The sequence below is a fragment of the Medicago truncatula genome, chromosome 4, assembly GCF_003473485.1.
Source record: "Medicago truncatula cultivar Jemalong A17 chromosome 4, MtrunA17r5.0-ANR, whole genome shotgun sequence".
Taxonomy (NCBI): Eukaryota; Viridiplantae; Streptophyta; class Magnoliopsida; order Fabales; family Fabaceae; genus Medicago; species Medicago truncatula.
This window is the reverse complement of record NC_053045.1, coordinates 34,225,910-34,297,998: the sequence shown is the minus strand read 5'-3', so window position 1 is coordinate 34,297,998 and position 72,089 is coordinate 34,225,910. Positions and strand designations below refer to the sequence as shown.

The 72,089-nt window shown below is 32.1% G+C and overlaps 5 protein-coding genes and 1 long non-coding RNA gene across 7 annotated transcripts in view; 4 read left to right on the top strand and 2 right to left on the bottom strand.

Moving 5' to 3' along the window:
• Window positions 1-1,386: 1,386 nt before the first annotated feature.
• LOC25492741 (BURP domain-containing protein 12) lies at window positions 1,387-4,226 on the top strand. The gene is made up of 2 exons (XM_013600943.3): window positions 1,387-1,486; window positions 1,944-4,226. The coding sequence occupies exons 1-2, from the start codon at window positions 1,433-1,435 to the stop codon at window positions 4,038-4,040; spliced, it is 2,151 nt and encodes a 716-aa protein (XP_013456397.1). The 5' UTR covers window positions 1,387-1,432; the 3' UTR covers window positions 4,041-4,226.
• A 6,611-nt stretch (window positions 4,227-10,837) lies between these two features.
• Window positions 10,838-13,715, bottom strand: LOC25492740 (polyol transporter 5). Its single transcript, XM_039833396.1, has 4 exons — window positions 13,409-13,715; window positions 12,823-13,169; window positions 11,929-12,167; window positions 10,838-11,843 (listed from the first exon to the last, which is right to left on the bottom strand). The coding sequence occupies exons 1-4, from the start codon at window positions 13,545-13,547 to the stop codon at window positions 11,000-11,002; spliced, it is 1,569 nt and encodes a 522-aa protein (XP_039689330.1). The 5' UTR covers window positions 13,548-13,715; the 3' UTR covers window positions 10,838-10,999.
• A 22,748-nt stretch (window positions 13,716-36,463) lies between these two features.
• Window positions 36,464-46,034, top strand: LOC25492736 (arabinosyltransferase RRA2). Of its 2 annotated transcripts, XM_039833779.1 has the most exons (3): window positions 36,464-36,832; window positions 38,107-38,260; window positions 44,918-46,034. In XM_039833779.1, the coding sequence occupies exons 1-3, from the start codon at window positions 36,635-36,637 to the stop codon at window positions 45,832-45,834; spliced, it is 1,269 nt and encodes a 422-aa protein (XP_039689713.1). In that variant the 5' UTR covers window positions 36,464-36,634; the 3' UTR covers window positions 45,835-46,034. The 2 variants fall into 2 exon arrangements, with proteins under 2 accessions (XP_039689713.1, XP_013456390.1); XM_013600936.3 differs by lacking the exons at window positions 36,464-36,832; window positions 38,107-38,260 and adding an exon at window positions 43,968-44,259 and having other exon boundaries at window positions 44,743-46,034.
• Window positions 45,843-46,071, bottom strand: LOC120580235 (uncharacterized). The gene is made up of 2 exons (XR_005645936.1): window positions 46,001-46,071; window positions 45,843-45,938 (listed from the first exon to the last, which is right to left on the bottom strand). It is a non-coding gene; the product is annotated as an uncharacterized lncRNA (long non-coding RNA).
• Window positions 46,072-53,480: 7,409 nt separating this feature from the next.
• Window positions 53,481-61,574, top strand: LOC25492733 (arabinosyltransferase RRA2). Its single transcript, XM_013600933.3, has 2 exons — window positions 53,481-53,848; window positions 60,355-61,574. The coding sequence occupies exons 1-2, from the start codon at window positions 53,651-53,653 to the stop codon at window positions 61,456-61,458; spliced, it is 1,302 nt and encodes a 433-aa protein (XP_013456387.2). The 5' UTR covers window positions 53,481-53,650; the 3' UTR covers window positions 61,459-61,574.
• Window positions 61,575-72,073: 10,499 nt separating this feature from the next.
• Window positions 72,074-72,089, top strand: part of LOC25492731 (arabinosyltransferase RRA2) — a 1,764-nt gene continuing 1,748 nt past the window's right edge. Inside the window, exon 1 of the mRNA XM_013600931.3 lies at window positions 72,074-72,089. This exon is cut by the window's right edge and continues 368 nt beyond it. The gene's annotated coding sequence lies outside the window, so the exon portion shown is untranslated.

The window sequence follows — 72,089 nt, the reverse complement described above, 5'->3', positions numbered from 1 at the left end:
GTGACCACACTATCTACACATTATGATAAAAAGAGTGTATTATCTTAAGTAAATACTTTTAGTCGCCCTATATGACTAAAAAGAGTGTATTATCATGTCAAATGACTCTATACGATAATAAACTCTTCTATATGTTATGAAAAATATGAATTGTTGAGTTCATGATTTTGTCAAGTTACCATATTTAGCCATACTGTCATCCATCTTCAATTCATAGCACTACTCTTAAATTATTAATTTCACATAAATAAAAGCTATTCTCAGGGAGAGAAAAAAGGGGATCGTGTACATCGTAATTGTCACACTCATTTCGAATTTGTCTTTACAAACCATGTCGAGGGAGCATATTAAGGAATGTATTATCTTAATTTTTTTCATTTGTTACATCTTAACACACATTCAATATCTTCTTTTCTTTATAATTTTATATTGTTCTTCTTCTTAGGGTGTGTTTGTTTCATGTTATATTTGTAGATTCCTGAGAATAAAATCATAAAAATGCACATGTTTATGTTTGTTACAAGTTTACTAAATTTTATTCATGAATATAAAATGTTCTTAGAATAGAAAAGTTTTCATAAAGAAAATAGTGAGAATAAAGTTCCCATTAAGATGAGAATAAAATTATGTATAATTACCTATTATTATATTCCCTATTTTTAAGGTTCTTTGAAATATTATAATATTAACCAAACATCTTTTTTTCTAAATACTTTAGAATAAAATTCCTATACCTTAAGAATAAATTTAGTACACTTTAAACAAACACACCCTTATATTTAATGATGCAGATGTAATAAAAACCATTTGCACATGAAAAATGCTATCTATAGCGAATAGCATTTCACTAATTGATCACGATAGTGTATTTCCACTACATAATTTCCTACCTGATTTCCGTAAATTCTGCCGCTTTACCATTTAACTTTTTAACTATGGAATGTACTTCGTGACGGGTTCGTGGGTTTTCTTGTGTGATGTATAACATTATTGTTCGCACGTACTCCGATCACTGTTATAATTAAAAATTGACATTTTAGATTCATTTATTAAATGATACATGTTGTCTATAATAAAAACTATATACATCATTAATTCATTTTCGCATATTATCGATAAGACCGTCCCTCGTTAATTGCATTGTGGATAGAAATATTGATTGTCGGTATACTCACCTACTGCTAGTATTATATTAAGAAAAAAAAGCACTCCTGAAAAAAAGCTAATACACTATAGAAAAAAAAATTAAGAAAAAATTATATTATTATAATTCTCAAATCTCCAATCCAAGAAGTAAGAAGGAAACTGAGTCAACAAAGGAAACCTCGACAGCACCTTCTTCCAAAAAAAAAAGAAAGAAAAAAGACCTCAATTTCACCTATAAAAAGGCTAGTTCTCTTCAAGTTGAATAACTCATCCTCAATACTTAAAAATGGCTACTACACTAGCACTTCAGTTCCTCACAGTGGTTCTTTTCTTCTTTATGGTAATTCAATTGTACATAGTGATAGTTGGAGTCTTGGAGAGGGTAGATGAGAAATTATTTTACATTTTAGCTATTTCATTAAGTTATTAGATACGGAGGAAAAAATAGGGAAGCAAGATTTTTTCAAAAATAATATCACATTTAAACATAAATGACATTTTCCTAATTGTCATAATAAATATTTCAATCGTGAAAATATTTACTTCACTCTCCTCATTTTCCCGCAATGAACCAAACAAGGCAATTGTATATTTGTCAATATTCTATTTTTCTTCTTCTTGGTTAAAGGCCCTTGCAGTTAATTTTCTTCTTGGATAATCAACTTGGATAGTAGTATATCAACTTGGATAATCAATTAAGACATTAATATTTTTTTTCAGGGGATTAATATTTTAGTTTTTTTTTTTCTTTCTTTCAAAAAGTCATTCAATTTATATTCTCATTGTCGTCATTGTAGATTGGCCAAGACATCAATGCCAGAGACTTGAAGGTGGAGTTGCAAGATCAGGATCAAGTGGACTCGAATGATAAACCTTACATGACTCAATATTTCAAACACGAAGCCAAGAACCAAGATTACACTACCGGGTACAAGATTTATAGCCATGAATCCAATGAACCTTACATAACTGGCTATGGTAGACATCAAGTCAAACAACCAGATTTCAATGGACCTTACATAACTCAATATAGTAAACATGAAGCCAAGAATCCAGGTTACACTACCGGGTACAAGACCCATACCCATGAATCCAATGAACCTTACATAACAACCTATGGTAGACATGAATCTAAACAACCGGATTCCAATGCACCTTACATAACTCAATATTTCAAACACGAAGCCAGGAACCCAGATTACACTACCGGGTACAAGACCCATACCCATGAATCCAATGGACCTTACATAACTGCCTATGGTAGACATGAAGCCAAACAACCAGATTCCAATGGACCTTACATAACTCAATATGGTAAACATGTAGCCAAGGACGCAGATTACACTACCGGGTACAAAACTTATACTCATGAATCCAATGGACCTTACATAACTTCCTACAATAGACATGAAACCAAACAACTAGATTCCAATGGACCTTACATAACTCAATATGGTAAACATGAAGACAAGAACCCAGATTACACTACCGGGTACAATACTCATACTCATGAATCTAATGAACGTTACATAACTCCCTATGGTAGACATCAAGCCAAACAACCGAATTCCAATAGACCTTACATAACTCAATATGGTACACATGAAGCCAAGAACCCAGATTACACTACCCGGTACAAGACCCATACCCATGAGGCCAAAGGACCTTACATAAGTGCCTATGGTAATCATGACGCCAAACAATCAGAATCCAATGGACCTTACATAACTCAATATGGTAAACATGAAGCCAAGAACCAAGATTACACTACTGGGTACAAAACCCATACCCATGAATCCAATGAACCTTACATAACTGCCCATGGTAGACATGAAGTCAAACAACCGGATTCCAATGGACCTTACATAACTCAATATGGTAAACATGAAGCCAAGAACCCAGATTACACTACCGGGTACAAGACCCATACCCATGAATCCAATGAACCTTACATAACTGCCTATGGTAAACATGAAGCCAAACAATTGGAAACCAATGGACCTTACATTACTCAATATGGTAAATATGAAGCCAAACAACAAGAATCCAATGGACCTTACATAGCTTCTTATGGTAAACAAGATGCAAAGCAAGCAGATTACCTTATCGGATACATATCTGCTGGAAATGATCCAAAAGGCCCCCCATCAACCAACTCAAAAGATCTAGAAGGCCACCCATCTCTTAACTTGGATCGCACAGAAGCTTTCAAGGTAGGATTTTTCAATTTGGATGATCTTTATGTTGGAAATGTAATGACCCTTCAATTTCCCATCCAAGAGATTTCACGTTTCCTCTCAAAAAAAGAGGCTGACTCAATTCCTCTCGCAATGTCACAACTCCCAAGTGTTTTTCAACTTTTCTCAATCCCTGAAGATTCTCCTCAAGCTAAATCCATGTTAGGATCACTTGAACAGTGTGAAGCGGAAACCATTACAGGGGAGACAAAGACTTGTGTAAACTCCCTAGAGTCCATGCTCGAATTTGTTGACACGATCATTGGTTCATACGCGAAACATAATATTCTCACTACCACCAAACCCTCATCGACAGCCATCCCTTTACAGAATTACACCATTTTGGAAGTATCACATGATATTGATGCTCCCAAATGGGTAGCTTGTCATCCCCTCTCATATCCATATGCCATTTACTTTTGTCATTACATAGCTACAGGGACTAGAGTGTTCAAGGTCTCACTTGTTGGTGATGCGAATGGAGATAAAATGGAAGTTGTTGGAATTTGTCATTTGGACACATCTGATTGGAACCCAGATCATATTGTATTTAGGCAGCTTAGGGTTACCGCTGGGAAGAACTCTCCAATGTGTCACTTCTTACCTGTGAACCATCTTATGTGGGTTCCAATGCAGCCTTCAAAAGCCACCATGTGAAGTGAGTTGGTCTATCTAAACTTGTATAATAAAGGTTTATCAATCTCACTAGTGATACTAGTGATTGATGAGTGATGACCAATTTCATGTTTGTATGTCTTGTTTTTTTGGAGGAAACATGTTTGTATGTATTGTTATTGCTACTTTTTTATGCATAAATAAATTAAAAATTATGATAGGTAGAAATATCATTGCTTATTAGTGTTTTTATTTTTTTGTTGTGTCGCTTATATTAGTGTGTGTGCATGGGAAAGGTTTCATAACATCGTCGAAAAAAAAGGAAAAATTAAATTAGAGATCAAATCAAATATTTTTGGATATGTTAGGATGTTGTTTTGTAAAAACGCTAAGATCGGACGTTTGAATGTTGTTTTGTAAAAACACTAAGATCCGATTGGATTTCGGTTCACTTTTTGAAAACTAAACCAAACTGAACCAGAAAAATAAATATTAATACTTATTTATTATTTTATTAGTATTATACAATAATTATTATGTTGCTTGTTGATTTTAATGTTATATATTGCACTAATTTAATCTATATTATTATTACTTCATATGTTTAAAAAATAATTGATAATTTTTATACTGTAATTTTAAATTCTTAATATATTTTGATCAAACCTATTATTTTACCGTGTTTATGTAAATTAATATTAATATAAAACTATTTTCTTAAAAAAAGTAAATATTTTTTTATTTTTTTTTACATTTTGGATATCAAAAAATCGATCTAAATTAAACCACATATATTTGGATTAGATCTGTTCATAATTTTTTTAGAATACTCATCCAAACTAATTCGCATGTTATTTTTATTTTGGATCAGATGACATTTTGCCTCAAAACCGCGAACACCCTTACAAATTTGTATTCTAGATGATACATTTTTTTTGGTTTTATATAATATAAAAATAAAACAAACTAAGTCTAGACTAGATATTATCCTGAAAACTAGAAACAATAAAAATAAACTAAATTTTTAGTTATTTTTAAATAAGATAAACTAACCTAACAAATTAAAACAAATCAAATCTAACTTAGAAACAAGAAAAATAAAAACTAACTTAATCTAAAAGGATTTGAAACCAATCTAATCCTAAAAGATAAACCTAACATGAAAAATTGGAACTAACCCTAATTTTTAGTATCTAACGTAAAATTAAAAACACAAAATTAATCTAACCGTAAAATAAAAATAAAAACCGAAAATTAATAATAACTAAAGACAGAAAATAAAAACTCACCTCTTTCAAATTTAAGCAATCTACTGTTGTCTTGTTCGGATGAAATTATGGTTGTCAATCATAACATTCTCCATCTATGATTTGGTATAGAAACATGCATATATAAATTAAATCAGACACTTGAATCATAAACTAAATAAAAAATTTTATTAATTGAATCCAACAAATAAGAAGAGGTTGTTCCACCTAGAGAGAACAAGAGGAGGATGTAGATCATCTGACTTGAAGCTCTTATGCTAGATCCTTGTCTTGTACCGCTAGCTTTCTGAATGAATAAAAGAGTGTGCAAGAGTCTCTATTTATAGGGCATAATTACTTATGGGTTAAGAGAAGAAAACTGAGTTTTTTTTTTCTTCCACCGATCCATCTTAAAAAACAACCGAACAATACTTTCTACCCGCAAGGCAAGTGCACGGTGCATGTAATGAGGCGCATGGGTGCATGAGGAAGTAGAGAGGGCTATCTCTTGCACAGGGGCACATGGTTCATACACAAAGGCGTTCTTCCGTCAAAATTAATAATAACCATATAAGACCTTATGATTTGCAGTTTTTGTCCCTTTCGAGCGTTCTTCCGTCTTGAAATCCTTGGAACTTGAAATGAATTTTCTTCAACTTATTTGATTTCAAAGACCTTATAAGAACCATTGATCTTCAATCTTCATATCCTGAATCCTTCACATGATGTCTTGTTTTGCTGATCTACATGATTTTTCACTAAAAAGACTCAAAACACATATGAAGTTGGATAATTTAGGACAAAACTAAATTACAACGACTCGAATGAAAACAATACAAAATGTTTCTTAAACTATTGACAACTCTTATAAATGACCTCTTATTTACGTTCAAATACAAAATATATATATATATATATATATATATATATATATATATAGAGAGAGAGAGAGAGAGAGAGAGATAGGATCCGTTGACATCAAGTGTCAACGGATTCGTTGACACCAAATCGCAACCGTACATTATATTTAATCAAAGGCTCACAATAGTTTCTAATTTAACTCACCGTGTGCACCCTTTCTCACAATCTCACACTATTATTGTGTTCGATCATTCAAAAACTCAGATTGCATATATGATCGCATCATGATTTATTCTTGTTTGCATCTCGATCTATTCTCTCTTGGTTAATTCCTCACATTGATCATGTCTCATGAAGAAGACGGTGAATTTAGGGGTGTATTAGATGATATTTTCTCTAGCGATGAGATTTTATGTATGAGAATCAATCACAGATCGTGACTTATCACTATTAAAAGGTTAGTTTATAAATCATTGAAAATAATTACACATCTGAATGCAAATTATATATGTATTTGAAATTAATTTTAAAGAACCTTTAATTGAATTGCTACCAATTCCTGGCATACAAGCAAAAAGTCAAGAGTTATCTATGCTGGATATGAATGGCGGCGAGCATGTAATTGAGAAAAATGAAGAACTTGTTGCACAGATAGATAATCCACTAAGGGGAATTAAGTTTTTTAATTATTGAAGAGGACGATAATACATAAGATTGAGTGCAAGGATTGTACACATCAAATGTAACCGTGAGTTAAATTAGAAATTATTGCGAGCCTCTGATTAAATATAAATATAATGTACGGTTGCGATTTGGTGTCAATGAATCCTAACTCATATATATATATATATATATATATATATATATATATATATATATATATATATATATATATATATATATACACTAAAATATCATATCATGCTTCATCATCAAAACCCAATATATTTTTGGAGTAGGCATTGTTTGTGTTTTATGTCACTACTAAATTTTAAGTATGAGGTTGATGTTAGAACTAACAACAAATTAAGTTTGGGATATGAATACTAGAGAACCTAGGAGAGCAAAAAACGTCTATTAAAAAAAAAAAACACAAAAATGTGTAGAAAAAAGAAGAAGAGAAAATCAGAAAAATAAAATAAATTGAAAAAAAAGTTATAATTATAATGGAACATAAAAAAAAAAAAAATTGGTTCTCTAATAGTCTAGTTTTGTTCATTCGTGGTAATTGGGTTGAAATTTTTTAACTGGACAAAATAGCAGGATATGCTTCACTCCAAAATTTATTCTTTTAAACGTATTTTCCCAAAAACATACATCCTTTACCTAAGCCTGTTATAACCCTAAATGTTCTTAAAAGTGTATGCTAAGATTTGATTAAAAACTTTTCAAGCATATTGTAATATGGTAGAACTGCATGCCGACTATTGTGTGCACCAGTTTAGAAACGACGCAAGTTTAGGGTTATGATGACACTCTGTTATAGATGTTGTTTTAGTCATTTTTATATGTTTTAAGCTAGTCTTAAGCAGCTCTAGACAATTTGGAGCCGAAGATATCAAGAAAATCAAAGGTTCGGTTTTAGAAGAATCTGTCACGATCGTCATGTCGTGACATAATTTCAGCTCAGTTTGGAGCAACAGCAATTGCTACAACCTAACAAATCATGGTACGATTTTCGAGGCGCGATTTTGTGAGCACCAAAGGAGAAAATTTGAATTTAATAAAGCAATGTTGCGCGATTTGTGTCCATTGTGGAACAATTTTGTCGTTTCAGAACCAAGTCTATAAAAGTTGAACTCCATTTCTTAAGGAAGGTTTGAATTTTCTAGATCTGAAAAACATATTTCACAACTAAGAACTCAGGATCTCGTGGTGGCTAGCCATCCAACTCATAGTGGTCCTAGTTCATGTAATAGCGTTTTTCATTGATTTAGTTATTTGTGGTTTAACCATGAGTAGCTAATTTTTCATTGATTAGGTCTTAGACGAATCTATTGTTTGAACAGTAATGCTAAATAGTGGACAAATTACCCCACGAATTGCACGAATGCGCTAAACCGGATGCATGGACTATCTTTTATAATAATATTTGATGAATAAATTTCTTTAGTTTGTGAATACCCCTTACACCAAATTATATTTTCATTCTCCACACCGCATGGACTAGCTAATATGTAGCTATACCTGCCACCATTATCAACAACTCACCGCTTACACTGTACAAGCTTTAACTACCATTCCTTGATAGCAAACACTGTCATAACCAATTATCATTTAGATTGAAATCATGTTTTCCATTAATTAATCAACATTGAAGTGGTTGGGTGGAGGAAGAAATCAAATCCATCTTTTAAGTTGCAGTCAAGATTAGTAATTGGATGCTTCACTCTCAAACTAATAGATTGATTGTTTTTTTTTGTTTTTGTTTTAAGTAGGTGTCCATTTTAAAACAGGATATGGTTGAGGTTTTAAGAGAGGTAGTTCAATGTTAAATTAGTTATAGGAGGCTATATTGCCAATTCAATGTTAAACAAGTACCGTGTGCATGATCATTCGTGGGATTCACGCGAAAACGTTGTTGTGTAAATAAGCATTTTTCATTGTTTGAACCATGTGATTGTATAAACTATATTTAATACAATTACTATCCTAGTTTAGAATTATTTGCGTGTAATGCTTTTTATATCTTGATCACATATTAAATGAATTTAAATATCAATTGACTACTAGTCATAGTTGTTGAATTCGATCTAATAATTTTGTTTAACCTAACGGGTCACTTTATAGGCAGAGGATTGTTAGGTTTAATTTAAAAATTAACGTTCTAGTGAAAGCTTCAATAGTTACGGATTTACGAGATTATGGGGTTGTAACCTTAGATGAGGGTTTTGAATCAAAAGATTGATTTGAAATATTTTGTTAATTTATCGTGAAACTATGATAATAATTGTAGAGGATGGTTGCAATTTACCAAACGCGAGCAATAGATGATTTGAAAGACCTGATGTATTTTTATGTTTAAATTTAAACGAATTTATTTACATTTTATGATTACTTGAATGTTTTTGAACCAAATGAATTGCCCTATGCAACCACCCCTTTTTTATACATCCGATATGATAACGTCGTTACCTAGTAAGAGATAGAACAATCCATGTAAATACAAATTATATTTTATTACTTCAATAATTTTTAGTACATTTATTAAAAGTCTATCATAACATCTTGCAATTATCACTTGGAAGAACAATGGTGAGATTTCTATGTTAAAGTTGGCCAATACTCAAAATGTTCCTGGCATTTTGGAATTATCCTAAAGCTTCACTGACTCAGTTAAGCTATCATCAAGTTCAAATAGTCACTCATTTGTTCCCACCATGTGATGGCTACACTCAAAAATCTAGGAACCACACCTATTACCTAGCACCACTGCTCAATTCCTCTTGAGCAATGAGAAGCCTTTCCCCATCTTCTTCTAATTTAGCCAAATTAGCATTCTCCTCCCAACTTAGATACACAGTTTGGTAGAGTCCTAGCTTATGATACTTGAAGCATTAAATAAACTCCTTGTTTTATCTACATCTACCATGATACCTTGATCCAATAAAACCCCTACAATAACCATATTCCCTTCTAGAGTTTGAAATCTTGAGAACCTTTTCTTCACTTTTGTCATATTGATCCCTTATATGTTGCTCATGGACAAGTAAGGTGCTTTGTAAATACTCAATGGAAGTTTGTGACGACATTGGATTCTTTAATTTAACACACAACATAATCGAATTTGGAAGTCATTGACCTCAAAATATTTTCAACGACTAAGAGTTGCTCCATTTTCTTCCCATGAGATGTCATTTGATTTTCGTTTGCAAGAGTCCTTGCGAAGTATTCATCAACCGCTTGGAATTGAACACGTTTAACCTTTGTGGAGCCTTGATTGTTCTAACACATGGAAGAGATAGTTCTTGAGTAATGTCCCAACTTGTTCAATACAAATACACAAAATAAAGGGCCTAACAACAAAATTAACTACAACAATTCCTACTAGTAAATAGTAATATTGTGACTGCATGACATAATGCAGTCCTCAATTTAATGCTCTAAAAGAACTACTCTAATAAACTCAATCACTCTTTTTTTTTCATCCCCAAAGCATACCAACTAAAACAAAAGGCCCCTGGAGTAGGAATTGGCCCCAATCTGATCTTCACATTAAAATCTCTCCATCCAACACACCAAAAATAACTTTATAAAAAAGCTTAATAGATTTCTTAAATTTTGGCACCATTTTTTCTACATCAAACACTTTTCAGGACTCTATTGGCCACTAACTTTAAACACTAATTATAAAAATAAAATAAAAAAGTTTACCTTTTTCTATTGAGTTAAAATAACCTCTATTTTTTTATTTAATTATTATTCACACAAATCTATCCAATCTTCCCTTCCATAATTTTTTAATGGAACATGCAAACAAAGTTTCTTTGCATATCTCAAATATGAAAATACTCACATGCACGTGCACTGTTTACTGAGATATGGGCTCTCTATAGCCTATCCTACATCTTAATAATTGTCACTAGACAAATACCACATACCTTCATTATTGTGTGCTTATTAATTAAGGAATCTTGATACCCTACAATTAAACATCGTTTATCCAATAGGAGAGGATCCTTTTCCAAGACTGAGTCATAAAATAAAAATAAAAAACATAAAAGAAAAAAAGAAATGAAATACCATTTTTTTCTTATCATTGAAATTTTGTTATAAACTTCTTTTTCCAAACAAGTCATTTCATTTGAAAAGCTACTCTAAAACTAAAACACACGAAACCACTATATATTATATTATTTGTTTATCACCCCTATTAATACACATTTTTATATACTAAGTTGAGACATTGGTCCCTAACTGAACTTGTGCAACTTGAGCATTGTCTTTTTCAGCTTCCTTAGTATTCTTTGATTTTCTCCAAATTTTACCAAAAGAGGCTTCCATTTCTTCAAGTGTTTTACCTTGTGTTTCAGGAAGCATAATATAAAAAAATATCCACCCAATTGTAGCAATACCTCCAAATAGGAAAAATGCACCACCAATCGTAATTCCTTTAGACAAGGACAGAAAAGTCATTGAAATAACCCCACTAGTGACCCTATTCACCACAACACCACAAGCTGCACCTTGTGCCCTCAACCTCAAAGGAAAAATTTCACTACTATAAACCCATGTGATGGGTCCTGCACCAATTGAGAAAGTTGCTACATATGACAAAACCGTTGCTATACTCAATCCAATGGCCCAATTTAGCTTTGTGTTTGAATGATCGATGATCGTAAGGCTGACAGCGAGTGTGAGAAGCGAGACTACCATACCACCAACGCTAGTGAGTAATAGTGGACGACGACCATATCGGTCTAACATAAAAGTAGCCACTAAAATAAACAAGGTCTTAACAAATCCAACGGCTATGGTTGCAATAAGAAGATGTGTATCACCATTGATCCCAGCCTTTTTGAAGATTGTAGGACTATACAAGACTACCGCGTCTACACCGGAAGCTTGTTGAAAAAAATGAATCCCTAGTGCAGCTATTACAATATGACGAACTGCGGGTGTAGGATAAAGAAAAAGCTCTTTCCATACACCTTCACCAGTGTTTTTAACTTTTACTTCAACAACGTCGTCGTTGCAATCTTCTGGTATTCCAGCTGCTTGTTTTATCTCGGCTAACCTATTTTATCGACAAAAATATATGCGTCATTCAAACGTTAAAATAAAGATAGTACAATCAAATCGATCGTTTATTCTCGGCTAACCTTAGCTGAGCTTCTTCTTTGGAATCTGAAGTTTTGTTGAGTACTTTTATTGCGTCTCCCAAACGGCCTCTCATAACGAGCCATCGTGGTGACTCTGGCATGGCTAAGACTCCAACGGCTAGGATTACTGAAGGAATTGCACCTACTCCAAGCATCATTCTCCAACCTAATTTAAGTGATAGTTTTGAAAATGCATAGTTTGATATGTATCCGAGTAATATTCCACTGTTTATGAAAACCTGCAGATATAAAATAAATTAAAATGTTAATTTTTTACACCTATAGTATCGTGTATTATGAATATTAAATATATACTATATACTACTACTAGCTAGTGAATATTCTATATGCAATATATGTGAGAAAAAAAAAAACAGAAATGCATAATTTATTTCAAAAGGCTATGCACTCTAAAACAAGGTATATTCCACTAACATATATCCGTTAAAATTTACTATTCTATCAAATTACTGCTCCAGTTTTCCTAAGAGTTGTTTATTTTTGTTCACTTTTACTCATCTTTCCACTCTTTCTCAAATTATTCAATTGATAATTTACTATTCTATCAATTGAAATTGACTATTCTATTAAATTTTCCATTAACTTGTTTGTTTATCACGGACTTTCAGAAAAAATGAGAATCTAAACAAGATTTAAAAACTAAGAGTTGTTTCAAGTAGCTTTTTATAAACAATTTTCTATAACTTTTTTAAAGTTACTTTTTCATGGTAAGCTAACACGAATAGCTTTTTTTTTTTTTTTTTTTTTTTTTTTTTTTTTTCCCTTAAATCTTCTTGATATCACTTTAAATTATTAAATATGAAAGTCACTCTTTTTATAATCCATAATAAACGTGCTTTGAAAAAATACATATAGTTTATAGAAGAGATTAACCTCAGGGAAAGAAGTGAGAAAGCCGCGAGAGGAAGCGGGGGAGACTTCAGCGGTATAGACCGGGGCAATCATGAGAGCATAGCCGATGCCAACTCCGGCAACAAAACGACCAAACATGAGGAAGTTGTAGTTTGGTGAGAAACCCATGAGTAAGGCTCCGACAAAGAAAATGGCCCCTGCAAACACGATGGTGTAACGACGACCAATCCAATCGGAGGTTCTCCCGGCAAGACATGAACCAATGAGAGAGTAGATGTTGATAATTCCTAATAAGACCTCAATTTTCCCGTCGGATACTTTAAGGTCTCTTTTTATGTAGATTGCTGCTCCACTCATAACACCAATATCTATAACATGATGACATATGTCAAAAATCAACATTTTTCATTCATTATAACAAGAAGATAAAATATAGGCAAATGGTTAAAGAAAAAAGTAACGTAACAATTAACGTACTAATATTTACCATTAATAAAACAATATAGCACAAGCAAAAGCATACTTGTTTCTTTTTGAAGAAAATTTGGATAGGAGTATAATAAATAAATAAACTATAAATATGAGATGGTGTATAGTAATTATTTACCATATCCAAGCAAAATGGAAGTCATGGAAGCCAACATAGCACAAGCAAAAGCATACTTATTTCTCTTAGGCTTCTTTTGTGGATCAAAATCTTGAAGATTTTTTTGAGCTTTTGCTTCAACTATCTTTCCCTCACTCATCTTGACACAATATCACAAAACACACACTACTTACTATCTCTAAATTTTCAGTGACCGTTTAAGTACTAAGATCTAACTTGCAAGTGGGTTATATAGGCCAAAAGCTTACATCATCGTAGACTAATAAGTCTTCCCACATGGTATTGTAAAATAGAATCGTCAACACTCTCTATCTCTCACTCAATAACATAATCTTCATTGTGTGACTCAACAAGTTGGACACGTTATTTATGATTTTAAATTCTATTTTTAAAACATCTTCTGCGTGTGAAATTGCGAATGCAAACTGTCCTCGTGGACCCTTTGGTGGAACATAGTGACTAAATGACAAACAAGTACACTGTCGACTACTGCCTTAGTATTATTATTATATGCCAATCGATGCAATCAGTAAAGATTTGCAACTATGATTTATTTGCATGACAGCCTCATCAATTGATCATTAATTGTTCCAACCTTGAGAGAGCAACTAGCTACCACAAATATAAGCTTTACTTGTCGTTGAGGAATTATTATTACATTACGGGTCGAATTTGTTTGTGTCTATTAGACTTTTTATTTAACCTTAGTTTGTGGTCCATTAGCAACATTAGGACAACTCTCTCAATATTTTCTTTTATAAGCATATATTAGTGTTAATAAATATCGGTTATGTCCCGCTAAAAAAAATTGTGGTTAATATTAGTTTTTAAAGTTTGAATTCTAAATATCTTTTAGCTATTGATTTAGATTGGACCAACAAGATGTCTGAACCATTTAACATATTGGAAAACTCTTGAAAAAAAAATGTGGCGTAATAACTGAAAATGATTTCCACCACTTGTTTTCTGAGCCCCTTGAGAACTCCAGAAAACGACATGTTACTTGGGTTTTATTTGCATTTTTGAGAATTTTTCCACTAAAAAACTAACGTGTTGTTGTGTAATGAAACTAAAGTCTGAAAAGATTTTGTAAATAATATAATGCATGTCATTATATGTCATTAATGAACATGTACATTTAAGGGACTTTAGTCTCTATTCAAAATTCTTTGATGATAGAAATATTCAAGTTAGTATACACATATAAAAATACAAGATATATTATGACCTTTTTGGAATGAGACGCCAAAATTGATAGCCAACCCAAGTTCCTCTTAACATTGTATCTATGGATGTCAATGAGTATTCATTGGTGCATGACATAGTCCTTATTGGATAAAAATGTCATTGTGTTTTCCTCATACCCGCACGCGGGGGGGGGGGGGGGGGGGGGGGGGGGGGGGGGGGGCGTTTCCTTTGTCATACCCGCATGCTCCATCTACTCTCGTACGCTCCTTATTTTTGTAAGCTCATTCTCTAAAGAAGGGAGTGTACCCGCAAAAGACACATTGAAGCTCAAGAAGGTTGGGTGCTAGCACGTAACAAAGTGGGATATTAGTTAAGTTATGAGGTGAGTATATGTTAGACAAAAGTGGAGTGGTCATACATGTGGGAAGTATAAGTTATATTAGTGAGTGTGGTGATAAGCTCCTCGTTGGTTACTACATTCTCTCCTTAACTTTAGTCGTTGCTACAAAGTTAATCTAGAACACCCGTCCTCCCCTTTCTTATCTAAATTCACCAAATCCTTCCACCACTTAGAAGCATTTGTTGGACAAAAGTCCTCCCCTCCCTCCAACTTCGCACACACTTTCCTCCCATACCGTTCCTCAAGCACCTCCTTCCAATGAGCGTTATCCCCGTACAATAACCTCCACCGCCACTTAGCTAGCAAGCTCAAGTTCATCAACCACACATCCTTAACCCCAAGACCTCCACACTCCTTTGGTTGAAACACCACACTCCACTTAACCCAATTAATTGTCCTTCCCCCCTCCACACCTCCCTAAAGAAACTCCCTTTAGATTCTAACAATCTTCTTCCACACTTTAACTGACATTTTAAAGAAAGAAAGATGAAAAATAGGAATAGCATTCAAAACGGAGTTAAGAAGAACAATTCTCCCACCAAGGCTAATATACTTATTACCCAAAAAATTCAACTTTCTAGCTAGGTGCTCCAAAAGGGGATCACAAGTTGATAGTCTACCCGGATTACCTCCAACCGGCAAACCCAAATACCGAACAGAAAGCTCCCTTGACTACAATTCAAAAAGTTTCACGTCATCTCCATAAAATCCGCATCTACATTTATACTCCTCAAGAAACTTTTATAAAAATTAACCTTTAATCCGGAAGTCATTTCAAACTCTCTTAACACGACCTTCATAGTCCAAAGATTTCCCACCGTTGCCTTCCCTATGCAAATAGTGTCGTTTGCATATTGAAGATGCGAGTAATATTTCCCATCCTCCTTCATCTTGAACCCTTGGAACAAGTTTGAAATCACGGCATTCCTCATTATTCCACTAAAACCTTCCGCCACCAAAAGAAAGAGAAAAGGTGCTAAATGATCACCTTGTTTAAGACCTCTTTGAATGTTGATTGCTTCCGTTGGACTCCCCATTCACAAGAATCGACATACTTCCACCACAACACACAAGTCTTCATCCAAGCTATCCATTTTGGGCTCAAACCCACTCTCTTCATCACGTAAATAAAAAATCCCCAATCCACCGAGTCATACGCATGAAGAATGATCATTAAAAGCATTCAATCTCACTAACGAGGGTTCTAGGACAGTTTACACACAAAAATATTCATCTTAAACTTATGTATCAAACAATGAAAATAAATAAAATTTAATTAATTTAACTTTTTATATATATGATTTTTATTTTTAATATATACTATGTGTAACTAATAACTATAGCTATTTAATATTTAATTAATACAAATGACAAAATATGACTTTTTGAGCAAGCTATATTTGATTATAATTATGAGTTTATTTTTTGTATAACGTCAGTGTAAAACTTTACACACTCAACTAGTTACAAGTTATCTTTGTATAACATTTAGTTAAGATAAATATGAAAATATAAAAAACTTTATATTATCGATTTATTTCAATTTATTCTCTAATTATTTTTCCTTATTTTTATTAAAATTTATTTTTAAAATTATGTCTGTCTCCCGAGATATTATTTGGTTACAAGTTTATTCTTCAACCTTGAGCAACTCAGTTGGAGGCTTAACACCTAGCAATATCAAGAGAATAAAAAAAAATTAATGAAGTAAATTTTGACGAATAATAATCTTAAAGAAAAACAGACATAAGTTATAGTCCCGGTTGTCGTGTGAGATTAGAGTCAGATTGTTACCCACATATATAGGAAGATGATGAGTTTTAATAGAGTACTATATATAGTTAGGGGAGTTGGTACCATAAAATTTTGTTGGATGCTTAAAGTGATTAGATTAGATGATGATACATAGGAAATTGGATTGTTTTTAGATAGATACATGAAATGACAAATAATTATTAAAACTTACACTCATAAATATAAGAGTTAAGGTTCGAACCTAATCACAATGTTCGATTTAACAATTTCGATATTTTTAATAGATGAGTTAGAATTGGTAGATAAAAAATTAGATTGTTAGCCTAATAGATCTTAGAAAAGAAAATTCATGTAGAAGCAAGCCAATGAAATACTGAAGTTGGATGAGAGCGAGATCTAAAATGACATATGAGAAGTACCCGTTTGATTTGTCTTAAAGTGATGAAATACTTTCGATATATTTCAAATCTTCTGGGTCAATATTCAACAATGACGGGAAGAGTCGTGAAATAAAGCAAATCAAGAGTAAAATTACTAATAGTCAATGTTTCTCTTTTTTTATTAAAGAAAAAAAGGTCTTGTTGTGGGGCACCTGCCGTCCGGCCAACTATTGCAACTTGCGTTCTGTGTTAGTCAAGACTCCTCAATTATTGTCGAGTAATGATAAGTAAAGAGACAACCTATTCTTTTCTACAAGAGAAGTGATATTTCTAACTATTTTATCACAGTTTTTTTTGACAACTTTATCTCTCATATTTATATTATGATTTTACTTTTTTCTTTATTGTTGTTGTTTTTGTGTCAATGCATACTTATTTTGTAAATCTATGGTTGTTTTATAAGTTGTTATACAAATGGTTGTTCAAATAAAACACTTTTGTCTACAATTGTAACATATATGAGAAGAGAAATGATATTTGTACCATCGTTTTTCGACAATTTTTTAAATAACTTTCTCTTTCAAACTTGCATGTGTTTTCGTTCTCTCTCGTTTTCTTTCTTTCTCTATTGTTTTTATGGAATAAGATAAGATAAAAAGTGACTGTCACAAAAGTTATTAAAAATTGATTATATAAATATAATTCCTCATATGAAAAAGAGAGAAACAAATAAGCATTCCATCCGTCTCACAATAATTGTCTCTTTATCATTTTTTCTTTTTCTCAAAATAATTGTCACTTTAGAATACCAATACAACATTTATTTTATTTTTTTCCATTATTATACCCTTATTTATTGAAAATTCATCCAACTTAATTACTCCACTAACTACAATTAATAAGAATGTTTTAGTAAATGATACTAATTTTACCATCAAAATCAACACAATTAAGTCTAGTCAACCATAACAGGTACTACACACATCCAAATGCGGACGAGTGGATCTAAGAGTCAATCCTAGCAAATGAACAACAGTCACGAGTACAACTTAGCACACCTGCGTACGAGTGCCAATCATGAACTGGATACACAAACTTAGTGGTAAACTCCGAAAAACCAAGAACGAGCATATATGTCTGGACACCCATTCTTGAAAAGAGCAAGTGCTATCGTGAGCGGATGTAGAGTTATTGAGAGCAGACCCTTACAATTTAAAACAACAAAGAACGACCAAACAGAGTCATCGACAACAGATCAACGCAGTGCAACAGTGATACAAAGAATCTATATATACGACAACATCCATCTCATCGCATTACCACCATCGACAGTGAGTATAAAGCAGAGAAAAGTTTTTTGGAGAGAGAATGTTAGTTTGTTCTATTTAGTCACTAATACAACTAAAATATATGATTAATCGCGCGCGCCCACACATACACACACACACACACACACACACACACATATATATATATATATATATATATATATATATATATGAGTTAGGATCCGTTGACACCAGGTGTCAACGAATTCGTTGACACCAAATCTCAACCTTCAATTGTATTTGATCCTACGGTTGAAATTAATTCACTCAAAGCACTACCATGTTGTCCTCTCTCTGGATATGTTTCTTGCTTCTTTCAGAAATTTCACTTTGCCCTAGTGCCTCTGTTTTTAACGGTGAAGAATTGGCTTCACCTCTCATGACATATTCCTTTTAATACAATTTCGCTCTCTTTGATTTGTGCTCTCTCCATTACTCTTTTCATGTCCTTGCTCATATAAACATCTTATTGGTATAATATACAACATAAACGTTACTGTTTCTATTTCATGGATTATGGGATCTAGTTTTATTTTGATTATTAATTTTGCAGATGCCGCAGATTCAGATTTTTGCAATTATGGAACAATTAAAATATTGGCTTCAATTGGACCTATAAAATCAATTTGTGGTTTACGGTAGAAAACCCATTAAATTTTGTATAGAAAACCCTTTATATTGAATTGAATTGGATTGCCCGCCAATCTCAGTGTGCAGAGGAATCATGAATCACTATAATTGTTGTGTCTGAATAAAGAGGCAATTGTAAAATTGATATTAGAGAGAAGACACATGCTTCAGTGGAATTTCTAAAGGAAGCAAGCAACACATATATCAGGAGAGAGGGTACACGATGGGACTTTAAGTGAATTAATTTCAACCTTCTGATCCTAACTATATATATATATATATATATATATATATATATATATATATATATAAAACTAATTCAATTGAATAAAAGATTAATTTGATTCATAGTTAAAATTATGGTTAATCAATTGTGATTAATTTAACTATGTGATTAACCATAATTTTCAACTTGATTCAAATTGAGCATAGTTTTGTTTTTGATTAACCAAAGAAAAATTAGGTGTCTATCAATCATTTTTATTGTTATCCTTAACACACTAATTCGTGTTGGATAAAAACAAATCATATGCACTTAAGTTTGTTTGTACAATTCCTGTCAAAACAAAGTTTGTCAAAATATATCTGCCAAATGTTAAAATGCATATGTTCGTAAGTCTTTATTATAGGAAAATATTTGGTGTAGTTTTTAGTACTTATTGTAAGAAGAAGAAAAAAAAATGCATTTCAAAGTGTATTACTTGAATTCTCTTTATAACCCCCTGTTTAATATGTGAAAAACATGCTTCCTAACTACACACACTGTGTAAAGAAAAACATTAATGTTAAAAGTAGGGTTTGGATCAATTGACACTCAAGTATATTTGAAATAACAATTCAACTTTGCAACATAAAATAAACTCTTAAGCTTTTTGTTTTTTTTTTCTTTCTTATTTCTTATATATTAAGAATTGGAAGGTATGTTAAAGAGTTATGTTTGGTAGACCACCTTCAATTGCCATACCACCCATACACACGCCTATGTGGCAATTTTTATTACATTTTATTTATTCAACTAAAAATAAAAATAAAACAAAAAACAAAATCAGAAAAAATAAAAATTCAGCCCAACTTTATCTCTCCACTCTCTCTTCCGTCTCTTTCCTTCACCATCTCTTCTCCCTCTTCTTTAACCACCGTCGGCCTCCACACAAAGATCTAAGAGTGATGCAGAATTGGTTTTACAGCAAGAGGTTTGACGGGATTAAAAAAAAAAGTTTGTGAAATTACTCCTCTCTGCAAAGTACGAATCAGATCTGTAGATGTGCGTTTTTTCATATAGCTGGAATTGGCTGGCATGAGGTCGCCGGCGACTGTGAGAAATGATCCCGCCGGAGTTAGGGGCGCAGGCTGTGTTCCCGGATCTGTTTTCCAGAAGATGGGATGGAGGCGAAAAGACAAGGCAGCGGCGACGATGGTGGTGGTGAGGGTGGAGATAGAGAGAATGAAAGAGAAGGCGGTGGAGTCAAGAGGATGGAGTGGTGGACGGCGACGGTGGAGGAGAGATGGACGGTGCGGTGGAGGAGAGAACGTGTGTTGCAGACACTGAGATTTTTTTTGTCAAGGTTTATATGAGTTTTGACTAAACTACCCTTCATTAAAAGATGAAATACCAAAACTACCCTCCATATGGAGGTGTACAAGAGTGTGTTGCCAGCTAAGTGTGTTCACCCATCAGGACTCTATGTTAAACAACAAACTCGATGATGATGTTATTACAAAAAAAAAACAAATAACGCAACATGGTCACCGTAACTTAATTCAACCATTTTTTTCATGAAAATTGATGTTGTTCATATTTGAAGTGGCGGTCGAATAACGGTTGATGGGGCAATGATGACAAGACAACGTGAGTTTTTTGACAGTGTATTATACATGTAAATACTAAGACGTTCGAGTTGGTAAAAGATTCAGGTCAGTGAAAGATAGTCACATTGATGTTTACCGTTTTTTCAAGATGAACGATCTTATTTAGTGGAGCTCAAGAGGAAAGTTTGTGAAAAATCTTGTTGACTTCGTTCAATGATTCCTTTGTAACCATTACGAGAAAATTAATGATTTGCTTCGAAATAAATAATAGCTAATTCGTAGATAACTGGTAGCAAAACACAATTAGCACCTCTTAATCATGAATTAGCTGTCAAAAGGGTTGTAAACATGGTTTTGGCGGCAAAATTATATAGTAAAAGATTTCCTAGCTAATTGGTAACTAATATTTAAAAAATGGGTTAATGGTGCTTTACCCCCTGTAATATAGATCATTTTTTGTTTTCCCCTTGTAAAATATTTTTTTTTGGAATACCCTCCTAATAGGTCATAAAAAAAACGAAAAAATTCTGAAAAAAAATAAAGTCGTTTTTTTACGACCTATTAGGGGGTATTAAAAAAAATATATTTTACAGGGGTAAAAAAATTTACAGGAGGGAAAACAAAAAATGACCTATATTACAGGGGGTAAAGCACCATTAACCCTTAAAAAATCGTAGCTACTTTCCAACTAATACGTAGCAAGATACTGTGAAAAAGTTTATACTTCCTAGCTACTTAGTTAGGATATTGCCGCAATAATTTGAAGTAAATAACAAGCAGCAAGTTCTTAGCAATTTCAGAGTCATTTCCTAGATATTTATAATCTTGATATGTAAAAATTATATTTAAAATGTTGATTAGTTTTCAAAATAGGCATTGATTCACCATCAATATACAATGATTACATATTAATTTCAGTTTTTGAGGTTCTCAGCCATGACAGTGGGTATCAGAGTAATCTACAACGACAGTGGTGGAGATTAGTGTAGTCGACGATGTAGATCGACGAGGCGATGGTTGTGGGAGCATTTGGGCGACATTGGTGGAGATTGGGAGTGAGAGTGGATTCGCGGAGGGAGAGAGAGAGAGAGAGAGAGAGAGATTGAATAATACAAGGGTATATATCCCAACCGCTCTACAGTCAGAGACAGTCACACTTGCCCGAACTCCATGATCAAATCCCGCGTGTGTTCTTTGTTTGCGTTTTTCATTAAGAAAATATACACAGATTGAGGAAATTGCCGATTGAATTTGATTAAAACTGAGTTGATCTTACACTGATGTACGTTTTGATGTATTAAGGTAAAATTGACTTAACAATAAGTTGAGGCTCTGTTCTGTTCAGATTGCAATGTAAATTAATAGGTATTTGTCATTAATTATGTTGATTTAGATCTTCTTACTAAACTCATCACCTTTAAGGTGTGAAATCTATTAGTATATTGTTGGTAAAAAACTTGTTACCTCTTCCTCATGCTCTGATGATTATATTTCATATTCTGCAAAGCTTCAACTTCTTATTCTTTTAAATTATGGTAGTTGAAATTTAGATTTAGAAGGTCTTCAACACTACCTCAATTTTTCAATATTGTCTTAAGAGTTTGATATTTACAAGGTGACATCGAGTATGAAAGCTTCAAAGATGTATACATACTTCGTTACTATTTTAATGTCTTTTGTTGTATACATACTTCTTGCATGCAAGATATTAAATGTCCAGCGCAAGGCAAGTGACCATGATAGGCTGAAAAGAACCAGTAGCAAATGTTACCACAGGTTTCTTGAGGATATTTTTCACTTTCCCTATGAACATTTCCGCAAGAAACAATTATCTATGAAGGTATTACCTCGCACCTAAATTCTTGGCAAAATCTGCACGAAAAACACAAATTTCTAGTGGTGAGTACATTTTGTGTGAATGGACTGTTGGAGAACTAAATCAAAAGAAATTTACAATGTTGGGGACATAATCTAAATTTCTTTTTTACAGAGACCAATATCAAAGTTCCTTCGTCGCGTAATTTTGTTTATCATACTTTCTTTTTTTCACCTGAAAAACAAATAGAACATTGTTCATCAGGGCTGGGCATTTTCGAATCCACCTGATCCTACCCGCCCAAACCAAGGATTTTTTTTGTGCTACAAGACAGTTTTGGTCGGGTTCTTGGGTTGCTTGGGTGAGCATATCAGACATTAATGGGTTACTTCGGTTCGGGTGGTCACTCTAGACCCGTTGCAACCCTAACCTAATTGAACTTACCACTCATAAATATTTTCTAGACAGATCCTGGCCCAAACCAAACACACCCAGTCCAAAACAAACCAAACCCTAATTTCTGCATATCTCCCTTAGTTCATGCACTTACATCGACACACTTCTCTCTCTCACTTCCACCGTTTTTAGTTCTTCTGTTTACTTCATGATTTCCTCTCTCTCACTATGTATTTGTCTTCCTCTCTCTCACTCTGAATCTAAACACAAATCCATCAAAACAGAAAATGAAATTTGATCCATGCTTGATTTCGTTCTTTGTTTTCTTCATGTTTTTGTAATTGTTTTCTTCATGTTTGATTTTGTTCTTTGTATCCTATATTTTTTCGTTGGATTTGTTCTGGATCAGTTCTATTTTTGTTTTTGTTCATTAGATGTGTTTAGATTTTGCTAGATTTTTTCTATTTTGCTCATTCTTAATTTTCTTCTTGATATATGAATTTACCACGAAAAAGAAGGTTCCCACCAGCACAAGGTGAAGCTTAACCACTATGATGGACTGTTAACACAATTTGTAATGTAAGCGATATTATATATAACATAACATATAACTAAAAATGTCAGTATATACCTATTAAAATTGAAATGTTTGAGACTTTCGGGAGGCCATGGCCCTCCCATGTTCTCCTGGCTCCGCCTCCGAACCAAACATGAACAAAGAAAAAACAAAAGAAATAACTCATTAGGCCGCATCCAAAAATCAAAAGATAAACAAGGGTTCTTAGCTTTCAACCACCAGTAAGACAATAATCTGACTCTATCTAGAAGTTGATCAATTGATTCCTCCTTGTTATCAAAACAATGGTTGTTCCTTTCCTTCCAAATTATTCATACACAAGCAAGCCACACCAGATATGCATCCTGTTATACTCTAATTTTGGACCTAAAAGTACTCGTTCAAATTTCTTTTCTAACACTGATATTTGTCAATTCGCTGTTGTTTTACTCTAAATCTTTACTCTCTTTTCATCTGCATATTTTACTGTCTTTGTCTCAAAGTACGTTCAAGCATGATTTTCTTACATAAAACTATTCAAAGCGTCTTTTTTTGCATTATAAGTCATTTGAAAACTCTCTGAAACATCGCATTACTTTTCTTGCATTTTATTTCAAAAATCATGAAAAAGGGTATTTTGGTCATTTCCTGCAGTGGAACCCATTTTAGTCCCTGTGTTTGCCTCTGAGTCTTTTCAACTTGTCTGTACAAATCATTGTTGAGTCTTTGTTTAAAAAGAACATTTCAAAAATTGCATCTGAGTCAATTTGAGTCAGTTTAGTCCCTAAAGGCATTTTGGTCTTTTCCTGTCAAAATTTCGGCAGGGAGGTATTTTAAAATACCTCATTTTTGTATTTGGTTCATTTTAGTCCTTTTGTTGATTTTATTTTAGGTTTCACTTTACTTTTTTTCCAATTTACCAATTTTAATTCAATTTTATTTTTAATTACATTTTAGTCCCTCAAACAATTTCCAGAATTGCACTTTAGTCCAAAACCTTTTAAAATTTACATTTTTTTTTCCAATACTTTTCATTATTGTATTTTTAGTCCTTTTTTTTTCATTATTGCAGTTTAGTCCTTTTACTTTTCCTTTTTGCAGAAAAGTCCCAAGTCCAATTCCAGGTGGCATTACTCCATTGGTCCAGGAATACACATGGCAGCCTATAAAAGGTGCACAGTGCCACACAGACCCATTCAATCAGTGCCAACTCACAAACACGTGAGAAGTTTCTCTCTCCTTTCTGTTAGGATCAAAATCCAGAATCACCAAGAACAGTCAAAAACCCTAGAATACCAGAATCATCAAAAAGTCACCAAATTCATCATTTTTTTCTGCGATTCTCAGAGATTCTTTGCGAACCTTCATCATCGAATCAACTCCTTCGCAATTCCAGTGCGAATTCATCACCATTGGTGACGAATTCAAGCACGATCACGAAGGATCTGAAAGCTTGAGAAGAAGAGAAAAAGAAGCAGATTCGAACCGGTAAAGAAGAAGAAGAGCATCACCGATTTATTTTCGGATTCAAGAACGACATCAACGAAACAGAATCAAACCAAAGTTTTCCGAAGATTTTCGTTCGAATCTCCAATCAAACCAGAGGTAAAAACACTCAAACTTCATCATTTTCCTTTCAAAGTATCAACAAAGACGAAACAATGTAAATCCCTAGGATTCAAACGTTCAGAAAACCTAAAGAATAACTTTTCAAAATCGTATGAAAGATCTTAGATCTACGTTGTTTCAAGCTTTGTTTGTAAAAAAATAAGTTCAGATTCGTGTTTAAAATAAAAAAGGATGTCTTAATCTGTAAAAAAAATTTGAAAACGGAGAAGTTTCTCATCTCCGGTGCGGCGGCGCCGCCCTGTTGGGCCGGCAAACCACCACACCGGAGCGGTGAAGCTCGCCGGAGAAGATGACCGGAATTCTAGAGAGAGGTGAGAGCTTCTCTCACTAGGTTGAGAGAAGAGAGAGAAAGAACAAAGAAGAATAAAAAAACTGGCGCTAGCATGCTTTTATAGACAACTAAACCGGACCGGTTCAAGACCGGTCCAATCCCTTCAATCTTGAGCGTTGGATCTATGGTTTTTTCCCTTTGGATCAATCCAACGCTCCCTGTGCTTCCAGGCCTTTAGGTTTTGGGCTTGGGCCTATTTCTTTGCAGTTTCTTTCGTTTTTGCTTTTTTCTTGCTATTCACACCTTGTTTTCTTGCTATGTGAACCCTCTGCTTGTCCAATTTTCTTGCAAAAAAATTCATAAAAATTCCTATATGTTTCTTGATGTATTTTTGATGCTTTTGTGATGTTTTCACGTGTTAAAAAATGATAAAAATGTATATGATATTTTCTTGTTGATTTGTTCATTTTTTTTATTACACTTGTGATTTTTTTTGCTATAATCCGTTCATGAGGTTTTGGCACGGTATGAGTGATTAATATGCAATTTCATGATGAATATGTCTCTGACCTTATGTGTGGTTTACTGTTTGTGTGATGTGAATTTTCATTTTTTCTTGTTTTGCAAGTAATGTGTGTTTTTGTCAAGAAATAAAGTGCAAAGTATCTCTAGGAATATGTCATAATGCTTGGCTTGTATGTGTCCTTATTATCCTCACATTATAGCTCAAAATCGAACCTCTTTAACATTGCTATGATGAGAGAATTATAGGTCATGTGCATGTCTAAGTGTTATAACCAATTCTAGGTATATTTTGCCATGTTATTTCATTTCATTGCTCTTTTCTTTTTTGCTATCCTATTCAATTTTGTTTACCTTTTTTACCATTTTTATGCCTTATATTACTAACCATTTCATTTCTTGTTTCATTCACCTCATGAGCATCTCACCTCTTTCATCTCAATTTCTCATAGTTTAGGCATTATTTTTCTTTTAATTTCTATGTTAAAATGTCATGTAATATTTTAGGTAGTTTAAATTTCCTTTTAATTTCTTGCAAGACCATAGAATGTAAACTAGGACCAATGTAACGGACAATGGACTCTCTAATGATGTACACCGACACAAGCACCGACACGCACACACGTTGTATGTTTACCGCTTTAGATGTATGCTTAGGAAACGCGATACTTAGAAAAATGAGCAAATTCCATCACTTGAAATTTTTTCCGAATAAACCTAGGAGTCAAAACTCCATTGAATTTTCCCTTTATTTTCTTAATCAAAACCTCAATGAATTCTAACTTCTACTTAGACATTTTCTCCTTAATAATTGAACCAACTCTTCACTACTTTTTCTCATGCCTTTACGACCTCTTTCTCTTCTTCAAAACCATTTTCCAAAACTTAAAATCAATTGAAACACACAAAAACATTTTTGAAAGAGAACTACATGGCATTTTGATCCCTTAAAAGGGTATGTAGGCAAGAGGTCAAAACCTCTCCAAGTCCAATAAAACAAAACTTCAAACATTTTTCTCCCTCCATTCTTAACATGATCAACTTCTTTTTAATAAATAGCATTAAAAATAAAGCGTAGACATAAAACTAAGAAAACGGCTCCTATAGAGTACTATAGTCATTACGGGTGCCTAACACCTTCCCGTAACGAAAACGACCCCCGAACTTAGAATTTCTAAGGGTTTTCTCAATTTTGCCCTTCCCAAGAAAAAATAGAGAATATCAAAGATTGAAAGGTTCAAGCCTAATTAATGACTTGATACCCCAAAATCGTGATAACACATCCTTTTCTGAGCTCACTTTGAAAAACCACCCAAATTATTAAAATGAAGAATAGAGATACTAGAGGGATTTTCTAAGTAGATACCAAACCATTTCCTCACCAACATCCAAAAATTTTAAAAAAATTTACATCCGAAAAATAAATGATTTATAGAATCTGAATTGTCGCATACTGCAACACAAACATTGACATTTGGATAAATAATACCAATGAACAAAATTATATTTCGTCGGAAGCCTAATCTGAAGAATCCTCCACCCAAAAATAGAGACTTTCAAGGAAACTGTTTTGTTCCAAATTATTTCCTGCCGAGCATTTGACTCTGCCACAGTTAACATGTGATAAACACAACTAACTGCATAACCTTATACTGGCGTCAACCTCCAACGACATCTATCCTCTACCCCATCCTGCCCAAAAATGTCATATCACCTCACCGCACTCTCCTCCATCAACTCCTCCTCCCAAGAAAATAAACAACGCCACCAATTCCAACATAATTAAGTGCTTGTATGTAATCTATTTCTATAATCGAATAATCATTGATGATAAAAGTAAAATTAAACTATTTTCATATAAGTTGTAACTTGTAAGATGTTTTAATAAGAGCTTATTGAGATAAGCTGGAAACCCCTTATGGATGTGCCATAAGTTGTTTTTGTAAGTGCTTATGTTATAAGATATGGCTGTGCTATCATCTCTGTTTTCTTGATTTTTTTTTTTTTTTTTTGCAATGAAGTTACATTTGAGGGTCATTCCTTTGTTCTCTTTGTATGCTCTCGTTTTCCTATGAACTTGTGTATGTATAGGTTGTTTTGGCCTTTTTACCATCGCTAATAACCCTCAACTCTTAAATGAATTTTCAATCTCCACATATTGAAAATGTTATTTTCTTTCTAAACATGCATACTCCATTAATGGTAAAAAGGCCTCATCGACCTTTCCCTATCATTCTCCTAAATTAATAAAAGAAGAATTATTCCAACCTTGATAGCTATACTGGTAATTTGGAATATAGTTGGAGAAGTGTTCAAGCCCCATTATTTCGTGTAGTTTAAGATTTCAGGAACTTAATTGTGGGCAGTGCTTAGCTTCTAGGTATCAGAGTATTCTCAAATAATTTTTGGCATATGCTTTTCATTCAGATATTTATTTCACGGTATGGACATCCATATTTGTTGTATATATTTCTGTTGTTGGGGCAAGCAGTGATGCTTTTGTTACAATATACCTTTTTATGAAGTTTTCTGATGTATGCAATTAGAGAGAAATGAAATATATATTTTTTATTTTATGTTTATCCATCTTTTTCTTGCAATTGTTTTTGCGTGGTTTCTGGATATAATGGAACTGAGTTTAGAACTTTAAAAACGATGATACTTGGTAGGAATGACATTTGTTGAAACATGAACAACCACCTGAGCAATGATATTTGCAGGAGAAGGTATCATGGGATCCTCGTGATGAAGGTTTTGCATTGTCTATCGCGTGTATGAACAAAAAAGAGCTAAACGACTAACAATCATGCTTACAAAGGCGAGGGAGAAATGGAAACGGCCTGAATGGATAAGTCCGGATACTTGGACTGGTCTTGAAGCCTTCTGGAAAAGTTCTTACTTCTTGAAATCCTACAATCAAAGTAAGATCAATCGTGCTTCACCAAGAGGCAAAGCAGTCTATAGTCTATACCTTAGGCCACAAGACTTATATTGATGTGGTACTTGAGCTCGTAAGTGAAAATGACATGCACTATATTTGAACTCTTGTATCGAAGTTGTCTATTGATGTTAATAAAACGCATTGCACTTATATTAACGAAAACCGACTCTTGAATCTTTTATACTAATTATTTCTATATTGATTATTTCAATCTTTTATTATCTGTAGTCCAATAATCTTCAAAGGTATTTACGCCATGATGAATTATATTTACAAACCTACAAGAGGAAGACTGGTGCTGGTTAATTTTCAAGTAGGACAGTTCATGATTTTCTAACATACATTGATTTTGACATTCATGATTGTTGAATTGTTGGACATTTGGAGATTTGTTGCTGGTTAATTTTCAAGTAGGACAACCTCTTGGCATGTTTTTCTGTTAATGAATACCATGCAAATTACCTATAAATAATGCCACATGACATATTTTTCTGTTAATCAAAATCATGAAATATTTATGTATATATTTCTTTATTGAGCAGGACTCATTTAAAAAGAAATTGAGTATAGTACAAGCCTAAATTGATGAAACAATTGGAGATGGTGTGCAAGAGGCTGATAATGCATTAGCATAATCTCAAGTGGCTATAGACCTAAACAAGAAATTGACGAGTCAAATGGCTGAATTAAAAAAATAGTTATGGAGTGCGCGCATCGTTCAACTAATGGATCATGTAGTGTCGCCCATCCTCTTTCACATTGCATAGTGATCATTGCATAATGATGTCTGACCTTGGTTATCTCACACTAATTTGTAGTACTAAAACGACTTATTTTAGACGTGCTTATTTTGTTGGTAATCTATTATAACTTGAGCATGTTACGGTAGTCGTAACTTTGATATTTTGTAGTTTTAGGATATTTCATAGTATCACAACAACAGTTAAATTGAATGTGTTTATTATGTTAGCACAATATTACTTTTGTGGCTTATTTGATTTATAAACTAGTTTATTGGCAATAAGGACAAACATGATATACAATAAAATATTTGCAGATTTTGCAAAACAGGGTATAAAACAAAATGATTTGCAAATTTGTGGTTTTGTTTTGCAGAAGAGGGTAAAATTAGCCACAAATAAAAATATATTTAGCATCGGCCATATCAACTCTACAAATTTCTTTGATTTTTATGATTGACTTTAGCATCCGTTACACCAACTCTATTCAATAACTGTGACTTTTGAATATTGACTTTAGAGTCGGTGGGCCTAGTTAATTGGTATGAAGTTGACTTTAGCAATAGTGTAGTCGACTGTAAATTTTACAGATAGCGTCGGTCAGGCAGACTCTAAATATATTTGGTTGACTTTTTTTATTTTGAATTTAATAGCCTCGGCAGCACGAAGAGTCGGTTTAAAACTTGGCTAAACCAACACTATATTAGCCTCAGAGGCCAGAAAGCCGACTTTACCTAGTAGCTTCAATTTTTTAGCCTACCTGACCCTGACGCTAGCTATGTGTTAGCATCAGTTTTTGCCATGTTAGAGTGGCTTTTTAGCCGACGCTAAAACATTATTTTCTTGTAGTGACTCATCTATGCTACTGTCTTGTCTTGATTAGTCGCTAAATTAAACAACCTCCTATGTGTTTTAATTGACCACCCGTGAGATTTATTGATTTTTCCCTCTTAATTATCCTTGTTTTGTAATGTTTCATCATGTGAGATTTATTGATTTTTCCCACTTGATTTCCCTCTTTCAATTCTTTTCATAGTTTTGTATTAGATTCTATCAAAAATAAAACTAAACTTCTTTTTATAGTATAGATTTTCTTTTAGTCCCTCAACAAAATAATAATAATAATGCTATTGTATGTCCCTCTCCTAGAAGTGGGCACGTACTATCAAAGATAGCTAGAATCCGAAATTATTACTCTTAAGTTTTTTACTCTCATGTCTCTTATTTGTTATCAACCTTAAAAAATGTGAGATGAATTTTCAATATAAAACATGAGGGTAAAAAAATCAACAGTAAAATTGATAACACATGAGAGACATAAGATAAAAAAAATCCATTTCCTCATATCGGGGATGTCATTTTCAGGGTGGTGTAGGCGTACCTAAAAATGATGTTGTTTGTTTTGTAGTGGATTAAGTATCTTTTGTGCTCCCTATAATTAAAATAGGGAGCACAAAATATCTAATACTAATGACACCATATCACCTCTTTATTGACGTGCTTTCAGATTTAATTGAAGTAAAACAGTACCTCTTATGGTGTATTTTTTGTATGGAGAACAATTTCGACGGTGAGATTGAGCTTCAACGGGAGAGGTTCACCTTCGACGGTGAAAGAGAACCTTTGATGGGAGAGGTGGAGTTCGATGTGAGAGGTGGAGGTTGAGTTTGAACTTTTTTGATTGAGTGAAAAAGGTGTGGATGCGTGTTTACGATAAAGGGAGGCAAAAGGTAAAGGTGAAAATTTGTTTTTCCCTCATGCAGTTCTCACCACTGATGTGAAAAATGTTAGCCAAAATTTTCACTCAAATTGCGAAAATGCCGCCGCGTTTTTTTTCCCCTCATTTCAACTATCCACTGATGTAAATGTTATATGCTATTAGGAATTCGCCTCACCTACTTATGTCAACTGATGTAAAAATTCACCGTGTGTATCTTTCATATAAGGTATTTTTCATGCTGATGTGAAAACTGAAAACCCCCTGATGTCAAATATATATTTTCTACTAGTGTCAAGCGGGTTTAGGAAAGAGGAAATGATTAATAATATATTCTTGGAGTGAATTTTTTGTAGCACTTGGCGTTTTCTGAATCAATGGTTTGGTTTGTCTAGAGTTGTTAGAGTATATGAGTTGTCACGAGCAACGATATTTTGGTGCACATGCTTTTAAAAATGATGTTTGTTCTTGCTTTTAGATTGTATACGGATGACTTGTCTTTGAATCATCTAAAAAGAATGTAATTTAAAAAATTTTAATAGCAAAGCTTTATCTCAGGATCAACTTTTTGATAGTATTACATTTCATTCGTGATGGAGGTTAAAGGGATATAAACTGAATTTTTCTTTTAATTTTTATTGTTGGTACTCTTCGCCCTCTCACTATATAAGGTGTATACCACTTTGTAATTGTGGTTCATGGTTCTACTGTGTTTGTTGTATTTTGAATTCTTTGTTCCCCTCTGCCTAGTTGAGATTGTTAGTCTAGAATTGATATTGTTTTATATATTTCTGGGTTGGCTTCTTAAAGAAAATAAAAAATAACCATGGGGCAGCTGCCGCCATTATTCGTAGCTAACTAGCTATACCTAATTATTCATACATGCACATGTTAGAAGTAGGAAAATGTTTATTCAAAAAAAAAAAAAGAAGTAGGAAAATGTTAGACCGGAATTAAACAAAAAAGGAAAATGTTAGCCCAATTGATAGGGTCTATAACCTAATACCTTATATTTCCTGAAAAAGAAACCACCTTATATAATCTTTCAACATAAATTTCATTACCTCCACATAAAATTCAATGGCAAACAAACTCACAACTTCATGATGAGTCTGCAAATAATTTCAAAACATCTAAGTTAATAACATACAGTGATAATATGTTTACAAATATAAGTTAAATTAAAGTGATCATAATATTCATGTCTTCGAATCTGCAAATGTTGACGTCTAAATTATTAATAATTAAATAGTTGATGTTTCAATAAGAACCAAATAAACACTGCAACAGGACATAAAATCAAACAACACCGCGTAATACGGCAAACAACAAAGTGACGTACTCACATGATAAAATCATGAAGAAAAAAATCTAGATTTATGTGAAACTTACATTGAAATAGAGAGAAAAAAATATAAAGAGAGGAGAGGTGACTTCGGATTAACCCAAAACACCCCTCATCAGTGAAGAAAATGGAATAAAAAACCTAAGTAGAGAAAACTAGCACTGACTTCTTAGAAAGGGAAGAGCTAGAAAGAACAATTCACAATTGTTTGCTATTCAAAAAATGTCAACAACTCATTAATTTGACAATTGTTAGCTCTAACAAACTCCTAACTAAATTTTAACATATACAAGTTTAATGCTAACTTCATTTACATACTCTATTATAGCCTTAACCTAGCTACAACACCTCCATATGCTATGAATAACATCGTTAAACTTTTTAGCTTATTTTGATAAAATTAAACTTCTAATAAGCATTTTCTTTTATTTATTTCTTGACTCATAACATCGTTAACAACATAATATAAACTATGAAGCAGAATAAGATTAAATATAAATGTTTAATTTCATCAAAAATAAAAAATATTGGACAAATGATTAAAATTGATAACATAAGCTAATTAAAAATAAATTTATATTCTAAAATCATAAAATTAATAATAAAATATTTCAATTATCATTTACAATTTAAGTTATAAAGAAAGGAAATTTGATTTCTTAAAAGTGGCTCAAAGTTTTTTCCACAAAAAATGGATTAAAGTTGGTTTTTCTTATAAAAATAGTTATTTATATTAAAACGGATTAAAGTATAATATATATTTAACTCTGAAAGGATCGGAGTGTAATTCAAATATCGCATAGAGGAGAGGGGTATATGTTTTTCTTTATATTTAATTTTTCAAGGTATGTGAGTATTGTGTGTATATTTTAACAGAAGAATGAAGAAAGGTTCAATTCAAACTTCTCTCGGAGGAGTATGTAATTTACTCTAATTGGAAAGTACTATTCTAACCGAGCATTCTGCAATCAAATTGTAATTTGACACACCTTTCTTCTCAGTCATTATTATTACAACAAGCGAAAATATGAACACTAATGTCCATCTATCCACTTTTCTACTGTGCTTAATTGTATATAGAAAAAGTTTTCGATTTTCGTATATACTATGATCCAATACTTTTTGTCAAATTAAATTAAAATAAGTTTTTTTTATAGTGTACAATATAATTCCATTGTAATGGGGTATTTCTATTTTTTTAGTATGAACCAGGTATCATCTGTGCACAAAGACCACAATGGAAAGTTTTTATTTTATTTTAACTCCAGTTCGCCGACGATACATTATTTTTTGGTGAAAAATGTTGGGCCAATGTAAGATCCATGTGAGCAGATATTTTTTTAAGTTGTTTTTGGTTTAAAAGTTAATTTTGATAAAAGTATGTTGACTTAGGTGAATGAGGTAGATTCTTGGTTGGCTGAGGCAGCCATGGTTATGAATTGTAAGACCGAGTGTATTATTTTTGTGTACCTTGGGTTGCCGATAGAACGGGATGCAAGGTGGGTGAATTTTTGGGAACCATTAATTGATCGTATAAAATTAATACTACGAAGTTGAAAGTGTAAAAAATTGCCATTGGATGGTTGCCTGATATTTCTGAATTCTGTCATGTCATCTCTTCTGGTCTAATTCCTTTATTTTTTTCAAGGCGCCACATGTATTATTTCTTCTATTGAATCTATTTTAATTTTTTTTTTTGTGGTAAGGATTTTAGAAAAATTACTTCTGTCAATTGAGACTTTATTTGTTTAAGGAAGGAATATGTTGGTTTGGGGGTTCGATGGATAAGAGAATTTATTTTTTATTGCTTGGTAATTGGTGTTGGTGGATGCATGTAGACAAAGGAGGTTTATGATATAAAGTTATAGTCGCTAGATATTGAGAGGTAGGGGAGCTTATAAGAGGCGGGAAGGAATGATTCTGCTTGGTGGAAGCATTTGGTGGGGATTAATGAAGGTATGTGAATGGGTGTTGGAAGTTGGTTTGACAATAACTTGAGAAGGAAATTTGGTGATGGGGTGAGTACTTTTTTCTGGACGGATAACTAGGTGGATGGTGTTCCTCTTTGCGACCTGTTTAGTCGATTATTTGATATATCTGAGAATTAGTTCTTAATTGTTGCTGCTACGCACCATCTTGGTTGGGGAGAAGCTTGGAAGTGGAGGTGGAGGGTGTTTACGTGAGAGGAGGATCTTGTTAGGGAATGTTGATTTTTGCTTCATAATATTGTTTTGCAGGATAATGTGATAGTTGGAAATGGCTTTTAGACACAGTTAAAGGCTATTCCGTCAGCAGTGTAATTTATCACTTCTTCACAGTTGTATAAGAAATTGCAGATCGATTTATGGTTGATAATATTTGGCATAAACAAATTAATTTAAAGGTGTCGTTATTTGTGGGGTGCCACTTTTGTAATTGTCTTCCAACAAAAAGTTATTTAGCAAGACGAGGCATTATTCAAGCAAAAGCCAATCAGTGTGTTAGCAGGTGTAGGATGGAGGAAACGATTGATCATCTATTTTTATGTTGTAATTACTTCGGTCTTAGGTGGCCGCTTATTTAGAATTGACTTGGCATCTCTTCAGTTGAGTTGGATAACTTAGCAGCTCATTTTGCACAATTTACTTAGACATGTGGTTTCTCAAGATCAATGCGGTTTGGAAAAAATAGAATTACACAATTTTTGGCAACAAAGAAATTCAATTTCATAAATTGCTCGATAAAGTTAAGTTGCTATTTCTGGCGGTTGAAGGCAAAGGGTCCTAATTTTTCTTTTCATTATCATGTGTGGTGGCTTAATTTATTGTTGTGCATGACTCTCACTATGTAGTTTTTTTTTTCTTTTTCTTTCTTTCTTTCTTTCTTTCTTTCTTTCTTTTCCTTCTGTTGATTCCTTGGGTCTTGTTGTTGTGATTGTTGTAATTAACACTTCGTGTTCTGCTTTGGCACACCTTATGCTAGTTAGATCATTTTTGTTGTTATAATATATTTTATTTCGGCTTTGTTAAAAAAACTATTGTTTTTTTATTAATAATTTAATAATATTATATAAAAGTTAAAATAGTAAATAAAATACTATTTTAAAAGAAAGTTATAAATGGAAGACAAAAGTCACACCAAAACTATGTATATAATTTATATGTAAAATTACACTAGTGGTCCTTTTTTTTCGTCAAGTAGCCTAATTTTCTGATCCTTCGACTTAATTTAAGATAATTATTAAGTCATTTATCTTTTTTTTCACGTCATCTTTGCTTTATTGATCCATTTACATATGAATGTTCACGTTTTAAAAGAAGGATATACTAGTTTAATGAAGGAAAAATTTGAAAGAGGTGTGTATTTGAACAACCATTTGTATGACAACCATAAATTTATAAAGAAAAAATTATGTATTGACACGAAAACCAAAACAATAGAAATAAAGTAAAAATTCAAGACAAATATAAGAGAGAAAGTTGTTTTTAGGGAAGAATATAAGAGAGAAAATTATCACTAAAGTTGTCGTATAAAATAGTTATACAATATCATTTCTCAATTTGAAAAAGGAAAACCACTCCAAAATCACATAACCCTTTATATATATATTGATGTATTTTAATATTCCCATCAAAGAATATTTGAGAGGCTTTTAGTTCAATCGAACTTAGTTTAGAAATAGAAGTACTGAATACATGTGCTCAAACTGACCACCCAATTCTTCATTTCTTAATTAACCCTCCTATAAGCTTCAGAACCCTATATAACCAGAACTAAACAATACTACCATTTCAATCTCAATCTTTGAGGTGGTGGTGGATACAATGATTGAGCACAGAGAAAGAGAAGGACCCTTGATGAAGAACAACCCTTATTCTCTAAGCATATCAAAGATTGTTACCGCTGTAATCATAGTAGTTCTTACTGGATGCATCATAGTTTTCTTTTTTCCTAATGACTTCTTTGCTTCTCAATCCATTACCTCAATTCGTCTCTTCCCTTTTGCTGGACCCAAGACCCAGGTTTCTTTTTCATCAAAGATTATTTATCTTTCGTGTTTTTCTTTCATTTTTAAATTTTAAGGTCTTGCATGATTTTTGTTGACTCCAAATTTATATCTTTTGACTTTACTGTTTTTGTTTTGTGGTCTTTGTGATACTACGTTTCATCTTGCTGCTTTTGTGGGTCATTGTGGAATTGTGTTTGATCTTACTGATTTTAGTTGACTCAAAATTTCAGAATTTGATAGTCATATAATAAGCTTCAGACTTTCAGATTTGTTTAATTATATTGAAGAAGAAGCTTCCTATATTTGGTTCATTTATCTGATTAGGGATAAAACACTCACCTGAAGATGATTTGGGTTGTTAGATGTGGCTGATATTGTTAAGCTCCCACATACTTTAAAAGTTGAAGAGGTTTATAGGCTGTGTATTAAATAAACTTTATTTTAAGAAAAAAATGCTAGTTAAAATTTTCATCTATTTGGTCATTAATTGATATGGTATTGGGAGTTTAGATTGATTTTAAATCGATTCGTTTGGATGATTTTTTTTCTTTATTTAATTTATAATTGTAAACAAATCTATGATTTTTTTTTAAACGACAAAATTTATAAAAAAAAAAACCAAGTCCATGTTCAAGATGAACAAAAACAAACAAGATTGCGACAAACATGGAAAAACAGTGTCATACATAAGCGAAATACTCAAAAGAGAACCCATATATCCCATGTAACACTCTAAACCCTGGAAGAAATAATCATGCAATAAATTCAATAATTCAAGAGATCAATGTTGCCAAAAATCTTGAATCTAGATATTGACTTCCGATCTCGAAGCAAAAACAATCGACCCACCAAAACCTATAAACAAATCTTGAATTTTTTTATGGATTTTACACTTCCAAATTTTTTTTCTTCATTTAAACTATTATTTAGATTATTGATTGAAAATTAAAGTATTAACGACACCACTACAACCTGAGCAATATTTAAACTACTCAAAAAGCTTATTTTAATATTATTTGTCAAATAAAGGTAGAGAGAATTGGAGTTGAATTATACATAGTTCAAGTTTAACTCATTTATTTAACAAATTTAATTTTTAAGTGAATTTCGACTCAATTGATTCATGAACCAAATTCATCAAATTAAAAGACCCTTAATGTGAAACAACCCTCATTCTTTAAGCAAATCAATGATCCATAGTCCTGACCGTTGTAATATTTGGAGTTATTATTGGATGCTCTTAGCTTTCTTCTTTCATAAACATGACTTTTGTATTTTCTTTTGCAGGAAAATTCAACTAAATATGAATCCTCAAAAAGATCCAACATTTTAATTGCAGAGCTAAAAAAACAGTTGAGGGAGTTGAGGGAAAGGCTTCGGCTTGCAGAGCAAGGGAAAGACCATATTGCATCAGTTAAAGAGGAAAAAGCTGGACCTTTTGGTACTGTCAAGGCATTAAGAACCAATCCTAATGTTGCTCCTGATGAATCCGTGAACCCGAGATTGGCAAATTTATTAGAGAAAATTGCAGTAAACCGAGAGATCATAGTTGCCCTTGCAAACTCCAATGTTAAGGAAACCCTCGAGGTCTGGTTCACCAATATCAAGAGAGTCGGTATACCTAATTATTTAGTTGTTGCCTTAGACGATGAAATTTCAAAGTTTTGTGAATCAAATAAAGTCCCGTTTTACAAAAGAGACCCGGATGATGCTATTGATACTGTTGGAAAAATAGGAGGGAGAGCGGCTGTCTCTGGGCTTAAATTTCGTATTTTAAGAGAATTTTTGCAGTTGGGATATAGCGTTCTTCTATCAGACATCGACATTGTATATTTGCAGAATCCTTTTGATCATCTATACCGTGATTCGGATGTAGAGTCCATGAGCGATGGTCATGATAACATGACAGCTTATGGCTTTAACGATGTCTTTGACGAACCTCTGATGGGTTGGTCTCGTATCGTTCATACAACTAGGATATGGGTTTACAATTCTGGTTTCTTCTATATCAGACCAACCATTCCTTCAATTGAGCTTTTGGACCGTGTGGCTGCACGACTTTCAAAAGAGAATGCATGGGACCAAGGCGTTTTCAACGAGGAACTCTTTTATCCGTCGCATCCTGGTTATGACGGGCTTCATGCTGCTAAAAGAACTATGGATATATATCTTTTTATGAATAGTAAAGTTCTTTTCAAGACAGTGAGGAACGATGCTAAACTCAGTAAATTGAAACCGGTAATTATTCACTTGAATTACCACCCTGATAAGCTTCCGCGAATGAAAGCAGTTGTTGAATACTATGTTAATGGGAACCAAGATGCTCTCAAACCTTTCTCGGATGGCACACCTTGATAACCTTGTTTCTGTGTCTTAGTTGTTCTTCAAATACTTAACGAGCACCTATACTTATGCTTTTACACTCATTTTCACACTATAATGTTTGTTGTATGCTAATTTAATATTTTAAGGTGTTTTTATCTCATCCTCGTAAACACATTGTTAGCAAGAATAATTGAGATTTAGTAACGATTTAGGAGATGGAGATTCCATGGATCAAGAATTGATTGTGACATTGAGACGAGTTAATGGTTTTTTTTTCATGCTGCTAAAAGAACTATGGATATGAGTATTTCTAAATCTTATTAACGAGTCTTTTTCATGAAAATTGATTTTTTTTTCTTATTCTCTACTTTATTAATTATTAGAGTTCCCATTGCAATGCAGTGTTCCCTCCGTTTCAAAATACATGTTCAAGTCAATCACTTCACATATGGCAATGCACAATTTTGATTGTTAATATCTTTAGTTGTCTAAAGTAAAAAATTATAAAAATTTAATATTTTGAAAATATTTGTCGAGACAAATCAAACAACATCTTACATGCTAATATTTGTATTTATACATTAGTTAAAAAATATGGTCAAAGTAAGTCAAGTGAATAATGCATATTGTAAAAATTGAATTTATATTTTGAAACGGAGGGAGTAAGGAAAGTCAAAAGTCACATTCTACAAACACACTAAACATTTTATTCTTCTCTCAAGACACTTTTCCCTTCAACTTTAAAAAAGTTTATCAAGGATATGGCAAGTAAAAAAGAACCACCCATATGTACCTGAAAAACAGATAAGTAATATGGTTTAGACCACGAAAAGATTCCCATCAGCACATATTTTTACAAGCAGACACGAACTAAGAAAAAACTAAAGAAACAACTCATTAGGCCGCAACCCAAAATCAAAAGATAAACAAGGATTCTTAGCTTTCAACCACCCGTAAGACAATAATCTAACTCTATCTATTAGTTGATCAATTGATTCCTCCTCCTTGTTATTAAAACAATTGTTGTTCATTTCCTTTTAAATTATCCACACACAAGCAAGCCACACCAATTGTATCTTTTTTTGAGCTGACTTTGAAAAACCACCCAAATTACTAAAATGAAGAATGTGATCAGACATACTAGAGGGATTCACTTAGTAGATACCAAACCATTGCCTCACGAAAATCCTAAGATTTCCAAAAAAATTAAACTCACATCAAAAAAATAAATGATTCGCATATTCTGAATTGTCATTTCGATGAATAATATACCCCGGTGAACTAAATTATCTTTCATGGAAAGCCTATTCTAAAGAAGCCACGACACAAAAATAAAGACCTTTAAAGAAACTGTTTTGTTCTACCCCCACTTATCCTTTGCCCCATCACTAGCTGTACAACCTTGTTATGGCGTCAACCTCCACCCCCACTTATCCTTTGCCCCATCATGCACAAAATATTAGATAACACCTGACAACACTCCTCCCAAACAAATAAACAACGTCGTCAATTCTAAACCCCTCCACCTAACCATCCATCAGTTTGAAGCACTCATCTTTGTTATCATGTTGTCTTGATTAGTTTCTAAATCAAACAACCGCCTATGGGTCTTAATTGACCATCATGGGTTGTCTCAGATTGGGGGCGGGCCCAGACCCGATCCAATGTCTACCCCTCTTTTTAAAAAAATATCATACCGTGTTGTTTTGTATTAGATTCTTCCTAAAACAAAACTAAATTTCTTTTTACAGTATAGATTTTCTTTTAGTCCCAAAACAAATGCTATTGTATGTCCCTCGCCTAGAAGTAGGCATGTACTATCAAAGGTGGCTAGCATACTGCAATGGGTTCCTCTCAAGTTTTTTTCTCCCATGTCTCTCGTTTGTTATCAATCTTATCATTAAAAAGAAAAAGATGAGATCAATTTTTAACATTAAAGGACAGTTTAATGCAAAGAGGTGTGATTCTAACTGGTTTTACATTATGCTCAGGCGGTTGCGGGGAAGTGGAAATGATTAATCCTCTGCTGAATCGATGGTTGGGTTTGTCTACAATTGTCCTACAGATATGAGTTGTCACACGCAACAATTTTTTGGTGCACATGCTTTTAAGTTGGAAATTTCATTCTTACTTTCAGGTTGTGTACGGATGATTTGTCCTTGGGTCATCTAAAAAGAACGTAATTCGAGAATTTTTAATAACAAAGCATCATCTTAGGACCTACTTCTTAATAATATTAAGCTTCATTCGTGGTGGAGGTTGAAGACACATAAACTGAAATTTTCATTGTTGATATTCTTCGTCGTCTCTCTGTATAATTGTGGTTCATGGTTCGACGAAATTTGTTGTATTTTGGATTCTTCGCCGTCTCTCTGTATATATCTTTTGGATTCTTTATTTTACTTTCATGGGGTAGCTGCTGCCGGTTACTATCCGTAGCTATACCTAATTATTCATACATGCACATGTTAGGAGTAGGAAAATGTTAGACCGGAATTACCCAAAAAGAATAATGTTAGCCCAATTGACAGGATTTATATAACCTAATACTCTAATTTCCAACATTTCGGAAATTAATGAAGTTAAAAAAAAAATTAACAATTCACACAACTCTTGCAATATTGTACAAGACAAAAATTGATATATTCCCTTTCCATTTTTATTTTTTTGAGAAAATACTCCCTTTCCATTTTGTATTGTATAGTTTTTTGTTTCATTCCTCTCAATTTAATTATTTTTTCGGTTATTTTGTTATAATAAGTAGCAATTCAAAACTATTTGCTTACTTAGCAATTCACAATTTTTTATTTACAAAAACAACTATTTATTCATTTAAATCGATAAGGTACATCATTCAACATCCCTAAAAACATAAAAGTTGAATCAGCTCACGACATTCAAGTTAATAGCATACAACAACAATATATCTACAAATAATATGATAAAATTAAAGTGACAATAATACTCATGCCTCCGGATTTGCAACATTGACGCACAAGTCATTCATTGAAGAGCCGATCTTTCAATAAGAACCAAATGAACACTACAACAAGATGAAAAATTAAACAACACCGCACAAAACGACGAACAACATAAAGTCATGCTCAAACGATAAAATCATAAGGAAAAAACCTAGGTCTATGAAAAACTCACTTATTTAAATTGAAATAGAGAAAAAAATATATGAAGAGAGATGATTTTTTTTGTTTCAAAAGTTGACCAAAACCCTCCTCAGTTATGAAAATGGAAGAGCAAACCTACAAAAAAAAACGATTCACAATTGCTTATTATTCAATAAATGTCCACAACTCATTAATTTGACAATTGTTAGCTCTATCAAACTCCTAACTAACTTTTAACAAATTCAACTAGTTAGTTTATTGCTAACTTCAATTACATTCTCTATTAGAGCCTTAACCTATAGCTACAACATCTCCATACGCTATGAACAAGAGGAAATAAACTACTTATGAGTTTTATCTGAAAATATCAGTTATTCAACGTAGTTGACTATTAGTGGTTATTGAAAAATCAATTGTTATTAGGGAAAGATTCGAAAACATATATTTTAAAAGTAAAATTAAAAAATTTGGATTGATTTTTATCCGAATGATGAAAAGGAAGGCCAGACTAAAGCAGGGTTCCATTGATCTTAAAAGTGGAGGGTGAATTCACAAAAAAAATAGAGAAAACAAAATTGTATTTAAGTCTAAAATATAATATGTTAAAAATTAATATTATGATAGAAGAGTAATCGATTACGTTCAAAACATATAAAATAGCGACAAAAGTATATTAAATTAAACTATTAAGTATTTTTTTATGGAATTAAGTATTATTTAAAATCCCTCAAAAGAAATATTTTAATGTAATATTTCATAGTAGTAAAAAAGAAAGAAATTTTGTATATCTGTGGTTTGGTTTAATTTGAAAAATGAAGCAGATGTTCGATTTTAACGGTTTTCATAATATACAACCAAACAATAATTTTGGTCCTTGAATGTTTAAAACATTGTCAATGTAGTTCTTAATTGTATTGAAATGTAAAAGAAATCAAGTGCCTAACAACGAAAAATACATTTGATTATTAAATTGACTATTTAAAAACAAATTCTATTACCAAAATGACTCTCATAATAGAGACATATGTATGTGTATGTATTTGTAATTTTGATACATAGAGAGATTATAATAACAGTGCCTCACACATCTAAAAAGATTATATACCCTATTCCATTTTGTGCAGTTTTAGAATATTATATATCGTTTTGTGATTTTGACTTCGATCAATTTAAATGTGAACACCCCTGCTCATTGACACGTGTTACTATGGACCTGCAATCGAACGGTTGTAATCATATTAAAAATATTAGACATCAAAAAACTAATTGCAAGGATCAAAATACTAAACGACAGGAGATTTATGGGATCAAATTGAAACACTTTATAATTATGGACTAAATGAAAACAAAAAATAAGGGACCAAATGATGTATTAAGCCTATAATATTCCATTGAAATGTAGTAGCTCCTATTTTTATTTTTGTTGGTAAGATGGGAAGTTTCATTTTAATGAGATTTTTTTTTTAATAATTTAAATAATATTATATAAAAGGTAAAAATAGTAAAAAAATATTTTAAATGAGAAATATAAATGAAAGAAAAAAGTCAAACCATAATTATTTATGTAATTTATAAGAAAAATTACAGTCGCTTAACTTAATTTCATATAAAGTATAGAATAGTTTAATGATGGATAAATTTGAGAATGAAAAAACCACTCGAAAATCATATATCCCTTTATATATAGGTCGTATAAATGTATGCTTGTAGTTCAATCAAACCCTACATAACCAGAACAAAACAAAATTACCATCTCAAATTCTCAATATCAGTCTTTGAGGTAGTGGTGGATACAATGATTGGGCTCAGAGAAAGAGAAGGACGCTTGATGAAGAACAACTCTCATTCTCTACTCATATCAATAATCGTTACCACTGTAATCATTGGAGTTCTTATTGGATGCATCTTACTTTTCTATTTTCCTAATGACTTCTTTGTTTCTCAATCTATTACCTCAATTCGTCTCCTCCCTTTTGCTGGACCCAAGACTCAGGTTTCATTTTCATCAAAGATTATATCTTTCATTTTTTAAATTTGGGTCTTCTCTTAAATTTTAAGGTCTTGCATGATTTATGTTGACTCGAAATTTATATCTTTTGACTTTACTGTTTTTGTTTTGTGGTCATTGTGATACTGTGTTTGATCTTACTGATTTTAGTTGACTCAAAATTTCAGAATTTGATGGTCATATATTAAGTTTCAGACTTTCAGAATTGTGGGATATCTATTTTTGAGATGATATTGTTCATTGACAACTTAAACCCAACGCCATAATCAGAGGAACACCCCAGTCTCAAAGTTTGAGGTGGTGGTGTATTCAATGATTGGGCGCAAAGAAATAGAAGGACCCTTAATGCAAAACAATCCTTAATCTCTACGCAAATCAAGGATCGCTACCACTGTAGTAATCGGAGTTCTTATTGGATGCTCTTAGCTTTCTTCTTTCACAAACATGATTTTATTTTTTCTTTTGTAGGAAAATTCAACTGAATGTGAATCAAAAACTGTGGCACTTTTATCAGATAAAAATGCAGAGCTAAAAAAACAGTTGAGGGAGTTGACGGAAAGGCTTCGGATTGCAGAGCAAGGGAAAGACCAGACAGAAAAAGAGTTTCTTGCATTAGTTAAACAGGAAAAAGCTGGACCTTTTGGTACTGTCAAGGCATTAAGAACCAATCCTATTGTTGCTCCTGATGAATCCGTGAACCCGAGATTGGCAAATTTATTAGAGAAAATCGCAGTTAAACGAGAGATCATAGTTACCCTTGCAAACTCAAATGTGAAAGAGATCCTCGAGATCTGGTTCACCAATATCAAGAGAGTTGGTATACCTAATTATCTAGTTGTTGCCTTAGACGATGAGATTGCAAAGTTTTGTGAATCGAATCAAGTCCCATTTTACAAAAGAGACCCGGATAATGGTATTGATACTGTTGGAAAAATTCCAAACGGCGAGGCTGTCTCCAGTCTCAAATTCCGTATTCTAAGAGAATTTTTGCAGTTGGGATACAGTGTTCTTCTATCAGACATCGATATTGTATATTTGCAGAATCCTTTTGATCATCTATACCGTGATTCGGATGTTGAGTCCATGAGCGATGGTCATAATAACATGACAGCTTATGGCTACAACGATGTCTTCAACGACCCTGGGATGGGTTGGTCTAGTGGCGTTTTTACCAGGAGGATATTTGTTTACAATGCTGGTTTCTTCTATATCAGACCAACCATTCCTTCAATTGAGCTTTTGGACCGTGTGGCAGCACGACTTTTGAAGGAGAAAGCATGGGACCAAGTCGTTTTCAACGAGGAACTCTTTCATCCATCATATCCTGGTTATGACGGGCTTCATGCTGCTAAAAGAACTATGGATATATATCTTTTTATGAATAGCAGAGTTCTTTTCAAGACAGTGAGGAACAATGCTAACCTCAGTAAATTGAAACCGGTTATTATTCACTTGAATTACCACCGTGATAAGCTTACGCGAATGAAAGCAGTTGTTGAATATTATGTTAATGGGAACCAAGATGCTCTCAAACCTTTTCCCGATGGCACACCTCGATAACCTTGTTATGTCTAAGCTGTTGTTCAAAAACTTAACGAGCACCTATACTTATGCTTTTACCCTCATTTTCACACTATAATGTTTGTTGTATACTTAACGAGCACCTATACTTATGCTTTTACCCTCATTTTCACACTATAATGTTTGTTGTATACTTAACGAGCACCTATACTTATGTCTAAGCTGGTGTTTTTATCTCATCCTCATAAACACATTGTTAGCAAGCCAACTACAAGTCTACAACATAATTGAGATTGAGTAACAATTCAGGAGATGGAAGTTCCATTGTTCCAGAATTGACTGTAACATTGAGATGAGTTATCTCTCTGGGAACGAGTGAAAGAGACTTCTAAATGTAAAGCTTGATTTGATTGTGGTAAACAAGGTAATTAACTTTAGGATATCAAAAACTAGTAACAAGCAACACCTTTTTTTATATAAAAACGCAACAACTTTTACATTGTTTAAATGAATTAAAAAGTGTAATGGTGTTGATAAGTTTTTTTGAAAAATATTTTAAGAATTGCGAAAAAGTGACATTTTTATGTATGTTACCGATCAAATGTTGCTAAATGTTATATATGTAGTAGTGGATTTTGTGCAATGTTACGGGGTTTGGAACTTTGAGTAAAGGCATTAGAAAATACATGAAATCTTTATGATGAGGTCTAGATTACCTTTAAAAAATGATGTGCAATTTACCCACGTTGTAAAATCTCTAATTAACCATAATTAATTAAAGATAATTAAGCAAAGTTTATATTGTTCTTGTTCAGGTTAAAGCAAGATCATCATTCTTATACCTTAATCTATAGGACATACATAGACATTTAGGGTTATCAAACCTTGGGTCTAGAAGAATTATGACGATCAGAACAATTGAAAATAAAATATGATTTTGATCATAACTGAATAAAGAAATTGCATTAATTTCACCGACAAATAAAGAGGTTCATCTTAGAACCGTAACCTTAGAGTGTTTAACTACTCATAGTAACTAAATAATACATCAGTAAAGAAAAAGTACAAAACATACTCTAGAAATAAAGGAGAGGATGAAGCAAACTCTTGTTGCTCGTTGATGTTGGCCTTCACCTTGCACTGCCATGTTTTTGAATGAATAATAGTGTGTGTAAGACTCTCTATTTATCGCCATAATTCAATATAGGTTTGCACAAGAATTTGTGGCTTTATCCACCGGCCCAACTTGAAAAACAAGAAAAAAAGCAATTTTCCTGCGGCGATGTGCGAGGGCGCAATGGGAATGGAATTCATTGCCTTATGGAAGGTGCATCCAGCGGCGCATGGCCTAGGAAAATATGTCAATTTTGCCGTTTTTCTTCATTAATTGGGTGTTTTCCGTCCATTATATGTTTTTGGACATAAATTACCCATCATGTATTGTCTTCATAAACCTTCTCAAACATCATTGTTCTTTATTCTTTTTCTTTCATGAAATGTCTTGATTTTCCTAAACAGCTATGAAGTTGTCGATTTTGGGAAGAAATGGAATTACAATGACTCAAAAGAAAATAATACAAAATGACTCTTAAACCATGATCAACTCCTCTAAAACCTCTAAAAAGGGAACTTCTACGGTACACTCACAAGATGAGGTGTACCGGTACTCTTGCATCTTAATTTTATAAATCAACGATCATTTTTTATGTAGTAAATAACTATTTGTCAATATTTATATTTTATAGAACAACATTTCATAAGAAAAAACATCATTTTACTGTTTATAAGAATCATAGTAACTTTTTTTACATATTATCGTAAAAAATAATAAATGTTCTCAATTATGAGTGATAAAAATTCAAAAAAAAAAATAATAATTTTATTTCGTTGACACTTTTGATGAATAAGATTTAGTTATTATAATTATAAATGATAAAAAAATAATATTTTTCTTCAAAAAACAACTCATTTAACTATTAATTTAAAGAATGAGTGTACTGATACACTCAAATATATTGGATGTACCATAAAATTTGTCCTAAAATATAGCTAAAATATCATCAAATAAGTTGTCATCACAAACGAGGGGCGGAGCTGGATGTAGATGACTGCACCCCCTGAAATTTTCTAAATTACCCCCAAATAGTCCTACTTTGTTACTATTTGCACACCCTCACCTATTAAGTTTGCACCAACCATCTGTGTCCACTAAGCTAGAATGAGAGCTGGTTTTAAAATTTGCAAATGTAATATATATTACAAAATGCTGAACCCGTTTACAATTTTCAGCACGTTTTACACAATTTAAGAAGAAAAGATAATGACAATTTTATCCAATTACACATATTAATTGTTTGTGCATTTCAATTATCATAAATAAAAAGTAGAAAATAATAGTAAATAGATATATTTATATTATTAATTGGGGTTTTAAATTTTGCACCCCTAACTTAGGGTCCTGGATACGCCACTGATCAGAACCCCAAACTTAAACTATTGTTTGTCATTAAGTAACAAAATAGCAATAAGTCGTAATTTGCACAAATTTTTAGATGATATACCTTTTCGAAATAGGAGCTAAAATCATTATTCGTTTCACTTCCGACTTTGACTAACTTACCACTTTCGTTCATGCAGGACAAACTTAGAGAAGATAATCATACTCTCAACCATACTTTATTCAATCATGTATCTGACTAAATGTAGTAGGGCTGGTCATGATATTTTTCCACTCCAATTGACATGCTAATGCATTTTGCTATGAACTTGAAGCAATTCTAAACAGTCTTTTAAAAGTTATAATGTGGTTGAATTTAAGAAGAGATATATTTGGGAAAGTAGGTTAACAAAAAATTTGGACTTAGGTTCAAACTACGGATAATAGTAGAACTACTTATTCTTTTTTCTTTCTTTGAAGAGACTAAATTTTTTATTTTTGGCTCGTTATTATTATTATTATTATGTTGATTAATTTTCGAAGATTTTGTCTACATTTTCTTTTCCTAATTTTTTTTTTTCATTTTTTTATAACCAAATTTTGATAATATCCAACCTCAAGTTTAAGATGTTGTTAAATTCAAAGAGCAACTTTAAACATAGTTTCAAATCATACCAAGAACTTAAGATTCTACCAAAATTCAAAGAAATCAAATAGATATAGCATTTTGGGTTCAAAACTTGATACATGATTTGTCACAAGGACAACAAAAAATTATTGCACAGAGACTCAAAGGGGTTTAAGATATATAGGATAACAATAAATAAGGGTGTCTTGAAAAAGGCTCAGAGTAACAAATAAGTGTCTTGTTGTGTGTATGATAATACGACCGATAAAATGTAGAGAACAACTAAAATCTCCAAGAAAATAACATTTAAACATGGATACACTCATATATGAAATATTTTAGTAAAAATTAGAAAATATTTGGCTCAAATTCTCACTAGTTATGATATAAATAAATATATGGTAATTATGGTGAGTATCTTCCATAATAGAGGCAAGTAGTTATCATGTTCTTGAACTTTTGAGGCAAGCTAGCTCTCTGCCTTAATTAGTGGGACAAAGAATTTTGTATGACAAATTTTTTTTTTGAAATTTTTGGAAATGAAAAGGCTATGCAATTCATACAAATAAAATTTACATAGGTACAACTAGAAAAGAGTAAGTTATATGATGAATTTAGCTAGAAATTAAAATTATACAAGAAAATAAAATAAAAACACAATGGGTTGCCTCCCATTCAACGCTCATTTAATGTCAATAATTTGACAGATGAGTCTACCAAGTGTACCAAATCGTTTATCAAGTAATAACGTGTAATTAAAGTATCGTATCCATAAGGATTGTCGATTCTTCCAAACAATTCGTTTTACTTATTTTAAAATAAAATAATATAAAAGAGTTTAGGGTTAAGAGATTTGCAATTTTTATCTGTTTGCAACAGAGTAAGTTACCTGTTTTGGTTGCATAAATGTTAGCAGCGGTTAGGATTCTTCAAATCCCCCTATTCATTTGTTCGAATTAAATAATAGTCAAGTCGCGTTCAATTATTTTAAGTAGACTTTCTAAGTAATGAGTCTGTCGGGACGTGATAACCTAATCAATTTGTCAAGTTGAACCTGTTAGTCACACGACGATCCTTACATGTAGGGTGTTACTCTCTCCGTTGATTTTGGTCAATCCCTCTGCCTGTTGAGTTGCACCTGCTGGTCACACGGTGATCCTTACGTGTGGGGTCTTACTCCCTCAGAGGTAATTGAATCATTGATTTAAGTTGGCGTTCCTGAATTTCCAAAGGTATGGTGGCCAGTGTTCCTAAAGTTTCCCATCTAGGAATCTTAGGAGTACATAACACACTCTCCGTCTCGGTAGTTCTATAAACGAGAAGTCCTATCAAAGTCTACCTTACCGAGGTGCGAGGAAAAATGGAGTTACTGGGCTGATTAAGTCATGAAGTCACTTGTTTCCTAAATTACTAACTAGTTACATCCTAGGTTTAGTATATTTTACGAATATTAGTAATGTCACCTCTTAAGTACTTTCTATTAGGGTCAACTTACTTTCAGTATCTTTCACTAATTACTAATTAATTACTTCCTAGATAGACAGATAAAAATATCAATATTAGGTCATGTCACTATCTAAGTGCATAAACTAGGGTTGCGCTCTAGAGGAGACAAATCTTACACACTACAGTAAAACTAAATAGCGAACATAAAATAATTGAATAAACAACTATAAATTAAATAATTATTCAACAAATAAAATAGAGGTTCATCTTAGAACCCTATTCTTGTTACCCATGGTAACTAAAAACTAATTACAAAAGAAATAAAACCTTACCCTAGAAATACTTGGAGAGAGGAGAGAGAAACTTCTGCTAATAGCTCTTAGTGGTCGTCTTCCTCTTGAACTACTCCAGTTCTAAACGAGAAATAATGAACGAGGAAGATAGTATTTATAGGTAAAGTTTCCACTTGAACTGGGGCTGAAATCACAAGCTTACTTCAGAAAAAAGTCACAAAACAGTGACTTGAGCCACAAGTCTTGGGCACCTAGTGCCTATACCCATGCGCCAGGCGCATGTGCCTTGCATGTCAGGGGTCTTACGCCACTTCCCATGCACATGGGCGCTTTCCTGCGGACTCTAGGTTCTTGGGCGCCCCGTTCTGTGCGCCTAGGCGCTTCTGAGTGCGTTCTTTGCTGAAAATGCATGTTTAATTCCTTCGCCGTTTTAAGTGTTTGTTTTTGTGTAATATGTCTTGGAACTTGGGAACAAAATTCATCCATTTGTAAAGTCTTTTGAGGCCTCTTGAATCTTCATTCTTCATCTTTTTAAGGACCACATAAATCTTCGGATGTTTTGTTTTGCCGATTTGCATAATTTCTTCGTTAATTACATCAAAAACATCCTAAATGACCACATAAATCTTCTGTTGGTATTTCTTTTCTAGTAATGTCATTTTAATTCTTACGTGTCTATTAATTTTTGGATTATTGGTGCATACTACTAACTTTATGTCATATTATTGTATTTTTCTATAAACAAAGTTCACATGTAACATACATATACACTAAAGAGAATAGAATACTCTTCTCCTCTCTTCCTCTCTCTCCCTCTCTCTATTCTTGTTCTTGTAATCTTTTTCTATTCTCTTCTTTTCTCCTTCTCTCTATTCTTGTACTTGTTCTATTCAAAGAGTTTCATAAAAAAAAAATAATCATAAATTGCAGTGTGTGGTGGATACATCATGTATATGCGCGTTAAAGGAAAAATTATGATGGTAAACGGAAAAAAAAAAAAAAAAAAAAAAAGGGAAGAATTATGAGTAACCCGTGACAATCAGATTGACATATACGATTAATTTCATACTGACTGCCTTTGGAAAGAATTTTTGGACATATCTATCATTTAATAATTCATCATGCTCATGAATTTTCACATGCTAGTAGTTGACGATAATGCAAAAGTAAATATGTAGCTAGTTTCTATTTCAAAAAAATAAAAAAATATTTGAGTAATACTAGCAATATGAGTATGGGAATAGCATGGTATAGATGGCGTTAAGTAACATGCATCAAAACACATTTTAAAATGCAGATGTCACCTTACAATATCGTGTTAGTTTTTTTTAGTGTCACTCGACTGATTTTAAAATTCCCATAATACTAGGTTTAATGAACCATAGAATTCGATAGCTCGTATTAAAAATTCAGACGATAGTTCGATATCTTGCAGAAATAGTCGTAAAGACTTTTCTAATAGAATCAACTCAATAGTCGTAAAGCCCCCACTGTGAATCTCCATAACAGTTGAAAATATGGTGATTAAAATTAAAGACCTTCATGTATAATTGCACCATGCATACTTTTAATAATTAAAAAATTGTTTACCCAATCAATTAATGGTGTCACGTTGAGATATGCACATGTTCAATTATCGTATAATGGACTCAAGTGAAATTTTTTCATTGGTATGCGGGAATAGTGATAGTGATATTTGTTTTTGGTTTGATGCATACGAAAGAAAAGGAATAACAATATTATATAAATGCCACGAGAATGAGTCATGAAATATTTATTGATGGAGTTAACGTAAGGAACGCTTGCATATGGCACAGTCTCAGTCTTTTTATTTTATAGTTGTTATACTGTACTATGTTTTGTTTTATCTATGCATTTACAAATATAATACATGTTTTTAATGTAGTACTTTTCGTTCAATTATACCATTCATTTAAACTATTGTCTTTGCAAATAATTTTATCTCTTTTATTATATTATAGGAACAATTTCATCACAATAGGAATAATGTATTTTTTTTTTTGTTGAAAGTAATAGGAATAATGTATTTAAAATTTATATTTGTTATTGTATATTTTAGAAAATTTATAACCATATACAATAAAATAAATATTCAATTATATGTAATATAAAAGCGGAAAGACGGACGCATAATACTGGTAATTTTCAAACTAAAAAAATAATCACAATAAATTATTTTTATTTCGGAATAGACCATGTTATAATGAACTATAAGGTATGACACTTTTCCACCAAACCAAAGGGACAAGTATAAAATTAAACCACATAACAAGGTGGATCGGAATAATCGAATCTGAGATAGGTGGAAGCCCCTATCAAATTTAGATGAATCCCTTGTAAGTAGGAATAACTCTTGTATATATGAAGGTTTATTCCGTCTAACAAGATCCGAGATAGGCGGGGGCGTTTGTCCAGGTTAGGTTTGGTCACTCTACGTAGGAACGACTTGATAACTATCCAAATAGTGGTTACGCTCAAGGTGGTGAAGCGCATCATCGCTTTAGTGCAATCGAGGTGGTTCCAGATATTTAGAAGGTCGTTACCCTACCTAGCACGCCGTTGTGATGTGCTATTTTTCTTAAGGTGGTGCCGGAGGTTGGTCTTATTTTGGCCTGACAACCCAATCACCTCTGTGGATCTTGACTTAACTCATTTATTATGGACGACCCAAAGGATAATTGGGTCGGTCCTGTCAGGTTCATAAGTTACAATTAATAATTTAATAGAAGGGCTATGATTGTAAATATAATAATTTATAGGATAAATTTGAAAGTGAAAATATCAATCCAAAATCACATATTCCTTTATCTATATATAGGTATAGATGGATTCTCATATTCCCATCAAGAATATTTGAGAGGCTAGTAGTTCAATCAAATTCAGTTTCAAAGTGAATATCTGTGCTCAAACTGACCACCCAATTCTTCATTTCTTAATTATTAACCCTCCTATAAGCTTCAGAACCCTATATAACCAGAACAAAACAAAACTTCCATTTCAATCTCAGTCTTTGAGTTGGTGGTGGATACAATGATTGAGCGCAGAGAAAGAGAAGGACCCTTGATGAAGAACAGCCCTCAATCTCTACTCATATCAAGGATCATTACCACTGTAATCATTGGAGTTCTTATTGGATGCATCATAGTTTTCTTTTTTCCTAATGACTTCTTTGTTTCTCAATCTATTACCTCAATTCGTCACCTACCTGTTGCTGTACCCAAGACCCAGGTTTCATTTTCATCAAAGATTAACTATCATCTTTCGTGTTTTTCTTTCATTTTTAAATTGTCTTCTCTTAACTTCTTGCATATTGCATGTTGCATGATAGAGTTTGATTTTGCTGCTTTTACAACTTGTGGGTCATTGTGGAATTGTGTTTGATTTTATTGATTTAGGTACTGTTTGGCCAGACTTTTTTTCGGTCTAAAAGCTACTTTAAAACAAAGTTAAAATAAAGTTCTTTAAGATAAAAGGCTAAAGCTGTTTGGTTTCTTTATTTTTTTTTTTAGTTCTAAAGTTATTTTTGAGTTAAAAGCTGTTTGACAAAATATTGTACAAAACTTTGAATTTATTATTTTTTTGTGGTGTCTGGGGTTCGAACCCGGGACCTTGCATATATTTATGCATTGTTTATAAATAAAAAAAACTTTGAATTCATTATGAATTAACATAATAAATAAAAAAATGTCTAAAATATTTTTTGAAGGGAAAAAATGTTTAAAATATAAAAGATATATTTTTACCAATACTATATTTACTCAATGACGTTTATTTTGTGTAACATGAATACAAATTTGTATCATCATATAAACGACGTTAAATATTTGAATAGGAGAAATAATTTAAGGAGGCTCAAATAATAACATAAATAATATCAAAGTAGTTTGGAAAATTAAAAACAATAATCATCTTTTTTTTTTATTTTTAAAAAGACATAAATCATCACAAACTCAAACATTTCTACTCTCCGTCAACGCAACTCCTATTTGATTTCTAACTTTATTCATGTAGTCTCCATCTTGCACTCTTCCTGGATTATATGAACTGATTTCTTCATTTATATTGCTTTCTTCGTCACGCTCAATCATATATTCAAAGATAACATCACATTAGATGTTGCTACAATTTCGGCCTTCTCAATTTCATTATGACCTTCTGCTGCTTGAACTAATCGCTCAAATGTGTTTCTCATCGTTGTTGCAGTCCCAACCTTGATCTTACCCTTTGTAACTTTCTCACCCATATCTGGTGAAACCTTTCTTTTCTTTCTTGATTTGTTACTTTCCATAGGGATAATATCATCCTCTTCTGATTCAATAATTTCTAGTGGCACATCATCAATAACATTTTTGCCACTAGATTCATGTGGCACCCCTAAAGCTGGTGTCCATTGGCATTAACTTGTTGTCACAATCTCTCCAAATATAAATTTCAATTCCTCACGAAATTCCAATCCTTGACTTTGAAATTTTGCATATTTCACATTCTCCTGCATTGCCAATAAAGGAGATTTAGACAAACCCTTCTTTTACTCAATGTTCACCAAGTAAAATTAAAATATTCATAATACTCACCTTAATTTTAGCCTCCCACCAAGCAGGATCAACATCAATATTTCCTATTTCGGTATTCCATCCTAGCCCTGTTTCTTTACCAATTAATTGTTTCCAGGTAGTCCAATCCGTTCTCAAATTATCCATTCTATTTTTCAATTGTTTTTTGGTATAGTTTTTACTAGCATTTTTATTGAATTCGTCATGTATTTCTTCCCATTTTTATTGAATCCGTTCCACTTTGCTTTTTCTAAATTTTCAGATTTAGAAGAAATATTTTCTTTGGTAGTCATAGCTGCATTTATTTATAGATAATAGAGTAAGCGGATTAAAAAATAAAACATGCATGGAACAATCTAATTATTATACAATACAATAATATACATCTAATAGGTATCAACTATGAGCAATTGAAAAAAGAATGTTATAAAATAAATAGTTAAATTAACAAAACAATGAAAAGAAAGAACCTGATTGATTTTGGCAAGAGGGTATTCGCAAGGTGCCTCAGTGAAAAGAATTGTGGAGCTGCAGAATATATCTATAATATGTATATGTGTGTATATATAATGAGAATAATGGTTTTTTCTTTTCCAATTATACTCTATAACAAATTTTGTTATAAGAATACCATATTTTTAGTGTTGGTAAAAAAGATAAGAATTTATATTATATAATATTATATTTGTTACATTGCTGGTGTCATTGAAAAAGATATGTTTAGTTTTTTTAATAAGAAAAAGATATGCATAGTTTGTTACAATACAAATGTGTAAATTATATACAAGTATAATTTTTTTAGGCAACTATACTTGTACTTTTAATTAAAATCAAAATTTTATAAAAATAATTATACGCATTACACAACACTAACAAAAATTATACGCATTAGCATAACAAAAAAAAAAAAATAGAAAGAGGAACATAAAGTATTACTCTAAACGCTAACGTGTGTGTATTTCCGTGGTTGAAGAAAGGGAATAAAAATATTCGGTGTCATTCATTGACAGCATGAATACAAATATTTTCGAGGTTGTGATGATCAAAAGATATTGAAATTAATATATAAGTGATAAAAAGATAATAAAAGTCCTTAAAAAATAGATAATAAACTTAAATGGAACCTCATTAAAAAATTAAATGGACCGGTTAAAAAAAATAAAATAAAATAAAATGGAAGAAAAAAGCATATTGAAAATAAAACAAAAGGTTGCAAGCGGGAGTTGAAGAGAGGTGCTTATGAAATAAATTGGGGAGAAATAGTTTTTTGAAGTAGCATTCAACAACTTTTGGTTAAAGCTCATTCCATTCAATTTTATGCATTCTAAAAAAAGTACTTTTTTCGAAGGTACTTTATTGATATTGTGTTTGGTCTAGCTTCTCCTTAAAAACGTAGACCAACGATATATTAAATATAATATAAATTCTTATATTTTTTAATGACATCAACAAATAGCATTTTTATAGGCAAACTTACTTAATGATATGGAAGTGAAAAACTCAGGCCAAAACCATGTAATATAGTATAGAAGTATTACAAATAAAGTTTTGTAAAAAAAAAAAAAATGTATTATAGATAAAGTGACAAATCAAGCAATTGAGTTAGGTCGTTAATGAACTCCATCAAATGTCGAACCTTTTGAGATAAACTTTAGATTACGCGAGGATATGAAATTGTTAACACCAAAAATATTATGAAGTCATGGTAAAATAACACGTTTGATATTGCACTCATATTTTTACTTGTTCACGGGATTAGTTCCCCCATTTCTCGTGATCCATTCTTTAAATTTATATTGACAAATGATGATATAACATATTTTAAATGACGGGATATACGATGAGTTGATATAAAATCATCCAAATGAATTAATTATTACATGACATTAATTTTATTTTTTTTTGAAGAGGCTAAAATGAAATATATTACCACCACAAAAACTCATTCCTAGCATAAGACATGCCACGAGAAACAGAGTTTATACAATATTTATAAAGGTCACAAAACTGAAACGCCAACAGAAATAAACAGATATAAAATTAACCAATGCCCAAAATAGTGAAGGGTGAAAGCCACCAGCCATGATAGTTGAGGTGAAGTGATGGAAACTTCCCCTTCAACCAGAAAAAAGAAACTCAAGTTTTTACGGGATTTTCTTGCAACTTAATGATCCTTAATCATTCACTGTCATCAGATTGTAAATTATTATATTCACAATTTTACCCTTTTACATTATTTTAGAATAGGAACAACACCGCTATAATGGAAATTTAAAGGCTTAATTACTTTTTTGGTTCCTTAACTTATTTTTTGGTTTCGTTTTGATTCCTTAACTATTAAAAGTTTCGTTTCGGTCCCATAACTTATTTTTGGGTTTTCTTTTGGTCCCTTAACTATTAAAATTTTCGTTTTGGTCCCTTAATTTATTTTTTGGTTTCGTTTTGGTCCCTTAACTTTTTTTTTTGTTTCATTTTGGTCCCTTAACTCTAATACATTCATCCTAACATAAAGGACCAAAGTGGTTGACGGAGGAAGAGTTAAGGTACCAAAACGAAACCAAAAAGTAAGTTAAAGGACCAAAAAGAAACTTTTAATAGTTAAGGGACCAAAATGAAACCAAAAAGTAAGTTAAGGGACCAAAACGAAACTTTTAATAGTTAAGGGACCAAAACGAAACCAAAAAATAAGTTAAGGGACCAAAAGAGTTCAGCCAAATTTAAATTATTAATTAAAAATTTAGTTTAAATTAATATTATATATAAAGAAAATAATCCCTTTTAACTTTTTATTAGTTGGCTTTTTCTCTTTTCAAAAATGCCCTCAACTTTTTATCTTAACAAATAGATAAGAGTAAATTTAAATATTAATAAAATGTAACAAACACGATATGTATGTCTGTTTTTTTTTTTCTTTATCATTTAAAAAGTGTAACAAACTAGATGAGTATATTTATACTTACTTTTTCATCATCCCAATTACATTTTTAAACAACTGTTTCTATAATAAAGATTTTTGTTGGTGTCATTAAAAAAAAAATTAGATTATATTTTTTGTCATATTGTTTGTGTCATTGAAATAGATAATGATGATTAATTTTGTTTGTTATAAATTGAAAGTTGAAACAACAAACAATTATATTTATATTTAAAATGTTTATATTAATATTATTTGCCAAAAAGATTTGATCGGACTATATCCCAAAAATTTTATATCTTTTTATATACAGTTAAATGCAGTAGAAAAACAGATAAACAGTGCACATTAGTGTCCGTTTATTTACTATTTATTTTCCGGTTTTAACCTTCATTTAAAACAATCGACCATTTTTATAATATTAATTCAATTATCAATTAAAAAATTAACTAAATCCCATTTAAAATTGTGTGTTAGTGTAACCATTTTTCTGTCAATTTTACCCTAGACTTAATTACTTTTTACCATTTTAATGTGCATGTCTGCTAGTAGTATATTGTAAAGGCGACATTATTTTTACAATATTATTTAAATTATCAATTAAAAAATCAACAACGGTATTAAGTTTGTTGGTCTTCAACCATCACCAAACATTAAGCATTATGTGATAAAGTAAATGATTCAATGATGATTCTTTATTACGGAAAATCTATAGCATTATGTTATTTCCACATAACCTAGATACATATGATATCCAACATACGTGAAGGAAAGATTGTCTTTCCTTCACAAACATATGTGCATCACATAACTACAAAGCTTGCTCATCGATGTCAGTTGCACTAACAAAAGAGATTCAGATTGATCAAATGACAAGATTATATATACTATAAATGAAGTCACATCAAAAATAGATGATTAATTGTAAAAGTAAAATGAAAGAATGAAAATGTTGATATTTTTAACTTTAGCCAAAACACAAGGAATGATTTTTTACTGAAATTATGATTTCAACTTGTAATTTTATAATACCTTTCTTCATCATTATCAATATTATGTGAGAGGCTTGCAACTCAATCAAAATAAGAGTCATAATGGAAGTACTTAGGTATCGTTTGACCCGACTTTTTTTCCAGCTTTTTTATAATTTTAAGGAGAAGTTAGACCAAACACAATATCAATAAAGTATTTTCGAAAAAAAGTACTTTTTTTAGAATGCATAAAATTGAATAGAATGAGCTTTAAACAAAAGTTGTTGAATGCTACTTCAAAAACCGACTTCTCTGTAATTTATTTCACAAGCACTTCTCTTCAACTCATGCGGGCAACCTTATCTTTTATTTTTTAATATTATATTTTAATTTGTTTTTTTCTTCCTTTTTTTTTTTTGAACGGGTCCATATAATTTTTTTTTAAAGGAGGATCAATTTAATTTTATTATCTATTTTTGAAGGAATTTTATTATCTTTTATCACTTATATATTTAATTTTAATATCGTTTAAGTATCACAACCTCACAAATATTTTTATTCATGCTGTCATTGAATGACACCAAATATTTTTATTCCCTTTCTTCAACCTAACAAATATACACACACATTAGCGTTTAGAGTAATATTTTATGTCTGTTTTTTTTTGTTACGCTAATGCGTATAATTTTTTCAGTGTTGCGTAATGCGTACAATTATTATTTTTATATAATTTTGATTTTAATTAAAGTACTAGTATAGATGCCTAAAAAAATTATACTTATATATATTTTACACATTTATATTGTAACAAACTATGCATATCTTTTTCTCATTAAAAAAATTAAACATATCTTTTTCAATGACACCAACAATGTAACAAATATAATATCATATAATATAAATTCTTATCTTTTTAAATGACACCAAAAATATGATATTCTTATAACAAAATTTGTTATACAGTATAATTGAAAAAGAAAAAATAAATTATTCTCTAGCTTAGCTCAGTTGATATAAACAATGTATAAATATATGCAAGGTCGCGGGTTCGAACCCCGAACACCACCACCAAAAAAAATAATAAATTCAAAGTTTTATACAATATTTTGCCAAACAACTTTTAACTTCAAAATAACTTTAAAACTAAAAAAAAATAAAGAAACCAAACAGCTTTAATCTCTAAATCTTCAAAACACCATAACCCCAAAATCAGCTTATAGGATGCATCTTAGCTTTCTTTTTTTCCAATGGCTTCTTTGTTTCTTAATGATTTTTTATATTTTTTTCTTTTGGCAGGAAAATTCAGCTGAATGTGAATCATCAGATAGAGTTAACATGTTAAAATCAGAATTTGTGGCACTGTTATCAGATAAAAATGCAGAGCTGAAAAAACAGTTGAGGGAGATGACGGAAAGGCTTCGGCTTGCAGAGCAAGGGAAAGACCATATTGCATCAGTTAAAGAGGAAAAAGCTGGACCTTTTGGTACTGTCAAGGCAATAAGAACCAGTCCTAATGTTGCTCCTGATGAATCCGTGAACCCAAGATTGGCAAAGATATTAGAGAAAATCGCAGTTAAACGAGAGATTATAGTTACCCTTGCAAACTCAAATGTGAAGGAGATCCTCGAGGTCTGGTTCACCAATATCAAGAGAGTTGGTATACCTAATTATCTAGTTGTTGCCTTAGACGATGAGATTGCAAAGTTTTGTGAATCGAATAAAGTCCCATTTTACCAAAGAGACCCGGACAATGGTTTTGATACTGTTGGAAAAATGGTCAACGGCGCGGCTGTCTCCACGCTCAAATTTCATATTCTAAGAGAATTTTTGCAGTTGGGATATAGTGTTCTTCTTTCAGACATCGACATTGTATATTTGCAGAATCCTTTTGATCATCTATACCGTGATTCAGATGTTGAGTCCATGAGTGATGGTCATGATAACATGACAGCTTATGGTTACAACGATGTCTTCGACGACCCTGGGATGGGTTGGTCTAGTGGTGTTTATACCAGGAGGATATTTGTTTACAATTGTGGTTTCTTCTATATCAGACCAACCATTCCTTCAATTGAGCTTTTGGACCGTGTGGCAGCACGACTTTCGAAGGAGAAAGCATGGGACCAAGTCGTTTTCAACGAGGAACTCTTTTATCCGTCGCATCCTGGTTATGACGGGCTTCATGCTTCTAAAAGAACTATGGATATATATCTTTTTATGAACAGCAGAGTTCTTTTCAGGACAGTGAGGAACGATGCTAACCTCAGTAAATTGAAACCGGTAATTATTCACTTGAATTACCACCGTGATAAGCTTCGGCGAATGAAAGCAATTGTTGAATATTATGTTAATGGGAACCAAGATGCTCTCAAACCTTTTCCCGATGGCACACCTCGATAACCTTGTTTTTGTGTCTAAGTTGTTGTTCAAAAACTTTAGCAAGCACCTATACTTATGCTTTTACCCTCATTTTCACACTATAATGTTTGTTGTATGTTTTTTTTTTTTACCAATGTTTGTTGTATGCTAACTTAATTTTTCAAAAACTCCTGATCACCGTTAAACATATGAATCAAACTCTTTAGTTGTCAACAATAAACTACTACTCTTATTATGCAGACAAATCAAACTTGCAACCCTGAAACCCTTTACTGCTTTTTAATTTAAATAGTTTTAGTAAATTTCTGAGTTGACAACAATTTATGTGGAGATGATAACTATCACTTTATTACTTATTACAACTTTGTGCACTTACCAAATTTATCATCAAACACCCCGAGGTCGGGGTTCATTCCTTATTCTTCATACTTTCTTTTAGAGCTTATGTGCCCTGATGACATGAGAGTATGGGTTTGTGTATAAAAGGAATGGGCTCCCCATTCATTTCATGCTTTGAACCTCTTCAACTTTCCCTTTAAGATCAAATCCTCTATCACAACATTCAGTTCGATGCATTCCTCCTTTATGTGGCCATAAAAATAGTGAAAACAGAAATACCTTATTTTATCCATCCCAGGTAGTTTGTTGGTCTTGCAAGGATGCTCAACGTCTTCTTTGAATTCCATGCTAATGCACTTCTGAAGGATGTGGTCTCTAGACATGTTGAGTGGGGTATACTCATGGTACTTTGCCCCATGAGCCTTCGCGGGTCGATATTATCCTTGTTAACGTTCATCACATTATTAACTTCAAAAATTCTCTCAGATTGCATGTACTTCTCGACCCGTTGTAGTAGGTGGTTAATGTCTTGGGGTGTCTTTAGCCTGATACTTTCGGTGAACTTGATCCCTTTTCTTAGACTTTTCCACGAGAAATAAGTTTTCATCTTGTCATTATCCATATTTCTTCTTTGTTGAATTTCTCTATGTAACTATGCAGGGACTCTTCTTTCCCCTAAAGAATTTCTTCGAGACTATCACTACAAGAATTCCCCAATCTACTAACCAATTCAAAATTGCATTACTGATTTAGACCCTCTGTAATTACTAGCGGAATAAACCTTCAGTAACATCCAAAAACTGATTATAATGAACAAATTTATAGATATTGTGGGTGGACAAGGGCCGTATTGTTGGTGCTGGTAGTAACTCTAAGTTATATCAGAAGGATTCATCTGGCAAATTCATAGATACTTGCCTTAACTCTTTTGAACGCACAGGTCGGTCAACTCGTAGACACGACGATCCCATTTATACTGAGGTTGAGCAATTGAGGGCTGAGAATGCAATATTAACGTACAACAAGAAGAACTTGTAAAATCACAACAAGAAATGAAGAGCCAAGTAGTTGAATTGGTGCATTTGCAAAGAACCATGCTAGAGCAACAACGGCGATCTCGTGGGGATACATCACAACTTGATCCATATGATCACGCGATAACACCGCAATATGATGATTTGGGGGTATGATCTTATATCTGATTCATTTTTTTTTTTAAGTTTTATTACTTTCTTTTTTGTTTTGTTTTATTACCAATTTAGTACTAAGATCTTATAGTGCAATTTAAGATTAGTCGCATTACAGGTTTAAGTATATAATTATTTCTTCATTGATGAGTGGTGGTGTAACACAAATAATAGTGTATAGAGATTCAGGTATGTTGGTGTTGCATATTCTGAAATAATGAGTTCAATTTGATCAAAAAATATATTTGTTAGAAGCCGACAAGTTGGACTCTCAAATGTTTTTTAGATTTTTTGTGCTCTTTAATAATGGAACTACTGGAATTTCCCAATCAATATAACTTCATCAATTTCGGCAACAAATTTTGTGGACCTTTGGCATTGTCCTGATAATTACCTTCTTGGTTATATAAATATGAATTCAATATTTCATTGGAATTCTTTTATTTTCAAAATAATCATTTTCTCATTTTTTTTCATTTTCTTTTCCTATTATCACAACAGGATGTCGCCCATTAGGCGCATAATGCCGCAGTCAAACAAACGCCTTTGCGTACAACCCCAATTTGTGCGTAGTGATCATGAAAAGCATCATAGACCTCATGTTCCTATGGGTGATCGCCAAACGTCTTCTTCGGCGAGGTCCGCTTTCAATGCCGCTGATTTCAACATACCAGATGGTGAAATTTTTTTAAGAAACTATAGTAATTTAAATGCATCACAAGAAAATCTCCAAAACATGGGTAGAGGAGGAAGTGGATCATCAGGTGGGAGATCTGGATCAAATTTGCCCCAATACTATGATGATTAGTTTGGACTATTCTTTGTTATGTGGTGGTCTTGGGAAATAGGCGGTCTTGGGAAATAGGCATTGGTTTTTCTTCTTTTGTAGACTGGTTGTTGGTTTTTATTTTGCTAGTTTTTTGTCTTAGCAGTGCAGAAACAGGGTGCACCCAACGAATGTTTGTGTTTGCTTCCCTTGTTATTTTGCTTTAGTTTTTTTGGTGATGTAACTTGCTGCTACTGTTAGAATTTTGTATGTGTTTCTTTACTTTGCTAGAGTTGGTGGTTCTTATACCTTCCTATGCTGATGAAGATTTGTTGATCCAACAAAAAAATTATTTCTTTATTTTATTTGTCTAATTAATTTTATTTCATTAGTAAGTGCTCTAAAAAAAACAGTGGAAATTTAATTTATCTTTATAATCAATTAATTAAATCGTTTAAAAAAAAAAGTATTACTGGCGGATTTTAAATTTAATAATAATTGGAAGCAAAATTACTGGCGGATTTTATTGGATAGTATTATTGGTCGTAACATTATTGGCGGAATAAAACGGCAGTATTATTTTGTTACATTTCCTATATTAAGTTATTGGCGGATTTTTTCGTCAGTACTTACTGGCCGATTATTCCGCCAGTAATTACTGAAGGAAAAATCCCTCAGTATTGCTTCCTCAAATCATCCCCAACACTACTGAGGGAATATTCCGCCGGTAACATTACTGACGCCAGTATTACTGAGGGACACCAATCCCTCAGTAATATCCATTACTGACAAATTTGTGCATTATTGAGGGCTTATTTCCGCCAGTAATAAGCAAATTTCTTGTAGTGTCAACTTGCTAAGGCTGTTTTTCAAACGCGATGAAATGGGCCATAAAATTTCGATCGAGTTAGGTCCATATTTGACATATCATGTCCTTAAGGATTTGAACCAAGCCATGTCCCCTTTATGTATAGTTAATAGAAACAATTTACACTTCATCTAACGCCAGGCTCCCCTGAATAAGAGAGAGGTCTAAAGTTCCCATATAGGACTGGAGGGCCAGTGGCTTTTAAAGGCCCCATTATACAGGGTAGTTATTGATGCTTCTTAAGATCATATTGCATGGGACCATATCTTCCTCATATTCACTAGGTTTCGAAGAAATGGAACGATGGCAATGATGATGGGGTGAGTTGCTTCTTTTTCCCTTTTCTCGATGTTTTGAAGGCTATGGGGATTTGTGGTTGTCTTCGGATCCACAAATCCCCGAATCATGGTAGTTTCTCATCTTTTCATTAGATAGTAGGTGACATTTGGAGCATTGGTTCTTGTTATCTTGTCGGTATATGATATGAATAGCTGACTTGACCACGAGAATGGTTGAGATGGTTAAAGATGATTCAATCAGAGCCATTATTGTATAGTGAATATTGGTTCTTATCAGGTGACCTTTGGAGCGTTGTTTATGTTTATCTTGTGGGACGATAGGTTTTGTATAGTGAATAGTGTACATATCTGGTTGAGGGCTTTAGAGCCAGTATTTATAGTAGGGTCTTAAGGCTTGCGCCCTTACATGCTTGCTTGGATAGCTGTCTTGGAAAGACAATCATATTCCTTTCAGGGACAATTGTTGTCCTTTAAACTAGAGTTGTAGATCTTGTTCTTTTATGGATTTGTTCCACAAACCATATTGATTGCTCACCTTTGGTTTGTGGGTGCTCGTATGAAACAGACTATGCTTGTTATTCACCTCGGCCCGTGTCTTCTTGTGTTACAGAACTTGTCGGTTGTTGGCCTTGGTCTGTGTTCTTCTACGTTGTTGGTAGCTTAGGTTGTCTTCTTATGGGTTTGTTCGCTCACATACGACATACCATTAAACTCCTTCGGGGATGAGCCCTTTGGAACTCATCAGTGGTTGGGCTTTGTCCTATATCGCAACAAATATGTTCACTAGAGATTTATGTGTAAATGACTACCATTTATTTTTAAGAGACATGTTGTCTGAAGCGAATTCAAGATTTTTTTTTTATCGCTTGATTATGTTTAGTTCCAACTAAAAACTTCGTTTATATGAAAAATGTGTTACAATGTATATGCATGGCTCACTTGTTAGTGATGATTATAAGCAACATTTAATTTTCGTAAGAGATACTATTAAAACTATTGTAGAGATGATATCATTGGTCTATTTTAAAGATTTGAAAATGAATTTGTTATCATCGATTTCATAAGAATGGTATAAATATTATCAGAACTCCTACAAAGATTCTAAAACATGTCGATAAATTTTTGGCTATTGGGTCATACAACTGATTGCATGTCATATTATTATGTCATGTTATTATATTTATCTATAAATAAAGCTAACGTCTAACATACGTATAGACTCCAGAGAATAATAGAATACACTTCTCCTCTCTTCCTCTCTCCTTCTCTATATTCTTGTTCTATTCAAAGAGTTTCATTCATAAAAGAATATATAAATTGCAGGTGTGGTGCATGCATCATGTATATGTGCATTAAAGGAAGAATTATGATGGTAACAAAACAAAAAAAAAGAGGAAGAATTACGAGAGTCGTAAAGTTATATGGGAATTAACCCTTGACAATCAAATTGACATATACAATTAATTTCATACTGACTGTCTTTGGAAATAATTTTTAGACATATATATCCTTTAAGGTTTTTTCTAAATTATCTTGGAAGAATGGTGGGTAATTTACCCACCAACCAATGAAAATGAGCAATTTGTTGGTGGGGTCAAGATAGTTCATGGATACCACTTAAAAATGTGTTTATGTGGCTAATGTGTATTGGTTGGAGTAAATTACCCACCATTCTTCCATGGGTACCCTAGTTGTCACCATCATTTAATAATTCATAAAGCAAAAGCGGGCCCTATTTTTTAGTGAGAGAAACTCCAACTTCTCTCTAAACCTTCTTTCTCCTTCATTCATCGAGGATGAGTGATTTTAGGTTATTTTTTGACCTAGAATCACCCCTCTAATCTTTTTTCTCCTTTTATTTCAATCTAAATAAGTGGTTTTCACATAAATCAAGTTTTTCCTTTTGTTTTTAGTGATTTCGTTGTTTAAATGCGGCGTTCTGTTGTTCGCCGTTTTGTGCGGCGTTTGATTTTTTGCGTCTTATCACGGTGTTCGTTTAGTTCATCTTGAAAGATCGACATCAGTCAATTATAAATTCAACTAATGATTTGGGCGTCAACGTTGCAAATTCGGAAGCATTGGTATTTCGGTGACTTAGATATATTTTATCATATTATTTGCAGATATATTGTCGTTGTATGCTATTAATTTGGATGCTGTGAATTTGTTTACAGATTCATCCTTTACGTTTTTAGCGTTGTTTGTATCTGATATACTCTATCAATAAATGATTGAATATAGTTATGATTTTGTCAACAAAAGAAATCATTTAATAATTCATCATGCCTCGTGAATTTTCACATGCTAGTAGTTGACAATAATGCAAAAGTAAATATGCAGCTAGCAAACTAGCAGTATGAGTATGGCGTTCAGTAACCTTACCCTGTTAGTTTTATTATAATGTCACTCAAATGATTTTAAAATTCCCGTAATACTAGGATTTATGAACCATAGAGTTCGATATCTAGCTGAAATAGTCGTAAAGTTGACTATTCTATAGAATCAACTCAATAGTTGTGATTCCTTAAAAAAAAAAAAAAAAAAATCAATAGTTGTGAAGTCCCCCACTGAATTTCCATAACAGTTGAAAATATGTATAATTGCAACTTGTATACTTTTTAAATAATTAAAAAATTGTTTGGCCAATCAATTAATGGTGTCATGTTTGTTGAGGAACGGGACTGACAATGGACTAAACGTCTAGGATATTAAGACTTAGATGTCATATTTCCACCTAAAATTTCAAGGGATCAGGTAAAAGAATCTCCTATCTTTATATATCCAACATTTTGTTTCATTTCTAATTAAGGTAGGATAATCACTCACACTTAAAATTCAACAATGTTAAGATACGCACATGTCCAATTATGTATAATGGACTCAAGTGAATTTTTTTCATTGGTATCCGGAAAGAAGCACTATTATGGGTAATTGTGAATATTAGGAGTATTATTTTTGGTCAAGTAGTGAATATTTGTTTTTTATTGGTATTGAATATTTGTTTTTGATTGATGCATACGAAAGAAAAGGAAAAATATTGCAATATTATAAAAATACTATAAGAATGAGTTCATGAATTTTTTTATTTTTTTCGTCAAGAGTTCATGAAATATTTATCGATGGAGTTAACGTAAAGAACGCTGGCATATGGCATAGTCTCAGTCTTTTTATTTTGTCTTAATAACAGTTTTCGCCTCTTAATTTTTACGAAGTTAAGATTTTGGTCTCCTAAAAAAAACTATAAAACTGCTCCCTAAGTTTTACAACTGTAACAGTTTTGGCTCGCCAAGGCCAATTTTTGGTATAAATAAATAACACGTGGCACTTCACTTAGGGTGCCACGTCAGCGTAGTCTGAGTCAAAATTGGCCTTTGGACCAAAACTGTCACAGATGTAAAACTTAAGGGGCTGTTTTGTAGTTTTTTTTTGGGCCAAAATTGCAACTTTATAAAAGTTAGGGACTAAAACTGCTATTAAACCTTTTATTTTATACTTTGTTATACTATGTTTTGTTTTTATCTTGCACACCCAAAAATTGAAGACTTGCACCCTATATATCATTAACTCTAAAGTTGAGTACACTGCACTACAATGCTCATGGCAGCTAGGGAGAGGTTCAAAGTCAAAGTACATTTTATGATTCAAAAGAAAAAAGTCAAAGCACATTTTATTTTATCTATACATTTACAAAGATAATACATGTTTTTAAAAGTACTTTTCTTTCAATTATACCATTTATTTAAACTATTGTCATTGCAATTTTTTATCTTTTTTATTATATTATTTAAGTTTTTTAGTTAAAAATAAATTAAATGTGATATAATAGAAAGAATTTCATCACAATAAGAATAATATATATTAAATTTCTATTTGATTGTGTATATTTTAGAAATATAATCGTTTATAATAAAATAAATATTCAATTATAATTATTTCTAATAACAGTAAATTATTTTATTTTTGCTAGCAAAGAGACGGACACTCATGTGCCCGTCTTTCCACTCTTTTTATTCGCTAAAGTTTGAAAATTATGAACGGTGTTTTTCTATGAAATTTTGATTTTGATTAAAAGTATAAATATAAATGATTGTTGCTTTCAAATCATAACAAACCAAACTAACTTTGTTTATCTATTTCGATGACACCAACAATATAATAAAAAATATAATCAAAATTCTTATCCTTTTAATGACAACAACAACAATCATTATTATAGAAAAAATTGCTTTAGGGTATTAGGATAATGAAAAAGCCTGCCCAAAATCTTATATTTTCTTTATATATAGTATGGATATATTCGATCTAATTTGTTACACTTTTTAAAATATAAAGGAAAAAAACTCGACATATATTCATATGTCGTGGACAATAAAGATTGAGTTTTTTTTTTTTTTGACAAAATAAAGATTGATTTTGTTATATATTTTTTTTAATATTTTAATTTACTCTCATCTATTGATTATACTATATATATAATTATAATTATAAATAATATATTATAATATTGTTTTTTTACATCTTGATTAATTTTATCAAAAAAATCTTGATAATTGTGGTTCGATTATTTGAATTTTTTGTTAAATTAAAAATATTTAAAATTTTAATAATTACTTATGTAATAACAAATCCAAACACTTCAATTTATGGAAGTACTTTTTAGTGTACATATCCAAACATAAATAGCTTATCAAGTATAAGAGCTTATGATGTAAACTTTAATGTTATAAGTTCTAATGCTATAAGCATCAATATAAGTTGTTTATCCAAACGGGACCTTAGTATAGATTTAGAATTGAACCTCTTATAGTGACAGTGACTCATAAGATATGACATTTTTGTGTAAACAAAAAAAAAGATAGGACATTTTTCTATCAAACCAAAAGGGACAGTTATATAATTAAACCGCATAACACTATAAATATCCTTTAAAAAATCACTATAAATATATAATATTTTAATAAGATAAAAATTTTGTTCATTTTTTTATGTGTATTTCGTATGATAACTAAAAATACACTTTATGTCTATAACAAATTTTGAGAAAGTTGTGGTTTGAAAAATTACGACTAGTTTGGTTACGAACAATACGAAAAACAACAATGAAATGAACTTAGTGGGTCAATTCAATATAATTTTATTTTTTTTTTAAATAATTATTATTCATAATATTAATATATATATATATATATATATATATGTGTGTGTGTGTGTATTTATATCTCATATGCATGACCCGCGAGATGTGGTCTTCAGCTTACGTACATAATAGTATCTATGTTTTATTATCATCTAAATTAATATTAAAGTTTCACTAAAAATATTTTAAGAATAGTGTTATATGTGTTAATGATGTATACATCACGATAAAGTTACATTTAATGTTCTATAGCCAAACTAGCTATTCGAGGGGCTTCATTACAACAAGTATAATAAATAATATCTTATAAATGATATTACATTTTTAGTGTAAACAAAAAAAAAATGACATTTTTAAAGGATAAAATATCATTTAATGAAAGCCATGATACAAATTATAATTTTGGCATAAAACCATTAGTCTCTGGGGCTTACACCAACAAGTGCTAGGATTACAACCACTTGAGTTTATGTCATTGAATCAATCAACTATTTTTTTAATATTAGAAGTTAATTGTTACAATGGATGTCATGTTGTTTGTTAGACATGGAAACGATGTTGAGGCTTGAGGGATAAGTGAAGGTATAACTGAAATATGAGGAGTATATAACCAACTAAGGAATGGTATGATTAGTTAATGATGTTTTATCTCGAGAATATGATCTTCTTATTCTTGTTTCAGCACTTACACTGCACAAACCAAAATACATGTTTAAACAACTCACTTTATTTACTCAAAACAATTTGATTGTTGAACATCTTTGGTATCGCATGAAACTCTATATGGATAAAAGTATTCTTTGAATACTTATTTTTGACGCCACTAAAAAAACTCATCAACTATCAAGTAACAAAGTGAAATATTAGTTAAGTTATAAGATGATCGTATCCAGGGTACGAGAGCTTATATTTATAGTAATGGATTAGATGTTAAGCTCCTTGTTTAATTTGTTTTTATCATCTCAATTTAGCTCTAATATTGTTTGTTATGAGGTTAATATAGATAATCGGAATAACTGAACCTGGGATAGGTTGAAGTACCTATCATATTATGATGAATCCACTGTAAATAGGAATGATTCATGTATATATGAAGGTTTGTTCAGTCTAACTAGATTATTTGGTTTATGTTAGGTCCCTCTATACATAGGAATGACTTGATGCTATTCAAATTATGGTTACGTTCAAGGTGCTGGAGTGTGCCAGTGCTTTAGTGTGAATGAGGTGGTTACTGATATTTAGTAGTAGAAGGTCATTACCCATCCTAGCATATCGTTGTGAGGTGCTATTTTTCTTAAGGTGGGTCAGTAGGTCAGTCCCATTTAGCTTGACGAGGTAGTCACCTCCCTGGACCTTGACTTAACCCATTTATTGTAGACGACCCAAAGGATAATTGGGTCGGTATTCTTAACATTACAATTAATAATTTAATAAAAGGATTATGATTGTAAATATGATAATTTAAATGAATGATAAATTTAAAAGTGAAAAAATCACTCCAAAATCGCACATTCCTTTTTCTATATGTGAGAGTTAACTTAAAATCAGAATTCTAGAGAATCGTGCCACGATGGAGAAAAACAACAACAAAACTAGGGTTTGTATAGAGTTTGTCTCTTTGGAACAAACACTAGGGTTTGAGGGTTGATTCACCTTGGGAAACACTATTAGGATTGAGTCTCTTGGTTACGGGAAGAGATTGGGGCTTTGGGTAGAATTAGGCGGGAGACTTATTCTTGTAACCCATTGTTTTCTCTTTGTAACGATACTCATCATATAGTGGATCGGAAGGCTGCTCTCTCCCTCAGACTAGGTCAATTTGGACCGAACTGTGTCAACAAATTCTTTTGTGTTCTTCTCTTCTTTGTGTTTTTCTCGCCGTTGTTTTCTACTTTTGGCTTGTATTTATAACTTTCATACACTTTGATTTTGGTTGCTTGACTATCCCTTGCTCCACACATCAAGTTGTTATTGGTGTGATTCTCATCGAATTCGCAACACTATATATAGGTATAGATGAATTCTCATATTCCCATCAAGAATGTTTGAGAGGCTA

Excerpts from the sequence above, each read along its gene's own strand:
- LOC25492736 (XM_013600936.3), top strand. The coding sequence starts at position 44,062 with ATGATTGGGCTCAGAGAAAGAGAAGGACGCTTGATGAAGAACAACTCT. Across the intron at positions 44,260-44,742 it reads TTGCTGGACCCAAGACTCAG|GAAAATTCAACTGAATGTGA; the intron begins GTTTCATTTTCA and ends TTTCTTTTGTAG.
- LOC25492740 (XM_039833396.1), bottom strand. The coding sequence starts at position 13,547 with ATGAGTGAGGGAAAGATAGTTGAAGCAAAAGCTCAAAAAAATCTTCAA. Across the intron at positions 12,168-12,822 it reads TTCTCACTTCTTTCCCTGAG|GTTTTCATAAACAGTGGAAT; the intron begins GTTAATCTCTTC and ends TTATATCTGCAG. Across the intron at positions 11,844-11,928 it reads AAAGAAGAAGCTCAGCTAAG|GTTAGCCGAGATAAAACAAG; the intron begins GTTAGCCGAGAA and ends TCGATAAAATAG.
- LOC25492733 (XM_013600933.3), top strand. The coding sequence starts at position 53,651 with ATGATTGAGCGCAGAGAAAGAGAAGGACCCTTGATGAAGAACAGCCCT. Across the intron at positions 53,849-60,354 it reads TTGCTGTACCCAAGACCCAG|GAAAATTCAGCTGAATGTGA; the intron begins GTTTCATTTTCA and ends TTCTTTTGGCAG.
- LOC25492741 (XM_013600943.3), top strand. The coding sequence starts at position 1,433 with ATGGCTACTACACTAGCACTTCAGTTCCTCACAGTGGTTCTTTTCTTC. Across the intron at positions 1,487-1,943 it reads TGGTTCTTTTCTTCTTTATG|ATTGGCCAAGACATCAATGC; the intron begins GTAATTCAATTG and ends TCGTCATTGTAG.